We start from the raw sequence: 70,760 nt of genomic DNA, 5'->3' as shown, positions 1-70,760 counted from the left end.
CATGTGTCAGATGATCTGGATGTTTGGTTTTCAAAAATGAACATCTGAATCACAGAGCAATATTTTCACTTTTCAGCTATATTTTTGCATTTTAATGGAAACCACTGGTAAGCAAAACCAGGTGTAAAGGATTTACATTAGAAATGGATAGGATCACCCAATAGCACCTCTGGTCAGCTTTCCTGCCTAGATAGCAAGTAAGTCATTTTTTTTCTTTTTTAAGTGAGACGAGGGAAGGTAGTAAGACCGACTCCTGCATGCTCCCTGACCTGGATCCACCTGGCAACTCCTGTCTGAGGCGGGGCTGATGCTGGGACCAACCAAGGTATCCTCATCACCCATGCTTGAACCAATCAAACCAATAGAGCCATTGGCTGTGAGAGGGGAAGAGAGACAAAAAAAGGGGGAAAGGGAGGGGGGAAGAGAGAGAGAAGGGGGACAGGGAGGAGAAGAGAAGCAGATGGTCACTTCTCATGTGTGCCCTGACTAGGGATCAAACCCAGGACATCCACATGCCAGGCCAATTCTCTATCCACTGAGCCAACCAGACAGGGCCATTTTTTCAAACAAACAACTGAATATCTGCCATGGGCAGGACGTGATGCTGTAGGGTCATAATTATGACTTTATGCATAAATTTTACTTCATAGACTTGACAGTCTTTGTCTTTTAGGAGCACACAGTTTAGTAATTATAAGGTGAATAGTTGTCCTCTTTCAGGGAGAACAGTCCTTTTGTGAGTTTCATCCTCCCTTGAAAAGTGTCCTCCTACATGTCCTCCTTTTTGATAATGGAACACTAATCTGTAAATATTCCTATTCGATTGATGCAGAGTCAATCCATTGCGTGTGATGAGACGTATTTGTATCTAAATGAGGACTTTTTCTTACAATTATATATTATTAAAAATTAATAGGCATGTAAGCATAATTACAATATAAAATATTACAAATGTTTTTATTATGCATTTATCATATTATAGTGTATTATTATTGCAATGAATAAAATGTTTCTTTGATTTACAATATTGTTTTCTTCAATTTATTTTTGTCCTCCTTTTCATTGTAAAAAAGTTGGTCACCTTAGTAACTAGCAAGAGTTGACATGTTAGAGATTGGTAAGGTGTTAGGGGAGGTATGGAAAAGGGTGTTTCCTGACCTTTATTTAGTATATAATTCAACACACATTCATAGTAGGGACCAGCCATGGTCACTACTCTTGTGGAGCTTAGAGTTTAATAAGAAAGACATTAATGTATGAACACACAGATAAATATACAATTATAAATTCAGGTAATGTGATAAAAAAAAAGTACTGTGCTACAGAGAGAGTCACTGAGGTGATGTAATTTACTTTGGGGGGTCAGGAAAGAATTGTCTTAGGATGTGACATTTAAAATGGGACCTGGAGGGTGAATGGGCATGAGTGTGAATATGTTTGGGGGATGGGAGGAGGAAAGGGGACAAAATCCTCTTATAGGATGTGGCACTAGAGTCAGATGTTAGAAGTCAACCTGGTGTGGTAGGAAAGGTCTATTTAGCAACGCCCTTGGTGTTGCCAGATCTGTCTCTTGCTTCAACAGTGTTTGGACGAAGCAGACCCAGGGCGCCCCTTCTTCCAGCCTGCGGCCACTCTCCAACCTCTTTTCCAGTCACCAGCTTCGGAAACACCTCAGCCATCCTCAGCCTCTGAGACAACCCAACACTGTTTTTCTCACCTTAACTCCTCATTGCCAAACAACCATGAACTCCTAGATTCGTCCGAATTATTCCCCCGCAGTGGGAGCTGCCGTGAACCGCCCGGTCACCCGCACCCACCTCACTGGGGCTCTGTGTCCGCCCGGAGGATGTGGCCCTGGAGGGCGCCGGCCACTTCTTCCCGCCTCGCTGAGGGGAAGCCCGAGGACACTGGCGTCTCTTAGAGACGCAGCCCCAGCGCGGTGGCCACCTTCCTCCCAGGTGGTGCTGAGGCCTTCCCAAGATGAGCGGGGTAAACTCAGGACGCCGTGGAAGCCGCCAGGGCCGTGGAGAAGAACCTGAACCGGGTCCCTGGCGACCTGCAGGGTCTCGGCTTTGACTTTTCTGGAGAACCACCTCCTGGGGGAGCAGTGGCGCCGGGACCGCCTGACCGACCTCCGAAGGCTGGCGGCCCCAGGCTGGGCGGGGCCCGTGGCTCTTCGGAAGCCTCAAGCACTAGGAGCCTTTGGAGCCCAGAGGCCTTTGAGGGGCCCCCTGCACCCCCTGGTGTCGGGCTTTTGCCTGAGGCTCTCCCTGAAACCATTAGGCATTGTTTTAACCACCCTGGAGCCCTCTCCCATGCATTGGACCAAATAGAAAAAAAAATAAAGCTTTTTTCAGTAGAAAGAAAGAAGGAAAAAAAGAGAGAAAGAGAAAGAAAGAAAGGAAAGAAAGAAAGAAAGAAAGAAAGAAAGAAAGAAAGAAAGAAAGAAAGAAAGAAAGAAAGCCTGACCAGGCGGTGGCACAGTGGATGGAGCGCTGGACTGGGATGCAGAGGACCCAGGTTCGAGACTCCGAGGTCTCCAGCTTGAGCGCAGGCTCATCTGGTTTGAGCAAAGCTCACTAGCTTGGACCCAAGGTCGCTGGCTCAAGCAAGGGGTTACTCAGTCTGCTGTAGCCCCAAGGTCAGGGCACATATGAGAAGGCAATCAATGAACAACTAAGGTGTCGCAACGAAAAACTAATGATTGATGCTTCTCATCTCTCTCCCTTCCTGTCTGTCTGTCCCTATCTATCCCTCTCTCTGACTCTGTCTCTGTAAAAAAAAAAAAAAGAAAAAAAAGAAAAAAAAAAAAGAAAGAAAGAAAGGAAAGAAAGAAAAAAGGAAGAAAGAAAGAGAGAGAGAGAAGAAGGGAGGAAGGAGACGGACAACCTCTATTTATGTACAAAGAAGATTATAAGGAATACAGGTGCCCCTTAAACAACATGGGTTTGAACTGTGTGGGGTCCACTTATATGTGGACTTTTTCAATAAATACTATAAATGTATTTTTCTTATGATTTTCTTAATTACATTTCCTTTTTTCCAGCTTATCAATATCAAAATGCTAACAGGATATTATCTCTGGGTAATGGGGTTATGTATACTTTTAATTTTCTTGTTTCTTCTTTTCTTTACTGTATTTTTGCTACACTTGTTATGCAATAAAAAAAAACATTACCTTACAAAGTCATCATAAAAGGAGAGGGGGAAAATAGGTATTTTCAAACAGGCCATGATGAGGTCGAGGTGGGGTGTGTGTATGGTCTGAAATATTTAACCCTTTGAGTAGTGAGTTTTTTTCATGCTCTCTGACCCCCGCGAGTGAGTTTTTTTTTTTTTCCAAAAAATGAAATTAGTTCCAGTTACAGTTTTATTAACTTAAAATCATCTTTGTTTGATAACCAATTTATGGAAACAAGAAGAACACACATTTGCCTTTTTTAAATATTGCCTTACACATTTTTAAAATAAATCAGTCGTACTCTGGATGGTCGGGAGGCATGAAGACATACATAAACGTTCGTACTATTCAAAGGGTTAAAAAACTGCTAGGTGTGAACAGCTTCTTACAACTGCTACATGGCAGAGGGGCTGGGTGAGAGGTGAGACAGGAAAGTGGGCAAGAGACCAGGCCGGGAGGGACCTTGTGTCAGGAAGGGTTCCAAGTCCATCCTGCAGTCAGTGGGGATAGGGTGATCAGATCTGTTTTTAGAGACGCCTCTTTGGTGACAGTGGGTCTGTGTGGGGACAGCAGCCACGTTGGCGGGGCAGGGAAATGTATGTTTGTTTGTTTTTAAATCAGCACATTCAGTGGAGTTCAGTTTATTCTCTGCTGTTCTCCAGGGCTTGTGGCCAAATTTGGCAATTCTTGTCTGGATAGACCAACGCAGCTGAGTTGACTTAACTCAAGTATTAGCTTCAAGTGACTAATTTGACCAGTCTAATGTTAAATAACTGGATGGGTAAAACCCTTCATATTTCAGGGAGCCATAGACACAATCTCCCTTTGTCATGATCTTCTCTGTGGGGTCCTGTGTGTATCCTGAGGGGATGAGACCGCCTGCCCTTTTTCTACCTTAGTGAGAGATTAGAATGAGGGAACATCTATACAATGATTGACTGACTGTCTCAGACATAAGGAAGCATCACTGAAATATAAACTATCATTATTATTTGCTCTGATACTGACCTTTTGTGCAAGTTTTAATTTTATCTATTCATTTTGACCACAGTTGAGGTCTCCATGACTACAATAGAAGAACAGAAGGGAAAAAAAATGCTTCTGGGTTGGAACATCCTAAATGGTTTTGTTTATTGTAAAATGTGGATATTTTGAAGGATGTTCACATTTTAAAAAGGTGTAAATGCTGTTCGTATGGTGTTCCAAGCCAGGGACATTTTTATGTTCTAGATGTGGGTGATATATGAACACATTCAGCTACAACTTGATAAACATTTACTAGGGCAGAGGCTGGGCTCTTTGTACCTGGAGTAACAAGGTCAAGTGTGACCATGGATTGACATTCAAATAGTTGAGTTTACAATCTGAACTCCTGAGTAAAACCTTCAGGAAGAGCTGTCACATTTTTACAGGTCCTTCATGGGTCTGTGTCTAGCCTACCCAGCACAGTTAGGTCATAATGATAATCAGCACCTTTTTCTAAGAGGCGATGAGTGTGTTTGAGGCTTTGCAGTTGGATTTGAGTTCCAACTCTGCCAATTGCTATCTGTATGACCTTGGACGAGTCCGTTAAACCCCCCGACTTAGATTTTCTCATCTGTTAAACGGGAGTAGCTAAGCTTACCCAGCAGGCTTGTTGTAGAGGAATAAATAAAATAACATTCATAAAGTGCCTGGTATTTAATAAGCTCTTCAATTTAATTGTTACCCTTACTGGTTCATGATATGTACTCTTCAACTGCAGAGAGCTACACGTGCAGCTACACGCAGAATTTTGATTTTTAAACATCACACAAATGGCAGTGGAAAGCAAAAGAGGAAATGAGGATTGACACTAAAGGAAGGTCAAGTTGGGTTTTCCTGGCACTCAAGGCGCCGAGTTCCTGGGCTCTGGGCAGTGTCTGGAGGTTCTAGAATTTAGCCAACATCCGAGGCCAGCATAGTCCTGGGTGTCAGTGCAGATGATCGGCAGACAGGTTAGGCCGCCTAACCTGGTGCTGCCAGGTTGTGGGCACGTCACTTAGCGGGACGGACTCATAGCTCAAGGTGGGGCCAATGCTGGCTGACCCCTGTCCACAGAGTAGCCGTCTTTGTCACCGGTGTATGTGCCCAGCCACTTCTCAGTCCTCCTTTCCTCCCCCGTGGGTCTTGTCCTAGTCAGGTGTTCTGCTTCCAGTCAGGTACCCAGACCGTGTTCTATTTTGGTTCTCAGCCGAAGGAGAGCAAACCTCTGTAAAGGTCAAGTGTTTGCGAACAGGGTGTACCGAAAGGACATTTTAATGGCAGAACTAATAGGCAGCAGGCTGATGTTTGGAGTCAGGGGTCTCTTTGGCATTTGTGATTGAAATATATCATGATGCAGTGGCCACACTTTCTGCTCAGAAAGCCAATCTTTGCCAGAAATACTGTTTTCAACTCTTACCTGGAGGGGCGAATAATCAGGGGAGTGTCTTAGTACAAAGGTATACTGGCGCCTCCCCTGTGCACCTCCAGCTTGATGCATTTGAGGCTGACAGTGACTTTATTTGCAGAACAAAGTGCTTGCGTGATGCACTTCTGGTGCCTCCTACACCTGCTCAATGTGAAGGATGTCTTTGCACTTCCTACATTAGGACCCACACCTGTGGCTGCCTTAAAGATGCCTTTGGTTTCCTGATGCCTGCTGTTCTGCATGGCCATGAGCCACTGGGACAGGCCCCGAGGGTTGGCTACTAAGTCATCTGGAAACATGGAAAATGCTACCACGCCAGGTTTCTCTTCAGATCCTTTGTTGATTTCTACAACAGTGTGGAAATAATATTATTATTACTTCATTTTGGGGATCACTGTTCTGGTTCTCAGGAGGCTCTATGTTAAGCGCTTTTCCTAAGACGTTGAACACCAGTTGTTTTGCTTGTCCTACTTTTTCTTCATCTCCAAGGAAAGGCATCTTTATTTTCCTTTGGGAACCCACCCATCCCCTGGTGCATGTAACCTTTGGGGACCTGTTTTATTGTCTCCTCTTCACCCCACTGGTGAGGAAGGGATTCCCTCCATAGGGTTATAGAGATTCCCTCCATAGGTTTATGGACACATGACACCTGACATATACTCATAGGTTAGGGGAGGAGGAACCACACGCCACACAGGACCACACAGGATTGTGTTCAGTAATAAAATGAACAAGCAGAGACCATGGGAGGCAGACTTTGTAATGTCAGGAGGGTGGGGTGCTTCTTGGCCCCCTAGTGAGGTTCTGATTAGATTGTTTAGATAATTCTAAGAGCTGATGGGAACTAAAACCAACTATTCAGGGGTAAGCAGGAATCACAGTTGGTCTGTTTGATGAGGAGAGTCATTGGCCAGGGGGCTTTTGTACTGGAGCAGAGAGGGAGGGGAATCTGTGGTTAGGCAGCTGGAGGCGCCCTCCACCACTTTCCCCAGATGTCAAGTCACACCTGATATTGGATCTTAATTTTAAGACTGATACCATGCCCGTAAATCAGAATTCTGTGTACTCCACTGGTAAGGACAGGCGTGTGACCTACGCTGGACTAATCGGGCTCTCTCTCTTGGAAATGTGAAACTTGAGTGAAACAAGATGGGAGAAACAAATGAAATCGATTAATGCCGACAGGACTACCCTAAAGAAACTGTTCACATCTGTATTCTCCAAACCTGGTGTTTTCCCCTAGATCCTGCCTTTCCTGGACCTGAGTGTCCAGTATTATTTTGTCTCGAGCCTGGGAGCTTTCTCATTGGTTAAGTAGCCCAGAGTTGAATTCTGCTTCTTGAAACCAAGAATTGTCGGTGTTTCACATTCATGTGACCCAATGACCCTAAGGTATAGGTGGTATTTATTATTTCTATTTTAAAGATGAGGAAATTGAGGCAAAGAGAGGTTAAATGTTGCCTGAGTTCACAAAGCAAGCAAGAGGCAGTGGTGAGATTTGAAAAAGTAAGAATTAACTTGACAATAGTTTGCAACCAGGTATCTTCTTCTTAAAGACCTGGAATAAATAGCTTGTCAGAACTTTAAATCCCAGCTAGACAGGGGAGTGCTTAGGAGATAGTGTTACCCAGCGGCAGTATTCCTGGTACCTTCCTGGTCTGTGCTCATACAGACCCTATGGGGCCACCCAGGGACTAAAACTAAAATTATCCTGCCCTTATTTCTACTGCTCCCCAAGGACTAAGGAAACTCAGTTCTTGGGTTCTAAAGATGACTAGGTGTGAACTTCCACATTGGTGTGGAGACCATGACTAGAGAGACAAAGGTCATTGTCTTCTATTGGCTCTGATGAATTTGAGCACAAGCGGGAATGGGGTGTGTGTGTGTGTATGTGTGTGTGTGTGTGCACGCGCACTCCACATATCTGATTCTTGAGTCTCCCCCCCCCATAAGCACTTCTGCCTGGCCTTTGGGGGGCCAAGAGAGGGAGGGCTGAGGAGAGTGAATGTGGTGAAAGCGGACATGATGACACCCTTGGTTTAAGGAAGAATAAGACCTGTGAAATTGGGACAGTAAGAGAAAGGTGGACAATGTCCTGGAAAGGATAAAAAAACAACAACCCTGCACATACATAGAAGTACATCTGCAGAAGTAGGAGGAAAATCAGGAAAAGGAAGAGTTAGGAAAACCTGCGAAAGACAGGAAGGGGAAAAGGTGTGTGGAAAGTGAGATAGGTCACTTTGGTTGGGTCACTCTTTCTAGATCAAAGATGGCAGCATTCTGCACAGGCAACCCACCCCCCTCAACCCCCCACCCCCGGCCTTTTGCCTGCCCAGGGCTGCTGTGCGTCAGTGAGCAGATGCTGGGAGTAGCAGTGTCTCCTTGGATGTTCGAGGTCACCACCTCAGGCCTGTGGTCAGATAGAAAGTGGTTTCTGGCTGACACACAGCTCTGGAGCATGGAGTAGCCCTGAGCCCTGTTCCCCCCTGAGGCCCAGACTCCCACCCCAGACTTTGCAGGGGGTGGTGCTTCGCCGGGGTGAAGGGCGTTGGTGCAGAAAGACACAGTTGGTCTCTGTCTGGAGCCAGCCTGGTGGCTGGAGTGATGGAGTCGTGCTAAGACACGCAAAGCTAAAATTATCCTGCCCTTATTTCTACAGCTGAAAGACACATGCTGGGGAAAGTCATGGGTATTGTGCTGTCAGGCCACTGATGACATCAAACTTCTCGTCTGAGACATTATTTCATCTCAGGGCTGGGGAGCCCAGTCACGCCTCCATAGAGAAGGTTGCTTCTCAGCGCAGCGCTGACAGCAGCTGTGAGCCAGGTCGGTCTCTCCTTCATGCATCCCTTTGAAGGACCCCATAGGGCTCAGGCCAGGGTCTCCTTGCCACTACAGCCTGGGAAGTAGAATGGGCAGAAATTCTTTTGTCAGGTCCCATTGTTCAGGATGGGGCTGGAGTAGAAGATGCAGAGGCAAGCAGACCGTTTGTGGCTGGTACTTCACCAGCTGGCTCTTCTGCCCGAGGGTCGCTACTGCTTACCCAATTGGTTAAGAGTTTGGAGTCAGACTGCCCTGACCGAATTCAGGCTGCATTACTTACAAGCTTTGTGTCCTACGATTAACCTCTAATCCTTAGTTTTGTCATCAGGCAGTGATAAATTCACCTCATCGGTTGTTGGGATGGTCAAAGACTTAGCACCATATTGGTATATAGAAAGTATTTAATGCATTTATTGATAATGATGATGACCAGATAGTTGTCTTAGGTGCTTCTGCTCTTGGACTTTTCCTGGCCATGGCATGGAGGTCATCTGGTCCCAGGTGAGGGGGGTCATCAGGGTGATTCTTCTGGTGGGACAGGGGTAGAGAGGGGAGGGCAGGAAAAGGGGGAAGGATGGCTTGACCAGTATTGAAATCAAATGCTTGATGCTTCTGGGCACACCCTATTCAGCTTCAGACTTGGATTTAGACCTTAAAGTTCAAAGCCAAGCTCAAATGGCCAGTGTTCTTAGAAAGCTGGCCCAAACCACAGTTGATTCAGTGTTCTCAGTGGGCAGGAGGCCATGGACAAGCTCTGAGCAAAGTAAACAAGGTTGCTTTGCCTCTTCAGCCTCCTTCCTCGAGACCCTTTTATTTGTATTTTTTAAATTTTTTAATTTTAATTTTTTACAGAAAGAGAGTCAGAGAGAGAAAGGGATAGACAGGGACAGACAGACAAGAATGGAGAGAGATGAGAAACATCAATTATCAGCTTTTCGTTGCGAGACCTTAGTTGTTCATTGATTTCTTTCTCACATGTGCCCTGACCGTGGGCCTTCAGCAGACTGAGTGACCCCTTGCTCGAGCCAGTGACCTAGGGTCCAAGCTGGTGAGCTTTTGCTCAAACCAGATGAGCCTGCGCCCAAGCTGGTGACCTTGGGGTCTCAAACCTGGGTCCTCCGCATCCCAGTCCGATGCTCTATCCACTGTGCCACCACCTGGTCAGGTCCTCGAGGCCCTTTTAAAATAGTCATATATATTGGCCCTGGCCGGTTGGCTCAGCGGTAGAGTGTCGGCCTGGCGTGCGGGGGACCCGGGTTCGATTCCCGGCCAGGGCACACAGGAGAAGCGCCCATTTGCTTCTCCACCCCCACCCCCTCCTTCCTCTCTGTCTCTCTCTTCCCCTCCCGCAGCCAAGGCTCCATTGGAGCAAAGATGGCCCAGGCGCTAGGGATGGCTCCTTGGTCTCTGCCCCAGGCGCTAGAGTGGCTCTGGTCGCGGCAGAGCTCCGCCCCTGGTGGGCGTGCTGGGTGGATCCTGGTTGGGCGCATGCGGGAGTCTGTCTGTCTCTCCCCGTTTCCAGCTTCAGAAAAATACAAAAAAATAAAATAAAATAAAATAGTCATATACTCCAAGGCCTGTGGGGTCTTTACAGTCTTTTCCTGGTCACATCAATACCTGCTTTTAGAAAAGGATCTGATATAAATTCACACAGCGGTTGAAAGTGTTAGCTCTTCATGGAATTTGGTTTTTGATATAAAATTATATACTCCCACATTGATTTTAAGGGTGCAGAAGGTATTTTGGGGGCATCTGGTCTGTCTACTAAGGTGGATAATTCTCTTTTCTGTCACTTAGCTCTAGCAGGTGGCATGATTAGCACCAGTTAAACAGGGGGGCCAAATGATCGTCCTGATTTCCAAGATGTATTTCTGAAATGCTTCTCAGAGGTATTGGGGCACTAAATCTCATTTCCTCTCTCTGACTTTCTCCTGAAACACTTCAGTTATAGAGGAAGCTATTAAAGTAGGTGGCTGCTTTTCCCCTGCTGAGTCAGGGGCCAAGAGGCATTTTGGGGAACAAGAAACCCACAGCAAGAATTGGAAGGGTCTGACAACTCCCCTTCACACATCTTTGTTTTAAAAAGAACTTTTCTCTACGTATCCCTTGTCTTTTTATTTATGTTGTTATTGGCTCCTATGTGATGCAGGTTTATTCTTACCTTAGCATTGATTCAGTGAGTCTCGTGGATCATTTTCCAGGCTTTCTGCTTCATTTTCACCCATATCTATGCTTTTGTTCTGGATAGAATAGTTTTTTTCTTTGGTTGTTTGTTTGTTTGTTTTTAAACTGTGACACAGAGTAAGAGTATACATAAGGTATGTGCCATTTTTTTTTTTTTTTCCTGAAGCTGGAAACGGGGAGAGACAGTCAGATAGACTCCCGCATGCGCCCGACCGGGATCCACCCGGCACGCCCACCAGGGGCGACGCTCTGCCCACCAGGGGGCGATGCTCTGCCCCTCCGGGGCGTCGCTCTGCCGCGACCAGAGCCACTCTAGCGCCTGGGGCAGAGGCCAAGGAGCCATCCCCAGCGTCCGGGCCATCTTTGCTCCAATGGAGCCTTGGCTGTGGGAGGGGAAGAGAGAGACAGAGAGGAAGGAGGGGTGGGGGTGGAGAAGCAAATGGGCGCTTCTCCTGTGTGCCCTGGCCGGGAATCGAACCCGGATCCCCCACACACCAGGCCGACGCTCTACCGCTGAGCCAACCGGCCAGGGCCAGGTATGTGCCATTTTATATAACAATACCCTTACTATGTGTAAAAAATATTGTTTGACCCCTGAAGCTGAGTTCATTGATTTCCTAGGTCCCTTGCAGTTAGGAGGCCAGGACTCATGTTTGCACCTGGCTTGCACATGCACAAACAAGTATGTGAGCTGTGGGTGCCTCTGATGATGGTGCTGATAATGACCTTGTTGGCCCTTAGTAAGTCTGGCGGGAGGTGCCTTTTGGGGACTCTTCACTCATTTCTAGCATGAGGCCACCCTATCTCCCAGCAATATCCCAAGGATGTCTTGCATTTGAGGTGGTCTTCCAGCAGTTATGCAGTGAGGCTAGACCTGGGAGCCACACCCAGCAAGCGACACATACATAATTCACATCATCTGTTCTTCTCGTCGTAGTGGAAATGGCAGAAAGAGAGAGAGAGTGGATGGGAACCAGATTTTTTTTTTTTAAATTTTTATTTATTTATTCATTTTTAGAGAGGAGAGAGAGACAGAGAGAGAGAAGGGGGGAGGGGCTGGAAGCATCAACTCCCATATGTGCCTTGACCAGGCAAGCCCAGGGTTTTGAACCGGTGACCTCAGCATTTCCAGGTCAACGCTTTATCCACTGCACCACCACAGGTCAGGCGATGGGAACCAGTTTTTGTGGGAGAATCTGGCCGAAGGGCTAGTTTCACAGAGCAACCCTTTTGTCCCACTTTGCATATGGGTCCAAGAGGTGGGAGGACGTTGTGAGCATGAAAGAGACCCCTCGTCTCTTGCCCTGTTTCCCCAAGTTGGCACCTGTTTATTCTATGCATGAGTGGATTGGGGAAGGCTCCTGCCCTTTGTGGGGCAGTGGAGCCCAGGCATGGGAAGATATTCCAAAAAGAAGGCTGTGACGAGGCTTGTCTGGAAATAATTTGAGGACAGTGAGGCATGCAGTGTGCACTTCCTCAGTGATTAAGTCATCAGCAGATTCAGACATGCAGTCTCAAGAGGAAACCTCTCCGATCCATTCTCCTGAACACTTGTGCACGCTGGGAGGTTATCCTTCTGCTGCTTTAGACAAGGTGAGAATCTTGTGGGTTTTTTGTTTGTTTTTTTGTATTTTTCTGAAGGTGGAAACGGGGAGAGACAGTCAGACAGACTCCTGCATGCACCCGGCCGGGATGCACCCAGCACGCCCACCAGGGGCGATGCTCTGCCCACTAGGGGCGATGCTCTGCCCCTCCGGGGCATTGCTCTGCCGTGACCAGGGCCACTCCAGCGCCTGGGGCAGAGGCCAAGGAGCCATCCCCAGCGCCCGGGCCATCTTTGCTCCAATGGAGCCTTGGCTGCAGGAGGGGAAGAGAGAGACAGAGAGGAAGGAGGGGGTGGGGGTGGAGAAGCAAATGGGTGCTTCTCCTTTGTGCCCTGGCCGGGAATCGAACCTGGGTCCCCCGCACGCCAGGCCGACGCTCTACCGCTGAGCCAACCGGCCAGGGCCGAGAATCTTGTGTTTTATGCGAACAGAGAAACATAGAAAATTGTATATGGTTACTGGAGGAACCATCAGTTATCTGAGTCCTATTAGATCAAAAGACACCTGAGCCCTATGGATAGTTGAGTTAAAAAACAATGCCATTTAGGCTCTCATTAAAAGCTATGGCGAGCCCTGGCCAGATATCTCGGTTGATTAGAGCATCATCTTGAAGCATAGAGGTTGCCAGTTTGAGCCTTGGTCAGAGCACATACAGGAACAGCTCAATGTTCTCTTTCTCTCTTTCTTCCTTCCTTTCTTGCTAAAATCAATTTTAAAAAAAGCTATGGCGAAATCTCAGTTGTGTAAAGGTGAAGCCTTTACCTATTCTTTCTAAGAAGTTGGCAAACTTCTCTAGGGCAGAGATGATACCCGAGTCCTACTTTCTGTTTCCGGCCATACCAAGTGCCATGCTTTACCATTGTCAGCTGTTCAATACATATTTGTTGAATGAACAGTTTAACTCTCACAAATTATCCCACACCAGCTTCTTTCAACACTCAGCCCATTCCGTGTGCCTGCCTCTCCCTTACTTCCCAGGGACCGGCTGCTGAGAAACTGCAAACAAAACATAATTAAGAAGACACAGCTACTTTGAAAAAAATGTCCACATATAAACAGATGTAGGCCAAAGGCAAATTTAACTGATTTTTTAGAATCACCTATGGTTATTACTCATGGCCTTGTGCTGGCCCACTTTTTAAAGATAATCAGGTTATAGTTGATATTGGTTCGCTATTTCCACTTTATTTTTTTAATTGAAAAAATTTTTTCCATTACAGTTTACATTCAGTATTATTTTGTATTAGTTTCAGGCATATAGCATAATGGTCAGACAATCATGCACTTTACAAAGTGTTTCCCCCATATTCCAGTGCTCTCTTTACACCATGGAGAGTTCCTATGCCCATGACTGGTTTGTGTACCAACCTGTACTTTTCAATCCCTTCACCTTTTTCACCCAGTGCACCTTCCAACCCCACCTTAGAATGGCAGGAAAAGGAGGGAGGAGGTGGTGAGCACAAATTAGGAGAAATAAGGTTATAAAAGCCTGGGAGTTGTGATGAGCCACAGAACAAAACACAAAAAGCGAAGGTGATCGTATTTTTCTCAGCTGAAGTCTATGCAACTTTACCTTGAGGTCATCCCTTCCCAAGCGCTAAACGCTGTTTTGCTCTCTCAGTCAGGACTGGGGGCGGGTGTGAGTGGCCAGTAGGGGTAGGGCCTGTGAGACCTGCAGTTAGTTATTCATCCTCTCCTCTGGCAGCTTTCCCTGCCCCCTGGGAACAGGTTTGATTTACATACAGCCTTTCCACCTCCTAAAAGAGCTTCTCTCACAAATGTAGGTAGTATCGGCGAGTGCCCCTCCTCCTTCAGGGGGCAGGGGCAGAGGACTGGTAGAGGTTGGAGCTTGGAGGGTAAGGAATCTTTGCAAAATGTAGGTCAGGGCTCTCACTTGTTGTATCCTCAGCTGCGACCATTTGGAACCCCTCTATCTTGGCTAGTATTGCAGAATGCTCAGCACATAGAAGGTACTTGAAATGAGTGGATCAATGGCGAGTGTGTGAGTGAACTTGCTGTAAAGAAAGTGCTCCTGCCTTGTGTCCTTTGTTTACACATTCCAATGGTCACTGCAGTCCCCGTTAGAGGAAGTGACTTACTGCCCGCATGCTTGCAGTGAGTTGACTGTGATCTAAGTATGTTAGGTGGGCACCTATTTGGTGTAAATCAAGGGACAAAAGTTTTTATCCCTCTCAAAATATTGGGCCATTTCCCAGTGACCCATGCCTTTGACTTGGGCTGAAATTCCCATCATTATTGTCATTTAAGGCTTAGATAACGCAGTCAAAGAATTGGATTTCTTTAGGAAGTCCCAGGTAATGTAAATATTTTACTTAAGATTGGAACTTGACCCCTCTCCCAGGTTAGCTGTTTGACCCCTTTGCTGAACCCTTATATGAAATATAAGACAAGTGCTTTTGAAAGCAGAGAATCCAGAGACGATGAAGGAAAGATCTGAGGACAGATGACAGCTCAGGGATTTCGGCTCAAAGGTTCACTGGACCGTGAGAGGAAACTGCTTCTGTCCATTTAGATAGAGTGCTCTGCTTCCCAATTTCATCTTAGGCTTTGCCCCATCCCCAGACGGAAGTCAAGATCCTCTGTAAATAGCACTCAGTTTTCCAGGCTGCTGGATATGACAGACACATCATAAGGTCAACCCTCTGACCTTTGCCCCTCCCAGGAGCAGCAGCTCTCTCTGATGCCAGGGCTGCAGGAACCTCCTTTCTAGTACACTGTGCAGGGCAAAGAGTTGCATTTGTCCCAAAGGAAGATTGGACATGAATATGGCCCAAGAGGAGTGATAACTCTGGTCTTTCTTGTCCTCTGAGTCTGACATCTTGCTGCCAGATGAAATTTCCTAAAACGCTGCTGTTACAATGTCACAGTTCTGGCCAAAGCATCCAGTGGTTGTCTATTGTTCATGGACAGAAACTCCCGCTGTTCCTCTCTGTGCCGCTAATGTTACTTGCCTCATTTGGGACAGAGGGGAAAAAGAGGCCCAAGTGTCACGTTGGACATGTTCAACAGGTTTGTGAGAAAACATGACAAACGCATTGGGTAAACATATATTGCTCACAGAAATTAGGGGATATTATATTGCTTCATATTCATTTTGAAATATCCCCTAATTTTTGTTAGCAGTATGTATGAAACTTATTATAATAATTCACACTATATATAATTTATTTAATAAAATTGAGAAGCTTGAAAATAATGTTGGGAAAGCCTGCATATGGATCTCAGGTCTGTCGTGTTACTCGCAATAAATTCTTAACTAGTTTACTTTTCATCTGGTGTCTCGGTTTCTTCAAATGTACTCACCCCAACTGGATGGTTGCAGTGATCACATTAGATGATTGCAAAATAGTTCTTTTAAATAGTACGCTTGAAATTCAAAGCACTTTCAGATACAGAAATTGCATTAGTTAACAAAAAATTTGAGATTGCATTAATTTTTAAGCAAAGTGCTATTTCAGTATTTTTTGGTACTTAATAAAATGAGAAATCTAATTAAAAGTTGTCAGTCTTCTTGAGATGCCTATGACTTTCAGCAGCTCTGGAAATTAGACGCCGGTGGGAGACCCTCCCAGAATCTTCTGCAGGCCTCGCCAGCCCAAGGGGCACCTGGGGTATCTCCTAGACCAGTGGTCGGCAAACCGCGGCTCGCGAGCCACAGGCGCTACCTTGATAAGGAATGTACCTACCTATATAGTTTAAGTTTAAAAACTTTGGCTCTCAAAAGAAATTTCAATCATACTGTTGATATTTGGCTCTGTTGACTAATGAATTTGCCGACCACTGTCCTAGACAATTACAGCGGACTGGCATTTCTTGTCTCTTGAAAGCGAAGCCCGAAAGAGTGTTGCTCTAGTTACGTTTTAGGGGAGGGATTCTAAGGGGTCAGAGATTGGTGCACTCATTAAAATCCACGACGACTGAGTAACCCAATCGCTTGTAGCATGTGTGTGGGGGGTGATATTTGAAAGGTACATGGTCACACTTGCTTTCTTCCATTTTCCAGAGCAAATGACTTCAGCTGCTGCCCGGAAACAGCCAGGTCATCAAAGCCTTTGAGAGTAGCTTTGAAAATGTGTCAGCCAATCCCTGGGTAGAACCAGCCTAACAGCTGAGGGGTTGCCCCCTCCCCCCCTCTGAAGCAGAGAATTGGGAAGCAGCAGATGAGGCCTTTCTCCCCTTGTCTGGCTCTGAGGGCACATTGCTATTCACTCAGGACTCAGAAGCTGAGACCTAAGACGTAGGTATACCCTCCCTGTGATTTTGCCCTTGACCCAAAGCCCCAGGAGTAGTCTCATAAGCCCCACTGCCGACCCCTCTGTGGTGTGTGAGGGGCCAGAGTTTATCCAGGGCAGGCAGGCAGCCTGTAAGGGGTCGCTCCGCTGTTCAATCCGCCTCTGAGACTGCTCCTGTGTCATTATCAAGCCGCTGAACCGAGACGACACTGCCCGAGCACGTTCATTACAGTCCCCAGGGGCCCCTTCCTGTAGATCCCAGACCTTTTGGCTCCTGGAATAGAGACATCCGTCCTGCCAGGAAGGCCCCACGGCTGCACACACTGCAGGCCACTCAGGGGCTTTCCCCGATCCCCACGGCAGTCCCCAGTGTCCTGTGAGTCCCCTCGGGTTCCTATGGTGCCTGCAGCTGCAAATCGACTTTGAGGAGCCACCACACAGGGAGAAGGGTCCCCAACAGGGGTTTGTGTGGGAGTTTCCGGTGACACAGTCATATGGCACGTGTCTTGCCTGTTTTGTAAAATATTTTCCACGTTCCCTGTGGCATGTGCTTGTCCCCAGAGGCTGAGAGTTGGGAAGATTCTCAGGCCAGCTTTTCCTGTCCCCCCTTGCCCTTGAGACCTAGGTCTCCGAGATAGTCTTGGTTCCCTGGGTGATGAGAGGAGTTGTGTGTGATCTGCAGAAGTTGACCTCCTCCCTCCACTACATCCCCTGCCCATGCACTGTGTAATCTCCTTTGAGTTCTACGGAGCCTTGCCCTGCCCAGAAACACCCATCACTTTGCATCCTTTTCTGTATCTTTAATAGAATAGGTAAAGGGAAGGAGGGTCTGTCTCTATCAGGATGTGAAAGCCCTCTGGCTGGCAATGGAGGAGCTCAGGGTGACGAAAGAACAGCAGCAGGAGAGGCTGCTTTTAATGTGAAAACGTGAATCTAAATGTGCAAATTATAACTTCCTCTCTGCAATAACCTGTCTTCTGCCTTGACCTTTCAGGATCATAAAAAAAACAAACCGGTCTACTCATTGAAGTAAATATTTGCGTGTCTCTGGGCTCTCTTTTTCTTTACAGACATATAGGAAGTCTCTGAGCACTTAGACACTCTGGATATATGAAAGTCCATGTTCATTAGAGATGTGTGCACACCCGCTGCTCTAATTCCTCTTGTTCTCATTTCTGCAGTAAGTTCTGTGCTTCTGAAGTAAGGATTATTTCGGGGTTAAACAAAATAATGATCAGCATCTCACACCAGCTGGGATGACTCTGCCTTTTTCTTGTTCAGGACTGGTGAAAATTTAAACACTGAAAAAGGAGTTTGCTCAGTAGCAAATTCACCCCCACCTAAATAATGAGGCTGAATTTTTTTTTTCACCCACAGAAAGTGGAAAGTCTTGGGGAAAGGTATATGTGGCTTTGATTTTATGGGGGGAAATACTTTATGCATCAGGGAGAAACGTAGGGATCATCTTTTGTGGTCTACCCTCTCTGGGTATCAGAATTTTGATTACAGTTATCAGCTGGAGTTTTCAGCCTAGTTCGGGTATCTATTTTTAACAATAGCTGAAGGGTTGCTTTTTTTTTTTTTTCAAGACAAGAGGATTACTTAAGAATGAATAATGGAACTGACTCATGGAAGGGGCTGAGCTTTTCTTGTTTGGAAGGGGCTGGCTTCAGGTGTTGCCCCCTAATGAGCTGAAAATGGAGATTCTTACCTAAGGCAGAAGGGTTGGAAAAGTCAGACAGCTGAGCCAGGTTGGAGACCACCAGGGCAAGTCTAGAGATGCCAACTCTAGAAATAAATCTAGACCTAAGGGTTTAGAATAAAACAGACTAGATTTGGAATAACAGCAGCTGAAAAAATAAGAGGGTTTTAGAGGGTCGTTGTGAGAAAGGCTTTTGGATGTCTCTGAGTTACCTTCATAAACAGCTGATGGATTCTTAAATTGGCTGAGTTTTGGCAGTTGGACAGAGGCAGAGCAGAGAGAATGAAAACTGAGGAAATCCAAATTGTTTTGTTTATGGAAGTAGCTCTAGCAATGGTATACTTAGCACAGTGCCTGGTCCGTAGGAGGCGCTAAACAAATATTGTATAAAATTGATTACATTCATAAATTGCCTCCTGTACCTTTTCAACGAATTTTACATTGAGCGCTTTGCATGCGTGCAGATAGATGCTCTTACGTGGCTAGATGTGGGGGCACAATTCTGTGGAATGCCACACCTGCCAGGCACAGCACATATATAAACCATCTACTGCCTGGCCTGTGGTGGCGCAGTGGATAAAGCGTCGACCTGGAAATGCTGAGGTCGCCGGTTCGAAACCCTGGGCTTGCCTGGTCAAGGCACATATGGGAGTTGATGCTTCCAGCTCCTCCCCCCTTCTCTCTCTCTGTCTCTCTCTCCCTCTCTGTCTCTCTCTCCTCTCTAAAAATGAATAAATAAAGTAAAAAAAAAAAAAAAATTAAAAAAAAAAAGAATCAGATATTTAAAAAAAAAACAAAAAAAAAACAAAAACAAACAAACAAAAAAAAACCACCTACTGAACATTTATCTTAAGCACGTGCATATGTACACCGAACTGTGGTATGTACTGCCAACTACCTCCAAGCTCTCGTATCTAAGTGCTGGGTGTGGACTAGCTAATGTGTCTTCTGTTCAGGCAGGCACTCTCTCATTCTTCCATCTGCTTCTGCATTTATTGTCTATTGACCACTTCAGACTGAAGTTCAAAGTCATTACCCACAGTGACTTCTCCGAGATACTTAACTGTTCCTTCTCAGAAACTTGTCTTTCCTGGCTCCTGGGGCGTCTCACTCCTTTGGTGTTCCTACTATCTCACTCTGATCCTCTTTCTCATTAATTGTGGTTGCTGCTCAAGGTCCTGCCCTCAGCCCCTCCCTCCTTGCTACCCTTGAGTATTTCATCACCTCCTATTATCTCTTATTTAAGTAGAGAGCTTCCTCCAGCTTGCCACCTCTTTGCTAAGATCTAATGCTATATTTCCATCTTCTCTTCATCTTTTCCCTGGATTATCAACAGAGTTCAGCCCATCACAAGCCAAACACACTACAGTCTTTTCTTTTATAATATAAGCCCACACTGCTCTACCTCCCGGGGCTCCTAGTTTTAAAGCCAGTTTTCAAAGGTGAGATTGTAGAATCATTCTCAACATCTTCCCATCCTTCCCCATTCCGAATTCCACCCTGTCCCTCACATCAGATCAAGTCTTGCTGACTTGGCCTTCTCAAATCTCTGTACTTTGTTCTTTCTTCTCCAGTTTGTTGCCTTATTTTGACTCCCATCCTCTCTCACCTAGGGTCTTAACAATAACGTTGATTGAATTCACTTTTCTCCAATACCTCTCCATTCAGTATCTTCTCAAAGTGCAGATCTGGTAATAGAAATGATTTGACCAACACTATTTAAAGTCTTCCACCATTTGGTTGTAATGTACCCCTTAAATGATCTCCACCCTGCCCTCCTATGACACCTGCCTTTCTGCTCTAGTCTCCCTAGAAAGAGCACTCACTGGTCCCCAAGTGTGCCAGGCACCTCCAGACTCCATGCCTTTGCTGGGGCTGTTTCTCAGCCTTGAATTCTCCTTTCCTCTAAACTCGACTTGTCAAAATCTGCAGGGAACCATCAACATGCAGGTCAGATGAGGCCACCTGTGGAAGGACGTCTCTGATTTCTTAGGTGGATCAACTCTCTGCTCTCCCCTGCAGTTCTAGGGCATTCTCTGAGTCCTCAGCTCACTTACCCATGTGTCCGAGTCACTTGTCTCTGTTCTGGATCACCTGAGACACGACAAAGATGTCTTAGTCATCTCTGCATCCCCACAGCACACAGCAGGCTCTGATGGTTGTTTGCTGAATTGACCTGATTCTGTTGAATCGGTGCAGCTTTACGCAGCAGTGACATGGTGATTGGAAGTAGACAGAGGCAGTGTCGTAAGCGAAGCAGACATTCCTCAAGGGGTCATCTGAGTCAGCACTTGTCAAGACCTCAGGAGACAGGCCCGACGGAAGAGAACCAGCTTGTCGCAGGGAAGGGCGATTCCCTAGAAATCTGTCGCAGTCTGGTTCTTCATCCCTCCACATCCTGTCTCCTCCCTCCCGAGAAGGCTCTTATTTGAGATTTCTTTTCCTTTCATTAACTGCGCTTGTTGAATGTTCCCCAGCTGTGGCTGCCTTTGGTCTTTTCCAACTTCCACTGTTTATTTATTTCTCTGTCTGCCTCTTTCCCTGGCTGAGGTTGCAAACAGAGCCAATGACTGTCAGCTCTGGGACCAGTGCGGTGAATCCATCAAATATGGATGACAGGTCATGGAGACTCTAGACTCCCGCTCAAAGGGTTACCCCTCAGGCTCAGAAGCTGCCCCAGGCCAGGGCCGAGGTCCTGACCATCTGAATGGAACTTCACAGACATAAGCATCACATGACACACTCTCTCGGTCCCTCCTGGGCCCCCCCTCTTCCTCCCACAACCCCCCTGACCCCAGGCTGGGCAAAGGGAGGAGGGGACACTCAGGCTGGCTTGCAGCATAGATTGACAAACAACACTAAACATTTTGTGCCTTATACTCTTTTGTGCCTATTTTTTTTTCTTCTGCTTCATAAAGTTGGAGCTGTGTTTGATCTAGATTCCCTATCCATTGCAAATTCCTCAGCCAGAGGGGCCTTGCTTGTTGATTATGGAAGGGGAGAGACAGCCTTGAAGGCAGGCCAGGAGGATGTGGCTTTGTCCCTGACCTACACCATGTCATAGAGCAGGTGCTTCTGGCCACGGCTGTTTTGGAGCCAAAGCAGGTCACCCTCTCTCCCCAGTGCCAATGCTGATGCCAGTTACCTGCTTCACCGCCTTCCCCACTGTGCAACCCGGGGGATATGCTTCCTCCCCCTCCTCCACCCTCTGCCACCCTTCTGCACTCCGCCTGTCCCTGAATCCCTGAATTCTCCAGAGTGCCTGTCCCCTCGCCCCTGTCCCCTCGGAGGCAGCTGCCAGTGAGGGGGCTGTCAGCAGGAAAGCCTCACGCAGGGCAGTGCCATCCTGCTGGAGTACCCCCCCCCCCGCCTGGCAGTGCGCATCATCTGTCCTGGTGCCCCCTCCCCTCCCTCTGCCTCCCCACCCCCTCTCCTGCCGTTCTCTCTTTCTCTGTTCATGAGATGCACAGCCGGAGAGGAGCTAGTGGAGCCGTGGGCTGCAGCCGCTCTGCCAGGGGTGCCAGCTGAGGGGGCCTCTCCCTGCCAGGGGGTGGCTGACTGTCACTCAGGGCTTCACTGAGCCATGCCCAGCTGGGGCCTGCACCAGCCACACCTTCCCAGCTGCACTGCCCACCGCCAGACAGGTAAGAGAGAGCAGCTCCCTCCCGCAGGGCCCGAGGGTTCTGAATTGGTGGCCATGCCGAACCACATGTGAGCCTTTCTGGGAGGCACAGGACACCTTGGGGCCAAAGGGGCACTGTTCTTCTGTCATGACCCTCATTTATTCTCTAACAGAAGTCCTCAGAGCAGGAAAGCCTGTCATCCTTACCAGGAGCGGGGATGAGGGGTGCAGGAATACATCCATTCTTCCCTATGAGTGAGGATTGACTGCCAGTGTCCATTTTTATCCTCCCTCCTCTGCGATCCCTACTCCCCAGCTCCCCTGAACCCCACTTTCTGGTCTAAAGCGATGCTGTTTCTTCCCTCTGTGCCTTCAGGGCTCTGAAAATATCAGTGGTTGATATCTAGACTACTTAGGACACTGTGTCTTTTAGTTTCATTCATTTCTTTTCTGTGCTTTTTTTTTTTTCCTTCTTTTAAGCGGGTCACCTGCACAGCAGTCTGACTGCACATCTGTTTGGTTTCCAGTCAGCGTGCAGGTCTCCTGAATCGCTTGTGTCTAACACTGGTGACACATTCCGAAGCAGGGGGACTCACTGCCACAATGAGCTGGAGGGAGATTAAAATACATTGGGGAGTTCACCCATTTCTCTTTTTTTTTTCAGCTTATTGAGGTATAATTGACAAATAAAATTATAATATGTTTAAAGTGTGCAACCTGATTAAATATATGTATGCGTTGTGAAGGGTCTCCCACCATCAAAGTAATTAACACAACCGTTGGGGGGTCACCAATTCTTTAAAAAAACATTTTTCCGAATTTTTGTTATCACATCCAAAGCTATATAACATCACGATTAAAGTTGTGCTTATATTCTGAATTGTTATCTTAGGCATATTTTTAGAACTAGACTTGCTGGGACCAGGTTTTTTTACATTGAGATAACTGATGTAACAGTACATTGATATCACTGATATCATATATTGGTTTCAGGTAACATAATGATGTAATGCATGTGTATTTGGCAAAATGATCACCACCATAAGTCTAGTGAGCATCTATTACCAAACATAGCTACAAATTCTGAGGGGGTGGAGGGAGGTCACCAATTTCTAAACAGTGAGTTGAGGGCACAATTGCTGCCTACAGGAGGTAATGAGTCCCCAGGCATCAGCGACAAAGGCTCTTCCCAGAGCGGTCTAAGTGGGGACTTCCGCGGGGGTGTGGGGGAGAAAAGCAGCTTTTCTGTTTCTGTGTTCGAGCCACTTAGCATCAGTCCATTGTTTCACAACATGCTGAACATCTGGCTTTCAGATCCTTGTAGGGCCTGATCTTGGGGTGCCTTTGACCCAATGAAATGAGAAAGAAAGCCTACCTTCTTCTGCAACTTGGGTTCTTCTTTTGTGTGTGTGTGTGGGGGTGGATTATTTGTTTCTACAGATCTGGAAAACTTCAGGGTTTTCTTGGAAGACGAAGGAGGTGCTGGAAAGAGGGAGAGTGAGGTACCCGTCACCATGAGATCAGATTCCTGCTGGGGAAAAGTTCAGAGCTTTGAACATGCCATGTGGTATTGGGCTGACGGTGGCTGCTATGATTATTTTGGGAATGATAGCTCCATGAACACTCAATCTGGTGAACTAGTTTTTATGAACCATTTGCTGTCTGCTCCGTCCTTAGAGCAGGTTTTCTGGAAGAAGGTCAGTGGGTGGGGGAAGTGGGGGTTAGAGTGTGTAGTGTGGTCTGGAGCCCACCATGGTCAGGCAAGCATAAACTGTTAATGAGGCCCCGGATCCTTTTGGCATTAAAAAAAAAAAAAATCAACACAGTGTCTAACACATAAAGGAATCTGGAAACTTCCTCATTGTCTTGTCCAGTTGAGTTAAACCTACAAATGAAGCCAAGGTCTTTCTCCCATAGGTCACTGTACTCTGACCTGAAGAATAGGGTTCTTTTGTCATGATATCATTTCATAAATGCCAGCTGCGCCCAGGGGACTGGTGAAAGTGTGGGTGGAAGGAAGACTAAGCAAAACCCATCATATTTCCATTAGTAAATCCTCCAAACTTGGGACTCAGTAATGAGTTAGCAGCAGCAGCCAAATTTGTTGAGATGTTGTATAGCACAGAGAAAGCCCTGGTGGCCCTGGGTTCTGTCTTCTAGGACCATCAATTGAATAATCCTGGGCCCTTCCCTCGTGGTTTTGTAATCTGTAAAATGGGCACAATACAAATGGCCAGCTTGCCTTTAAAGGTTTCTGTGAGGATCAATGAAAAGGAATAATGGTAGCTAGGTACTTTTCCTGCATTATGCTGTTTAATCCTCCCAGCTTCTCAGAATAAAGTGGCCCGAAGAGGTTAGGAAACCTGATCATGTTCTCATGTTCAGCTAAAGAATTGTGAAAACATTTTGTAGGTTGTGCCTGTTCTCTACAAATGTCAGTTTTGTTGTGCGTAATGACTTCACAGCTTAGACTTTTTGTTCTGTCCTATCACAGACTCTCTTTTGAGCTTTCTTGCGTCCTCTTTGTCCAGACACCTACATCTCCAAAGATAGCAGAAATGCTTCTTGCTGCTCCCTCTTTGCTTTGAGGTTTAGGATATTTTTCACTGCGTAAGAAGCATCTGCATTCTCATCAGGACTTTCTAAGAGTGTGCTCTGTGTGGAATCTCCCAACAGCTTTTGAGTTTGTCAATAAGAGGTTCTAGAAAGAAGAGGGTCTCAGAAAAGCTGAATGGCTTAAGGCAGATCCCTACCAGGGCTTTGTCTCCCAAGGAAAAGTGTCAGAATCCGCTGAACATCTTTGTGCACCCAGAGTGCCCCCACACAACCCCGTCCCTCCTCCCACGCCCACTGCAGGCAGCAGGCATTAGTGCGCACCCAGCATAGCCAAGGCAAGGTATCTCACTTCCCAGAGGGCTGAGTGTTGGGAGGAGCAGATCCCAGTGGGAGAGCTGTCCCCTGGAGGCCCAGTCTTCACTCCAATTTCCTGCTGCTATTGTTACAGTTGGGCCCATCCCTGGGTCTGATGGCTGTAGAGTGAGTTTCCTTTTTGCATGAATCTGGGTGGCTGGCTAGAATGGAGCAGGAGGGGAGGACATAAAAGCCATAGGCTGAAGTCATTAAAAACGGAGGATTAGAAAGAGCTTATTTTATATTCAGAGGAAGGGGAGAGTGCCGAGGCCGCTCTCTGCCCACAGCTGTAGACCCTGATGACACGTGGTAAAGCTTTTGTTGCTGCCTATAAAGGGGAAGACATTGGTAATGGTGCCCTGGCACTGTGAATGGGGGGGGGGGGCAGGGCCCTACTTGACTGTGCAGTGACTTGCCCTTCCAGCTCAGCCCCAGGACTTTGGAAACTAGGTCCCACTGCTTCTCTGCCTCTGAGCCTGCTGCCCCTTCCTCGTCTGCCTCTCCCCGCAGCCCCCATTTGGTGTCGGGCAGCCGCCTTCTCTGACTCTCATACTATCGGTGTGACTTCATGTTTTTAGAAGACTGAATAATTTACAATCCATGTTAGAGTCTATATCTCAATGAATTCTTACAATAGTACAAGAGATTGGCATCATCTTTAGTACTTCTGATTTCAGAGATAAGAAAGCAAGGCCTTAAGCCAAGATGACCCAGCCATGAAGGGACAGAGTTAGACCTTGGACCGTTGTCCCCTGACCATGGAATCTGTGTTATTTCTATGGCTCCAACCTGCCTCGTCTGGCCAGCATTCTGCTCCAAACACGATCTCGCTTACCTACCTGCTGACTGGTTCAGTTACGTTCAACAAGAATTTATTGAGCATTTTCTTGGTGATAGGTACTGTGCTAAATGTTGGAGAGGGGGAGATGAAAAATACGTCTTTTGCTCATGTAATGTATGCAGGTAATGCAATGTACCTATGCCTGGTACATTGTTTGGCACATAAGAGATACTTAAATGTTAGCTGAATGAATGAATGAATGAATGAATGAATGAATGTATACACTTTCCTACCCTTGATGAACATAGATTCTGGTTAGGAGGAAAAAGTTGCAGGCTCCTAATCATACCAGATACAGAAGTAGAGAAGTATCCTGGGAGCACTGGGCACTTACAGAGGCTGGGTATGCAGGGGGGCTGCTTGCAGGAAGTGGTGCTGAATGCAGTTTGAAGGATGAGTGGGCATAAGGAACGGGAGAAACGAGGCCCAGACACACGGAGCCTATGATATATGCTCAAGATTGTGGGCAATGTAGTGTTGTTGGAGCATGAAGCACAAAGCAGGGGGGTGGTCGGTAGTTCTCAAGGTAGGCAAGACCCAGATGTTAGGGAATTTATGTCTCAGGATTTTTAGTAAGGCTTGAACTTTATCCTTAGGCTAAGGGGGCTGATAGCTTGTGAGAGAAGGGAATATAGGCACATTTGTGATTTAAATAGGTGATTATTGCTACAGAATAGAGTTGAATTTAAAGAGATAGATCACATTGACTAAAGACCACAGGGAGATGAGCCAGGGACAATGAGCCACGACATGAATCAAAGCATTGCTAGTGAGAATGGAGCAGAGAAGACAGATGTGAAAACTATGAAGGACACTTAATCAATAGGGTTTGGTAATTGGTTGACTATGGGAGACGAGAGAAAAGGAGTCACTCTAATTACTTCCCTACTTCTCTGGCTTGAGTTACTCAGTGAATGGTGGTGTCAGAAGCTGAGACCAGGTATTCTAGAGGAAGCCAAGATTTGTGTGTCTGTGGGGAGGGGCAAGGGGAATAAAATGGGTCAGGAGAAGAGGGGATATGATGTGGCCAATTTTTAGATAGATTACATTTGCTGCCCCTGTGGGATACCTGAGGCATATCTTCAGCCACCCATGGGCTATTAGAGTCTATCTGATTGGGAGAAGAGCCTGAATTAGAGGAAAATATTTAGAAATGGTCATTATAATCAGTGTAGTTAGGACTGTGGGCAAGGATGAGATCTCCCAAGGAGCATTTAAGGAGAGAAGAGCAGGAAACCAAGGGTAGAAGCAGGAGAATGCCAGTATTTATGGGGTGGGCAGCGGAGGAGGCTTTTTTTTTTTTTTTTTCCAGTGAAGGAAAGTGAGGGGAAGGGGCAGTTAGGACCAGGTAAGGCCAAGGAGGTCAAGGGAGAAGAGATGCCAGAAGTGAGTGGTCACCATGGCAAATGGTGACAAGGACTATTGGGCCACTGGACCTCACAATGTGGAGGTCACTGGTTCAGGGATGTGGGGGGATGGAAGCCACATTGTGAAAGATTGAGGAGGGCATAGGAGGTGAGGAAACGGAGATCCTTCCTGGTACCTTTGCTGACAAAGGGAGGATGCCCAAGAGAAATATTTTTTTAATGAAAGTTATTTTTATTTGTAACCATCAAATAACATGGGAAAAGAGAATAAAGAGAGGAAAGAGTTGATAAAGCTGAGTGAGTGGGAAAGAATGGGTTCAAGGCCACAGGAGGAAGAATTCACCTCGAGAAGACACATCTGAGACATACGTAAGGATGGGGGACATGTGGATGGGTTTGTAGGGGAGCGGACGGGGAAGCAGAGTGAGGCATTTCACACCTGAAGCCTCGATGACCTGGATGAGCCAGGAGGTCAGGCTGTGGGTGTGTGAAGGATTGTGTGTGCAGCACGAGCCCTGTCTTTTCCTACACTCTGGTTTCCTGCCCATCAGCTGCCTTCACAGAAGCCAGCTGGCCATGGGGGAGCCAGTCTGTACAAACTGAGCTCACTGTTTGAGGCTGAGGTTACAGTTGGAATGGAGAGGGTTGCGTAGGTAAGTGAGCAGGTCATCATTTGTCTCCTCGCCCAAGGTTGACGTATTGCCCTGGATTCTGGGTGCGTAGATGGGCAGCTCATCTGTGGGAAGACGGGATGTCACTGTATTTCGCTCCAGGAGCTCTAGGCTGGAGTCCTGGCTGTGCCTTTACAAAATGTGACCTTGGGCAAGGTCTTTAAAGTTTAGTTTCTGCAGCGGATAGCTAAGAGTCATGCTACTATAAACCTCTATGAATTTTAGTACCTGCTCAAATAATAGGTCATTCATGAGGAAAACAACTTACAATGGAAAATCCACAGGAAATCAATTCCCATTCCAGTTGCCCTGTTCTTCTGCATCTCAGTCTCCTTGCATGACTAGTTTACACTTTTTATGCTCATTTTACTGAAGCACATATTGTTATTGGCTACACTATTTAAAAATTTTCTTATGCACAGTTTTAAATATACACAAGTCAAGTGACTAGAACAGTGAGCCCCTATGTCCTACTGTCAGCTTCAACACCCCACACTCCCCCCCAGATGGTTCGGAAGCAAGTCCCAAATAGCATATCCTTTCAACTCTGAATGTTTCAGAGTGTATCTCTAAATAATAAGGTTGCTTAAGAAAAAAAAGTAACCTCAATATCAAGATCACACTAATATTGATGTCTAATCAGTGCTGGAATTTTTCTAATTGTCCCATGATATTTTTATGATTTTAAATTAGAATCAGAATTCAAAATAAATTCCATGAACTACATCTGGTTGATGTATTTGATGTGTTTCTTAAGATATGCATATATTTAGACACTGATGACCACTGTCTAAGAGACAGTCTTGCTGTCCGACAAAATCTCTGATTTTATGTCTTCTCCAGGGTTGCTATGCATGTCATTTTAGGAGACCCGAGGAACTAATTGCAGATTAGACACCAAAGCCCCCTAAATTTAATTTTAAAAATCCTTCTAGTCCCTGGCCAGTTGGCTCAGTGGTAGAGCGTCGGCCTGGCGTGTGGGGGACCCAGGTTCAATTCCCGGCCAGGGCACATAGGAGAAGCACCCATTTGCTTCTCCACCCCCCCCCCCCCTCCTTCCTCTCTGTCTCTCTCTTCCCCTCCAGCAGCCAAGGCTCCATTGGAGCAAAGATGGCCCAGGCACTGGGGATGGCTCCTTGGCCTCTGCCCCAGGCGCTAGAGTGGCTCTGGTCTCAGCAGAGCGACACCCCGGAGGGGCAGAGCATCGCCCCCTGGTGGGCAGAGCGTTGCCCCTGGTGGGCGTGCCGGGTGGATCCCGGTCGGGCGCATGTGGGAGTCTGTCTGACTGTCTCTCCCCGTTTCCAGCTTCAGAAAAAAAAAAAAATCCTTCTAACCACACTTAGAAAAAGTATGAAGATAGTGAATAAAGAAAAGAAGACAGAATAGGGAAAAGGTTGCATCAGATGGTAAAGAGACAAAGGAAGGCGCAAGAGGAACAGGAAGAAATGGAAAAGGTAACAGAGGCGATGAAGCCTCCTCCTCCATCAAGAAGTTTGAACATCCTTGCAAATGTGCCCCAGCCAGCTTTGTGTCACCTCAGTGAGCAGGAGGGAAAGCTGACTCTTTCAGCAATAACATTCTATTTATTTAGCACATTTTCCCGAAGAGTTTCTCGAATCGCTGGGCAGACATCCTCCAGGTAATCCTAGGTGAAGTGGGAATGTAGTAGGAATTCTGAGTCCTAGTTTACAGGAGATAAAAGAGGCGATAAGGCTAATAATAGTGGCTGTCACTACACAGTCATTTGCCATTCGTCAAGCACTGTGCTAAGACTCAATTATGTACATGATCTCATTTAATCCTTGTAACAAGCCAAAGACATTGGCACTGTGATATTTATTGTGCTCATGATGAAAATGACACTCTGAGAGGGAGAGAAGAGCATGCCCACATTTACAGCTCTGTGAACTCGGGGCTGTCAAACCCTCTGTTCTTTATTTTTTTCCAGATTAATCGTCTTCTCTTCACTAACTCAACCATATTTTTGCCATTTTTATTTTTATTTTCTTTTTTTGCTTACTGGCAAAACTCCATTTAAAGGGAAGCTCAGAGCATCACTAAATATAATCATAGTGTACAGTGTACTAAAAGTGTTTTTCTTCCCACAGCCTTTCTCCTTTCTTTCTGAGAGCCACCTTGAAAGATAGGGCAGGGGTGTGAAGGTATGTTTTACAAAGGAGGAAATTGAAATTCAAAGCTCCTGGTTGTGTTAGTTAGTGATCACATAGCTGGTGAGAGCAGTCAAGGTTATGAAGCTAGTAGATGGCAGTTAGACTCAGAAGCCCTCTCTTCTGAGTCCAGATCCTGTGCTACTTGGGTTCTCTTTGCAAGCCTCATGGACCCCACCTTTAGCGGCTGACTTCTTTCTGTGTCCCCTCTGACGTTCCTGAGGAGTCGAGCTGGCTCATTACAAATTAAATATCCGGATGCTTGAACTGATGAGCAGGAAATGAGGCTGGTAATGTTCAGAGGAATGAAATTGAGATGCCTTTTTTTTTTTTTAAAGTAGAATTTTGGGCCAAGTGGCCGCTCTCTGTCCTTCTCTTCCCTGTGTCCTTCCAGTCTCCATGGAAACCCCAAATCAATGTGGCATATGTTGATTCATGTTTCTGCTGTTACTAGGAAGCTACAAAGTGGAAATTGCTTTTAAAAGATCTGCGGAGAGCTTTAGCATGCTGACCAGAATTCAAGTCTCATATCCGAATGACTGATTTATTAAAAGCTTTTAATGTGGTACTATCCTAGGTGGTGTCTTCATTAAATAAATACACGGGCATTGAGCAATAAATCTCTTTCTCCACTAGCATGGCTTTCAAAAATATTATATTGCAGACGTTAATTCCCTTTATCTTCAATTTAATGACGTTTTTGTGGAACGTGTAATGATGCCAGGTGCTCCTTTTGCTCTTGGTTAATTCTACCCTGCCCTGACTCTTGTAAGGAACAAGAGTTTGCAAACACCCTTAGGTACCTGAGCTGCTGTCCCTGAGTGTCATTAGCACTAGGATGACTTCAGTCTTGACCTGGAGACTGTGGAAGTCTAGTATGTTTCTGCTATAAGAAACACTCGGTAATTTTTCAGATTTTTTTTCTTTATGAATGCAAAACCAAATTCAGCCGACTGTTATGAAATGGCTGCTCTGCATGAAGCAGTGGGGACCGACCGCAAGGGGAGTAGTCCCAGAATCTGTCCTTGTGGAGCACGTCGTTCTGTGGGAGGGTCAGGAAACATAGGCCACAAGGAGGAACTTGAGACTGTGATGCGGGCTGTCAGAGAATCACACGGCAGTGTGGCCGCGTCGGGATGGAGAGGCTCCTGCCAATGGAGGAAGTTCTGAAACAGCTTTGGAAAGGAGAATTTTTTAGCTTAGAGGTGTTGGGTTTCGAGGAGGAGTTGGGACTTACAAGGCAAACCCAGGGTGGGAACAGTCTGGGCAGGAATCAGGCCTGTGAGAGTGTGCGGGCATGTGTGAGTATGTGTGTTTGTGTGTGTGTATGTGCACATGCACACACAATGGAATAGAAGATTGGATAGGTGAATGGGACCAAATGATTGACGGGTACACGCTACGTGCTCATTAAACATTAGCTATATGCATGGAATCCAGGGATGGGTCCACTTGATGCTATAAACTCATCTTGGGCCTGACCTGTGGTGGCGCAGTGGATAAAGCGTCGACCTGGAAATGCTGAGGTCGCCGGTTCAAAACCCTGGGCTTGCCTGGTCAAGGCACATATGGGAGTTGATGCTTCCAGCTCCTCCCCCCGTCTCTCTCTCCTCTCTGTCTCTCTCTTTCCCTCTCTCTCTCCTCTCTAAAATGAATAAATAAATAAATAAAAATTAAACTCATCTTGGACCAGGAAAGTGCTGATCAGTGGGCTTTTATTCACCAGCTTATCCATGTACCCATTTCTCCCAGTACAGTGTACCAGGAACATGTCCAGAAGGGAAGAATTCTTTTTATACTTGAATTCTAAACCCCAGCTAGAAGCAGGGTTCAAAGCAGGGCTTTTGGGGGATGGAAAACGCTCCTTTTGCATCTCACTTTATAACACTAAGTTCCCTTTATCTAACAGAGGGATACTGTGGACATTTTCAGAGAGAGACAATGAGTCACTGCGGAGGCAGCATCAGAATTCTGATTTCACCCAATCGTTTCACTGAGAGAAGACAGGTTATTCGCCAGGAAGTCTGCCAGGAAAGATTGGGTCCCAGTATGACGTGGTAGAAAGGGCTCTGCAGTAAGAGTCACAGAAAACAAGTTCTTGGTCCTTGAGCTCTTCTTAGGTGTTGTGTCACTTTGGAAAAGGCATGTCATCTGCCTTGCCTCAGTTTCCCCATCTGCTACACTGGGGCAATCACACTCTCTCTGAGTGTGGCGTGGGGTCGCTGATACATGAAAATGTTTTCTACATCGAAACAATTAAACAAATGGAATCTAATCTTTATGAAAAAACCATCGCTCTTCATAGAGACTTCCGCTGCCCCTCACAAATGCTGCCTTCTGGGTTTCAGAAACGATGTGCAGCAAAGGCTGGGTGCGTTTGGAGCTAGTTCCTGAGTGGGAGCGGGGGAAATTCAGCTCTAGAGACCTAGAGTGGAATGGGGAGAAACTAAGCTTTATCCCAAGGCAGTGGTTTGCAAACTTCCTTTCGCATGCATCGGAACCACCTGGAAGGCTGAAACCCCCAGAGTTTCTGAGTCTGGAGGCATGGGGGCGGGGCCTGAGTGTTAGCGTTTCTAACACAGACCCAGGTGACGCTGACACTGCTGGTCCAGGGACCACACTCAGAGAACTGCTGCCCTGGGGCAGGCAGAAAGAGGGAGTCCTCCTTCTGAACTGAACATGTGAGTAAGGCGGATTGGAAGACAAAAACATAGAAGACAGAAAATTGGAATAATGTGCAGATTGGGCAGAACAAAGGGGAAAGTCTCGCTCCATAACAAATGCAAGTAGGGGGGAGTTGCTAGGTGATGGATGAGGGAGAGGTGAATTTCCACTGAAGGAAAAGCCAGGTGAGAGGCAGGAGCACAGAGTTGGAAATATACATGTTCGGGGGAGGTGGAAATTTCTCATTAAGGAGGGAGGAGTGTTGTGGTGGGTGCCGGAGGGGGGTGGGTGGGAGCGACCACATGCCTCTGTAGAGTAAGGGGACAGCTGAGACTTGGCGAAGGGGGTAATTAATTTCAGGGCTGGGTGGTTTGGCTCGGTACTGCAGCACAATAGAAATTGGGAGAAAGGGGGTGGAATTTAGATGTGTGACCTGCCCCATAGCTTTCTTGCTCTCTGCATTTATCACATCACATCACACCCAGCAAGACAGCCCCCTCCTCCTGGCTCATTAGGAGATTTGATTCGGCGTGGCTCCTGCTGTCAGCAGCTGTCTGGGGCAAGATATTTCTGCTCCCTGCTCCCTGAGCAGCGACCAGCCTTTGGCCAGCAGCAGACCTCATTAGACACTTGCTTTCATTGGTGATGGGAAAGAGTTAATACCTACGGCTTTGCTGCCCCATGCACGGCCTCTGGGTGCAGAGGGAGGCAGCTCTGGGCTGTGGGGACTTCTCCCTGCACTTCAGCCAAAGGAGCCGGCAAGCAGCTTAGTGAAGCCGAGGAGGAAGGTGCGGGAGGAGTGCCAGGCAAGCTCTGCTCAGGGGCACCTCCAGCATCCTGCCAATGAGGATGGGCGTGCAGACTGTGCCCCGGAGCTGAGCCGCCGCCCGCTGGGTGTGGGCTGCTTCAGCATTTACTGGATGTGACAAACAGGGAGAAGAGATTTCAGCGGGGCTGCCTGCTGCCCAGCTCAAGTGGTGGGAGGTGTACTGTACATGCATGCGTGTGTAGATGTGTGTGCGTGCCCGCATGTGCCTGCGTGTGCATGCACACATGTCCTTCACCCGCCAAGGATTTGACTGCTAAAAGAAAGATCTGCTCTTTCCCCAGAGCTCCTTAACCTGCAGCCTCTCTGACCATCCTGTTGGCAAAGACCTGCGGGCCATGAGGACTGGTCAAAGACGGTGAGTATCGCTCTTGCTTTTCCTTTTTCCTCTCCAGGTGCCAGGGTGGGCTGATTGCATTATCCATTTTTAATTAACCTGCTTCTCCATATTGATTGCTTTCTCTCCACTGAGGCTCTTAGTCTCTCTTCCCCTCTTTATAAATCTCTGCTCTCTGCTTTTAGCCTCTTTTTATTTTTCATTTTATATCCTCTGTTTCCATTTTGACCCATCCTGTAGAGTCACCTGTAACTAATATCCACCTAGGAGGGCACATGCACTGTGGGTATAATCACACCCTTGGCCCTCTTGGGCTCTGGGTAACCCCAAACTTTGCCCCCCAAAAGTCAAGGGCCAAATGGGATCAGAGCCCTGAGGTGCTGGGGTGCACGAGGAAGCTGGGATCAGAGAACGCTGCAGATCCGTATTCATGGGCTCCTAGTGAAGGCGGTGGAGGGTCTGAGGGGCACTGGTGGGCAGTGCTGGATTTGGGAGAGAGGGAGGCAGGCATCTGAGCAGCTCCAGTGTGGGCTAGCAGAGGGAATGGGAAAAGTGACAAGGCAGTGGCAGGAGGCCTGGTGACCTTGCCTGCTATGTTTGTGGGTGGGAGTTCTTGGTTTTGCTCAGCTCTGGGGTCATGAAGGCCCCTGGCATGGGCTTCCCTCTCCTCTGGGCCTATATCCCACAGACCGGAGAAATAAGTCTTAGATGCCCAAAATAATAATTTCCAGAGGTCCTGACAGCTACGAAAAGCTTCAATCTCCTGACTTGTGAGCGAGCAGGTGCACACACGGTTAGAACCAAGATTAAGGGAAATGTCCCTGCTGTCAGGGAACTCAACCCACGGCAGCATCCTGGGGATGAGCCTTATGCAAAGTCTAACTGATTTTTGTTTGTTTGTTTGTTTGTTTGTTTTAACAAAGCAGTCATGTTATTTTATTAATTGTGGTATTATTAGAAAAGGTATTTTAAGAACCTTTATGATATGTTCCAGGTAGTATCAAAAGAATTTAAATATAAGGGGCTATATCTACCTAAATTAGGTTTCTTTAAAATGGATTCTATGTTTGGTGTCAGGGTTCCCCTGGGGATCCCTTTATGGTTGGGCTGCTTTCTTCACATGTTTCTTCTTGTCAGTTCTCTTCTATGGGAACAAAGGGTGGGAAGCCCTGAGAATGGAACCTTCAGGAGAGTGAGATTATCAGTCAGTCAGCCCTAACCTCTCTGTCTCCTTTCCTGATGTCCCGATGTCCTCTTGCTTCAAGGACCGGGTGGGCGGGCCAGGCCCGGGCTGATGATGGTCAGGCAGCTTCCCTGTGGGCAAGAAGAGTGACTTGCATATTCAATTTTTCAGGCTGTGCCTGTGATCCCTACGTAAGTGACGGTGCCTGGTGGGCCTTTCCTGGTGTTACCCAACCTTCCTCCCTCTCACGTCCTCCCAGGGCTCCCGGGACAGGTTCTAACCCATCAGCCAATCAGATGTTTCTGGAGCAAGTGCTGTGCCCTCCCTGTCCCCACCCCTGGCCGCTGGTCACTTGGGCCCCTCTCAAGTAAGACAAAAAGAAAAGTAATTTTTGGCTTGCCAGACCCATGCCTTCCTCCCCTGGGGCACGTGTCCCACTTTACTGCTGATGGCCAGTAGTTGGAGAAATAGAAACTCCTGACCAACAGGCAGCGATACGTCTCCACTGAACAATTTGTTCTCGTCCATCCTTGGTTGGTCGCCCTGGCTCAGGACAAGTGGACGTTTGTGGGGGAACGGGGTGTGTGTGGGGAGGTGTCAGTTGGCAGACAGCCATCAGAGAGGACTTGTGGCACAGTCAGACCAGAGAGGGTGGCCCCCTCTTACAGCAGATTCTTTGATTTTAGGTGAGAGGACGTGAAGGGTAAACCCCTGTGCCCCGCAGTCTTACCTCCCGCCCTGACGTCCCTGCGCTCCGGCCAGAGGGTTAACTGTAAGCGGGTGCCTGCATGGCCGCCTTACTGATGCCACGCAGGTAACTGATGTCAACCTGTCCCTTTGCCCCTGCCCCTCTGCTCTTTCTCCACCTTTCCACCTGCTCAGCGTTTGAGACTCCCATGAGTGGGCCTCTTGCCTCTGTCTCCCAGGCCTGCCTAGACCGCGCTGTCCTTTCCTGGGTGCTTCTTGCAAAGTTGTGGCCTTGCAAGCAGGACCTGCCTTAGCTTCGAGCCCTCCTATTGAGCAGCGGGACACAATGTGCATGAGCTTGTATTGAACCATTGAAAGATCTCTACGAGTTCCTGGGACAGGGAAGAAAGCGGAGGGCTAGCCTAGATTTTTTTTTTTTAAGTAAGCTTAACCTTTAACTCTTGCTTCTGCTCCCATTATTTCAGACCTAATGCAAAGGTTAGAACTGAGGTCTCCGCTCGACAAGATAAAAAATCAAAACCATTTTGTTTCAAAGAATAATTTGCTGGAGATTTTTTTGCAAGCTATTTGGGAGAATTGTTGTTGTCTTGGTAACAAGACCCTGGCCCCTGCTCAACCTGTTAGATGGCTTGCATGGATCTGCCATTTGTTTTGTTTGGGGTTTTTGTGTTTGTTTGTTTTTTTAAATCCTCTTAATTGCTTTTTGTGGCCACTGACCTAACTATGTATGATTGATAGTCTGCAGCACCAAGGTATGAACCGACTCACTAAAAATTGGGTTTTGGCCTGTGGTGCACCCTGAGCAAGATTTTTGCTTGAATTCACAGAATATGATGACTCAAGGGCCCTTGAGCAGTTACTCGCATGGCCTGGTGTTACAGCCCCCTGTGACTTGGAAGAGTGAGTGGACATGAGACACTACAGCAGATGTTTTGAAATGCCACCAACTCTGTGGCTTCATGGTATACCTGACTGAGATGAAAAATGGAAGCACAGGACGTGCAGGCTCAATTTTTTGCAGGATGGGGATGTTTCAGGGAACTTGGATGTTCCCTGAAAAGGTTCCTTTCTCGGAGATGACCTGTGGAATACAGACATTGTACCTTCTTGCCAAATGGGACATTATCCCAGTAGATGTTAGCTTTCTGTGGACATTTACCCCAAGGATAAACAGCCATTTAAAGTCAAAGGAAGAGATAGAAGCTCGTTTAAAGTAAAAGGAAGAGACATTACATGATGGCCTAGGATTTGTGAAAGAGAGAAGGACAGCCAGGCAGGAAGGACTTCCTTTCAACATGGAAAATAACCAGAATCTCCTAGGACCATTTCCTGGGCAAATTGTTACAATCTGTGCCTGGCAGTCTTCTTTTATAAGGCATCCTTAATTCTTAATCTGATTATACCAAATCTCTCCTACTTACCTTTGTCCTCCATGTGAAGAATCACCAGGTTAAAGGTCAGACATCAGTAAATGTATTTTGTCAAGGGCCAGACAGTAAATATTTTCAGCTTTCTGGGCCACATAGTCTATTGTAATCATCCAACTCTGCTCTTGTGTTAGAAAAAGCAGCTTCTGACAATATGTAAACAGATGGGATGGTTGTGTTCTGATAAAATTTTATTTACACAAACAGGCATTTTTCCAGGGCTGTAGTTTGCTGATCTCTGACTAAAGTTAAAACAGGTACTAATGTGGGGGATCAGAAAGAGACATTGGCATAATTTCTCATTGGGTCCTTTGCAATAGGTAACTGTTTAAGTGTCTGGACCTTAGGAAAATAAAATATATGAGCATTATAAACATGTACATTAAAATTTTAAGCATGCTGATTGAAGTAAGCCAAAATATAAAGAGGACTAGGAGAGCTTAGTTAAGTAGATATAAGAATTGTGACCGGTTCCTCATGGCCTAGTGTTCCAGTCTCCCTGCCTCTCATCAGCAGATAAGGTCCTTGCTGGTCTATAGCTATTTGTGCATGTCGCCAGGTTTGTGGGAGGACTGGTGAGAACCTGAGTCATGACTGACCTGCCTGAAGCCCCAGGCTTTGCGTTCTGAGACTCAGTGATACGTATCCCTGTATCACGTGAGTGAGCAGCCCTCTACTCTCAGTGTGGGTTCTGCTAGGGGTCTTTGCCATCAGGAGCTGCGACTGTTGCTACCTCCCCCTCCTAATGCGAGAGTGACATGTGGATTGTTATTTTGTCATCGCTGTATTTCCTTTCCCTACAGAGAATCCTAATTTAGAAATCCTTCCAAGCTAACGACCTTCGTTGACTTACCATTAACTTGCACGTCAGCTTTAAAAAGCATCAGGGCTCTAGAGGCAGGGTACCTATTACTATTCTTGTAGTCAAGCTAGGGAGAGAGTATATCCCTTTTTCTCCTAGGTGTTTCTCCACCTGATTGTGAAATCTTCTGGGGACACCTGGGGCAGGATGGTGTGTCGGGGAGGTAGTGCTGGCTCCTGGCAGCAACAGCTGCAGGGACCCCTGATGGAGCTGACAGCTCTTGTCATGACAGTCCCCGTCCTTCTGCCCCTGTGCTTGTTGCAGGAACAAAGGGATGAGGACTCGACTGGGATGCCTGTCCCACAAGTCAGACTCGTGTAGCGATTTCACTGCGATTCTTCCCGACAAGCCCAACCGTGCTCTGAAGTGAGTAGTATGGTCACCCGGTGTTCCCCGGGTGCCCAGCGTGGGGCTCCCACAACAGGACCACAGAACCTGGTCTTCTCTAGCGAGTAGTTGACCAGATAAGCCAAGGGACAATAAATTCCTGCCTCTTGGAATCTCCTTTTATATACCTGAACCGACGTGATGGAGAGAATGGTTATTTTCCTTTTCAAATGTATGACTTAACGCGGTATACTTTTTCACTCCTTTGACTTTTAAGAAAATCTTATCTACCAGTTTTCCAAATCTGCAGTGAAGGGGATTTCTTGGTCCTACTTAGCTATCAATCTGAGCTCTGAATTTGGAAACGAAAACTCCCATCTACTCTAAAAATATTCTTAGGTTGAGATCATCTGCATTCGGGGCCTCTACTGTGCAGGCCCTGGGTTAAATGATGTCACCTCACTTAACCCTCACAGGGGTCCCTGATGGCCATCACTGTCCCCATTACAGAAGTGAGGGAATTAAGGTGACAGCAATGGAACGAGGAGGTCAGCCTAACTTTCCTGACTCCAAGACCAGTTTCTTTCCTTTGTCATCTTGACGTCTTTAAATCATGCACTTGCTTAGCTTTGTTTTTTAGATTGAAAGGCAATAGATTAAATGGGCTGAATTCCAATCCTGAGATTATTTTCCCATCAGTTGCTTAAGAATGTCACACATTACAGTGACAGGATTTCGGGAACCCAGGTGTGGTCTTCATTTGCCCTGCGTTGTTCAGATCTGTTCTCCTGGCTAACAAAGAGGAGTTCACTTCAGAAATAGTCAAGAGCGACGTTTCTCTCTCCTTTTCCAGGAGACTTTCCACGGAAGAAGCTACCAGGTGGGCTGATTCCTTTGATGTGCTTCTCTCCCATAAGTGTGAGTAGAATTCGGGTTTCGTCCTGTCGCAGCCTGTCATTCATTTATTAAAAGATGCGCAAATACGTAGCATGACCCAGCAGGTGCCGTGTTAGCTCCTGACAGCTCCGGTCCCTGCCCTCAGAGCCTCCTGCCTGGAGAGGTAGGAGGTAACAAAGTAGGTAACAAAATATAATTTACATGCAGTGAAAAGAGGGACTTTTTTTTCTGTTTTCTGGGTCAAAAGTATATGGTCCTAGGAAGCCTTTATGTTCTCAGCAGTTTTAGCAAGACAAAACTGAGCTTAGGGAGTTGCAGTGGTGGGTTCAGTGGGAAGAAGACAGTCTAGGTTTCACCCCAAATCTTATTTATATGGTGAAATGACCTCCCCTTAGGTCACTGGGGTGCCCTGTGTCACTCTCAGTCAAGTGAATATTCTGTGTATTTTGTTGCTTACTTGAGTTGGCAGAGTTTCCTCTTGCTGTTTTTTATTTGGGAGGTTTACTATCTCCGCGGCTACCGTACTACTCAGTTTCCAACAGGGTGCAAGTCTTACTAGAACACACTTCTCTTCCATTTTACGTCTCCTTCTCCACTTTGTCCCTTCCTCGCCTTTTATGCCTTGTGTGTCGCACAGAGGCAGAAACAGCTGTGGGATGGGACCCTGGACTGCAGCCACACTTTTCAGCCCTCTTTTCTCATTGTAGACAAGTCCAGGTTCACTAGGCTTTTAAATCTCGGTGGCATTAAATCCCGTATTTCCCCATGTATAAGATGCCCCTCCTTATTTTGGGAATAATTTGGGATTTAAAAACTGGATGTGTCTTCTACAGTGGTTGTAGATTTTTCACTTGCATTTTCCACTTTTTTTTGGACAGTGATGAGGAGTTGTATGAATTTTATGATGAATAAAACTTGAGTTCAATAACTTTATGTAATACATTTTTCTTTTTCAAATTCGGGCCCCCCAAATTAAGGTGAGTCTTATACATGGGAGCGTCTTATACATGGAGAAATACGGTACATAGGAGTGGAAGAGTCATCTGAAGAGAAAAGGTTTCCCACGGACATTTGGGGCTCCTCTTAAATTCGTCTTGTCAGCATTAGAATTCCTGATTGATCTGGGAGCAGAGGGCTGCTTTCAGAGAACTGTTTCCAGGGAAATGGGGGTCACAGCGTTATACAGTGAAGTGAAGGGCGTTGGTTGGTCATCAGACCTGTGTCCTCGATTTTGACCCAGCTCAGCTACTGGATAGCTGAGTGGCCCTGACAGAGTCCTCCACCCCCACCCCGTCTTCAGAAGGTGTCTTTAGAAGTGATTTTGCTTTTTTTTTTTTTTTTTTCCTGAAGCTGGAAACGGGGAGAGACAGTCAGACTCCCGCATGCGCCCGACTGGGATCCACCCAGCACGCCCACCAGGGGTGATGCTCTGCCCCTCCGGGGCGTCGCTCTGCCGCGACCAGAGCCACTCTAGTGCCTGGGGCAGAGGCCAAGGAGCCATCCCCAGCGCCCGGGCCATCTTTGCTCCAATGGAGCCTTGGCTGCTGGAGGGGAAGAGAGAGACAGAGAGGAAGGAGGGGGGGGGCGTGGAGAAGCAAATGGGTGCTTCTCCTATGTGCCCTGGCCGGGAATCGAACCCGGGTCCCCCGCACACCAGGCCAACGCTCTACCGCTGAGCCAACCGGCCAGGGCCGTGATTTTGCTTTTAACTGACTCTGTCCCTGATCCTAATGCTAATTAACAAAGGGTTTTGAGTAAAATTTAAAATGAAATGCAAAACAAAATCTGAGGAGAAGCACATATTGTAGCAAGTAGTTTTGTGAGATCGTCATTTTAGTGTTCTATGGATTACAGTTAGGAAGGAAAACAAAGCAGCATACTACAGCATACTTAACATATGGCTGTCCCCCTCCAAACAGAAGCTTATGTGATGAATTTGCCAAGGTAACGGCATATGTATGATAATACTTAAGATTCGACAGTAACACTTTTAAAAAAAAAATTTTTTTTCTTTTTATGAGGCTATTCAGATTTACTCTCTGGAGTCACGTCAGGTTAAATTAGTGTCACTAATAATTTACACATTTTCTGGCTGGATTTGATTCAAGGTCATCTTGAAGTCTTGTTTCTATTTCAGATGCGTGACTGACTCACTTAGTTCAAGTCCCTAAGGCTGTTTCCTCATTCTAAAATGGGGCTAGAAATACCTGTATACGACCTGTCACCTAGATATAAGAATCTTCATAGGAGGACACCTTTGGGTAATTTTGGGTTCTCTACTCGAATGTGTTTTGTAAGAACATGGTGGCGTGTTTTTTTTAAATGATGCTCTTAATTATCAAGTGCCAAGTAAATGTGACTTAAGAATAAGGTTGCAAATGTGTTGCCAATTGTTGTTAGGTTATTGTAGACAGAATATTGGTGGTAAAATGGGTGGATGGAAGCTTCTGGCACATTTAGTTGAGGCAGTGGCAAGACCTGGAGATGTAAGAGGTTTGATTTTGTTTGATTCAATACCTTTTAGATCTGAAGACACTGGTTCTGCTTTTGTCAGGGATGCTTTTGGTTTCCAGGAATTCAATAACATTCTTTTGAGATAGGGGCTTCAGTAAGGGGCTAGAGTCGAGGCTGCCACCAGGGTGCTTCTTTGGAAAACTCCTACAGAAATAGGCTTTCTGGATGGACTTTGAAGTTCCATGACCCTTCTTGGAGTCTGATGTTCTATTTTTATTTCTGTTTAGTACGGAAATAAAAAGCCAACGGAGTGGGTGTCTTTGAGAAGAAAGGGGTCTTTATGCAGGGGTCACTGGCAGAATTTCAAGGTGTTCGAACTTGAATTCTTACAGCCTGTGCAGGCTGTGGAGGACTGGGAGCCCAGGTTACCTTGAAGTTGAAGCTGACAACTTCGTCAAAGTCTGATTAATTTGGGTTAGTATTGTGACTCAATTGGGATTGATTAAGCTTCTCCGAAGGGATTGTATGTGCGCTGGTCCCTTAGGAGGGACAGAGGTTGATCAGAGGTGTATAGGGTTTTCAATTAAGACAACAAAACCTTCTAAAAAAATAAAGAAAGGAGAATGGCTGAGTGAAAAACGTGCATTAATCTAGAACTTACTCCCTGGAAATTCTTCAAACCCAGGCAGCCGTCCTCCCTAAGTCTTCTATTTCAGAAATATTCAAACAAGTATTTCTAATTCCCATTCTCGATCCACAGAGCACCTCTGCCATCCCTGCTTTGCTGGCTATTTTGGGCACTCATTCGTTTTACAAAAGGTGTATCTGAGTGTTCATTGTGTACAAAATTGATGCCAAACAGCTTTTTGGTGCCTGACCAGGTGGTGGCGCAGTGGATAGAGCGTCAGACTGGGATGCAGAGGACCCAGGTTCGAGACCCCGAGGTCGCCAGCTCGATCGAGCGCGGGCTCATCTGGTTTGAGAAAAGTTCACCAGCTTGGACCCAAGGTCGCTGGCTTGAGCAAAGGGTTTCTCAGTCTGCTGTAGTCCCACGGTCAAGGCACATATGAGAAAGTAATCAATGAACAACTAAGGTACTACAACAAAGAATTGATGCTTCTCATCTCTCTTTGTTCCTGTCTGTCTGTCCCTATCTATCCCTTTCTCTTACTCTCTCTGTCTCTGTAAAAAAAAGAAGACTGATGTTCACAAACAGCTTGTTGGCTGATGAATGAGAACAGTCCCTTCCTGGTGGAGAATGCAACTTTCTGAGAAAACAGACATGCATGCATGCAATTAACAGGAGAAATAATGTAGTGTGCTGACTACAGATGAGGGGGCCTCAAGACTGCAGGTAGAACCCTGACATTCAGTGCCCCTCTTAAATTCCACCTTGTTGCTATTAGAAGTCTTCACTTCTGGGAGCAGGAGGGCTGCTTTTCACTGAGGGCATTGTTTCCATTTAATTGGGGAACACAGTTCTCTGCAATTAAGAAGTACCTTGGCTGATGAGACCCAGCTCTGCTACTCAACAGCTGGGCAGCCTTGATGGGAATCCCTGTCTCTCAGAAAATCTGTTTCCTCATCTCTTACATGGAGTAGGAGGTCTCAGAGGCCGGATCCAGTTCCGTCCCTCGTTCTAGGATGCTGCCTGCAGTAACCACTGAGGCTTAGCAATAACTAGGCACCTACGGCAGGTGGTTTGAGTCAGCGCTGCTTGCAGGATTACATAAAACTGCTTCAGAACTAAAATGGCTCGTGCAACCAGAGGAGGGGCGAAGGCACCTGTGTATGGAGCCTTCTATCCTGGGCAGGGTCCCGCTATTCAAATCACGGATTCAAATCAAAGGGGGGGGGGGAATCAAAGCAACTTTGCTGATTTTTAAACCTGAGAATAAAAAAAATATATGTGGAAGGCAAATGTTTGGAGCAGTTTTCCTCTCAATCACAAACCATACTTGCTGACAAATCCAAAGAAGCATCCATGGAGGTCTAGGAGATAATCACTTTCTAAGTGTTCTCTCTCTCTCTCTCTTAACTAACAAGTGAAAAATGAAATTAAAATTGCTTGCTGATGGCTTCATTAGATAGGAAAGGATTTCTAATGTATGTTAATTTGGCAACATTTTCCTGTTTATCCAGTGATGATTCGACTGGGTGTCCGAGTGGTGTGTGTAGTTTGCCCCCTGCAGTGTGTGTGTGTGTGTGTGTGTGTGTGTGTGTGTGAGAGAGAGAGAGAGAGAGCAGGTGCGTGCGCATACCCATGGCACCCAGAAGCCTTTCTGCCTCTACAGCTCCTAACCAGGAGAGTGAAGGCTCCATCTTGTGGGAGACAGGCTGCTGGAGAACAGGCCCCCAGTTGGTGTCTTCTGCTTCCATTCTTCACGGGTTCAGACATATGCTTGTTACCTGTGCGGCCTTCAGTGGGACATTCAATCCTTAACTCTTCTTTCCTTCTTTCCTTCCTTCCTTCCTTCTTTCCTTCTTCTCTCTTCCTCCCTCCCTTGCTCCCTCCTTCCTTTGTTTTTTGCACACAAAGGTTGGATTCATTCCACTTTTAAGGTGAAAATGTAGACAGGGCCCCTTCCCCTTTCCTCTCGCCTCTTTCAGCCTGACCCACACCTGGATGGCAGCCCCTCACTCTGGGCATCTGTTTGGTCCTTGGCTTTGTTTTACTGTCCGTGTGGAGCAGGGAGGGTCTGTGTGGACCTGTCCCCCCAGGCCCAGGGAAGGCGTGCCTAGTAGAATGGTACAATTGAAAGCTCTCTCACATTTGCAGAGTTCCCATCTCTGAGAAAAGGAGGCCAATAAAAAAGCATGTAGTTTTTAAAAATTAGCCTCCTTTGGGATAACGGTTGAGATATAGAAAAATTTAATGACTTGACCTGGTCACACAGCAATTAAACAGGAAACCCACAACAAGCAAGCCAATGTTAATCTCACCAGCTCGTGAAATTCCTGAATTATTCATCCAAAAGGTCTTTAGCTCTAGAATATATAGCTGAACAATCAGCTCTCCATTGCCTGCCTGGCCCTCCCCACACCCTTCTTCAAGTCAAAGGTCCTAGAACAAACAGTGTAACTCAGAGTGCGATCCGAAGATGGCAGCACCAGCAGCACCGGCAGCAGGGTTCTATGTCAGACCCACTGGGCCAGAATCTCTGGCGGGGGGCCCAGCAGTCTGCTCTGTGCCCATGAAAGCTTGAGAAGCACTGCTCTCAAGTACTTACACAAGTAAGTACAACCCCGAACCTGGCATGTCCTGGTGGGGGCAAGTGGTCTATGCTTCCCAAGAAACACGCTGAAAACAATATCACAGCTTTCCCAAGTTCTCAGGCGGCACGCCCCTCCGATGGTATATCTGTGTATTGCAGACTCCACATATGTAGCAGGTATGGTGCAGGCTGTTCACAGTCACTAAACAAATATGGCAGCTGTGCTTTCTGGGTACATTGAAGATAAGGGTGAGAGAGATATAAAGCAGAGACAGGTGGAAAAGAGATCCTTTTCTCCTTGCCATCCTCTCTCTATGTTGATGTAATGTCTGCTTGCGCCCAGGTCGGTGGCTACAGTCAGCTTTTATGAGAGCACCTGGGTTATACAAGGCCACTGTTAAAAGCTTGTAGGACAGGTTTGAAAACAATTGGACCAGCCTCCAACAACCTTCAGTCATTGACCAACCATGTGACCTTTGGCAAATTATGTCACCTCTGCCAACTTCACTTTCCTCATCTATAAAAAGGGAATCATAAGACTTAGCTCGTAGATTTGTGGTGAGAATTAAATGTGGCGATGGTCGTGAAATGCTAAGCAGGATGGCTTTTCCACAGAAGGGCTGCCTAAGGGGAAACTATTTTTATTACTTTAGTTCTAGCACATTAAGTTCAGAGAAAACATGCATGTCGTGCCTCCTATGTGCTGGAGATGGCGTCAGCTCCTTGTTCCCACAGTCAGCTTGAGACTGAGCAGTGCAGGTGGGGTGGGGGGGGTATTAGAATCACAGGTGGGCTCATTCAGATTCCATAGTACCGCACCCTCTGTGCCTCATGAAGTTTTAGCATCCCTTTCTCATTCCTCCCCAATTTCCCCACAATGCATGTAAGAGAATCCCTCTGGAGATGTAGTTTTTAAAATCCCAGGAGGTGAATCTGACATATTCCCTCTCTGAGAGTCCTTGTCATCTTTCTGGATCAAGCCAACGAAGCAAATGTTCCCGGACACGTAATTTTTAAAATCTTTCAGGCCGTGGACTGGTATACCTGGAGTTTAAACTGTTTTTTTTTTTTTTTTTCTTTTTTTTAATTTTTATTTTATTTATTCATTTTAGAGAGGAGAGAGAGAGAGAGAGAGAAGAGAGAGACAGGGGGGAGGAGCTGGAAGCATCAACTCCCATATGTGCCTTGACCAGGCAAGCCCAGGGTTTCGAACCGGTGACCTCAGCATTTCCAGGTCGACGCTTTATCCACTGCACCACCATAGGTCAGGCTATACCTGGAGTTTAAAAAAAAACTTTTCTTGTATGAAAACAGTCATTTGTGAATGCTAACCTTTGGGGCATTTGTCTCCCCTCTAATAGAAAACTCCTGCTTTGTTTCTTATGCTAGTTGGAGAGATAGGTTTTAGAGTTTTTGTTGTTGTTCCTTGATTCAGCTTCTGGTTGATTAATAAGGAAAGAATTTTGGATTAGGAGTTGTAAGACCCAGGCAGTTCTTACTCTCCTGCTCCTTTGTCCTAGGAATAAGAAGCCGTGTGACCTCACTCAGAGCTTCACCCTTACCTGTGTCCAATATAAGGCTGGGTCATAGAACCGCTCCTGTCCTTTCTGGTTCAAAGTCTCGAACAACTGTCATGTCCTATTACTATTATAATATGTCTTGCTATATGTACACTAACAAAGTAAAGATCATCGAAGAAAACTGTTACTCACAAGACTGAAATATAATCAGCATACCAATCGCTTGTTAATAAATGCCAGTAACTGAAAATAGTTTGTCCTCGAAATAATGTCCCTACTTGAAACTTACTTAGCCCTAGTTATTTATTTTAAAACGAGCATTTACTTATTTTATGGATAACACAAAGGGCTTTGTGCCTGATGCTATTCACATCACAAATTTCAAATTATTATATGAACATGGTTCTGAATGAAAAGTGGTTTTGACTTCACCATTAGTACATGTATCCTGGATTTTATAAATAAATGTATTTTCCTCTCCTATTCTCTGACCTTAGAACCCATTCACTGGTTTATTTTTTCCAATTGATCAGGGATGCGAGAGGACTCTGGTCTTTGGGACTGCACTTTGGTAAACAGAGAGCTCAAAAAAAAAAATTGTTCCTGTGATCTTGTAATTTTCCAAGCCTGGGATCGGAGCTCGGCTCAAGCCCACCCCCGATGCCAGCTCAACCAGGGCTCCTGGACCTTGAACCGTTACCCAAGCCACCCTCCCTGCTGCACCAGCTGCACTGCTCATTCATAGTGACCCAGTTTTTCTTCTTATGTAAGCACCCTGCATCAAAGAACCGGAGAGAGCACGCCGGCGGCAGGCAGCGTGTGCGGCCACGGGATGTGTTCTTGGAGATCCTGTGCACACTCAGGAGGACGCCGGCATTCTGCTCGGTGTTCCAGGAATTCTGGACACAAGCCTTTCCCCTTCTGTGACTAGGTAGACATCAATCTCAAAACACGTGTGATGTTCTTAGAGCCTGGACTTCTGAGAAGGTGCTACAAAGAAAACCAGAGGGAAATGAAGAAGTGGAATGTGAAAAGGGCAGGTCCTCCTGCTTCTCTCTCAGTTCCGTGAACTGTTTACCACCTAGCCCTTTAAGGGACCAGGACTGTTTTTTGGTGTTAGACATGTTACGTTCTGGGTGATGACTCCTTAAACCACCGAAGTGCAGGCACAGTGGTCACAACCACGGAGGGCATGGAGGGAATACTCGTGACCTGAGAGCCAGCTCTGTGTGCTCCGCCCACCCCCACGATCATCCCCATGGCCCCCTGAGGCAGTGCTGTTAGGGTCTGCGTCTCACTGACAAGAGAACAAGAGAACAGAGGCGCAGAGGGGCTTGCATCTTGCCCAGGGCCACACTAGCTAGTGTGTGTCAGGACACAATCCCAGGCAGAATAGCTTCAGGGATCAGAGAGAGGTCACTCCCTCCAGTGGCCTGGAATCATGGGGGTCGTAGAGGGGGGGGACTCTGGTTTCCTGGGTAAAAGGAGGGAGCAACATCTGGCGTGCACAGAGCGGGGTGCATGGGGTCCTTGCAAGAGGAGCACAGGGAACACAATTCAGGTCACACTGTGAGGTGCAAGTAGATGTCCATGAGCCTTTCAGACATAAACCAGCTTCCTGCATTTCGAGCCAACTGCATTTGATGGGCAAGCAGAAGGGGAGGGTCCTGGTGGAGAGAAAGGGAAAGATGGGGAAAAGGTGAAAGGGACAGGAGACAGAAGAAAAGGGAATTGGATCAGGAAAGATGCTGGGTGGTAGACAGAGGACCAGATGAAACGTTGCTGAGAAGGGACGGGAGGTGATGGAAGGGGAAGAAAGGACACAGATGGGAAGAAGGAACCCTGCTGACTTTGGTCCCATACAGTTCCTCTGCTAGGTGACAGAAGCAGGAAAAGTAGGCGCGGTGGGGGACAGGTGGTCTGGGCACTGAAGCCCTCTGAGGCCATCTGCTCTGGGAAGGGGGCGGGGCTCCTGCAGCCCCAGGGGGCTTTCCACCCCTTCTCACTTCCACTGTGTGGGTGAGGTTTCTCTTTGCACAGTGACCCTTCGACCCTGCTTGGTCAGCCTGGTCCTGGGGACCTGAAGGGAGGAGTGGGTTAGGGCCGAGGGGGTGGGTGAGCAGAGGAGAGGGCTTGGGGCTCTGGGAGCTTTCAGGGGCTCTGCCGCAATCTGCTCGGTAGGTGCTGCTGCTTTTCAGGTGCAGCCCTTCCGAGGCCCATCTCCCCTCCATCCTCTCTCTCTTTAGACTCTTCCCTTGACATCACTGGCAAATTCCTAGTGTCCTATTTGCTGCGGTTCCCTCCCACCTCCTCCAAAGTCTGCCCTGGAAATGCGGGCACACTTTGGGGGGCGGCTGCCCAGGAGCGCAGACACTTTGAGAAGGTCATTCCGCCATGCTTGTTACAGTGTCTCCAGGCCACAGCTGGGGCAATGAGTCTGTCCGCTCCGGGACGCGAGACAGCTTCCCAAGGAGGGATGTGTAGAGTGGTTCTCAGTGCTCTGGGAAAGAGGAGACTTCAGGTAGAGTCCAGGTTATCTGTGGTACCCAGTGGCCTCAGAGAAAAAGTGGCGGCAGGTGTCCTCCTGTGGGAGAGACCCCAGCTCTATGAGCCAAGTGGCACATTTGCCCTGTGGTGGCATACTTTCAGAGTGACTGAACGATTTGGGGTCATTGCCTATCCCTCCGCTGGAGAAGTGACAACGTGGGGTTTGCCGTGACCTCCAGAGGAGAAGCAGGCAGAGTGGGCTCTGAAGTCACGCCGGTGTGTGTGTGTAAATCCACTTCCCACCTCTTACTGGCCATGTGGCCAAAGACATTCAATGTTAACTCCAAGATGAGAAGATTTTGACTTTGGGAACTTAAGGCACCTGCCCCAGGTCATATACAGAACTCAGAGCGGGGCTGTCTCACTCCAGAACCCCTGCCTTGATAGCAGGGTTGGTGTAAGGATTAAATGACCTGCTATATAAAGATTGGATGGCATAGAACTTGGCCTGGGGCAAGTCCTCGATGTATGACGGTGATGGTGTTGATGAGGAGGAGGGTAGAAAACAGTCAGCTGAGAGCTCTGTCTGCTGCAGGTGTATGTAAGCTATGGTGGGGACAGGACAGAGTGCTAACTCCACCTGGGAGCATTCATCAGACCCAACCCTCTCAATGAATGTGCTGTCCAAGGTCATCGAGCCAATCGTGGGGCTGCCTCTAATCATAATGGAGAGTGTAGTGCTCCCTCCCGCCCCAGGTGGGCCAGGCAGGGTTCATCAGCTGCCTCAGTGAAGCTGCCAGACAGGTGCGAGCCAGGGATGAGTTCATCACACATTCGACTCCAATTCTTCAGCCCTGCTGTGTTGGTCTCAGTTGCTTTCGACGTAATTCAGCTGAATGCTGCTGCATGTGCCCATCCTTACCTCTCTGTTTTCCTTCTACTCATATAACCCCCCCCAACCTTTCTCATTGACTTTTGACTTTCTTCCCACCCCATTTGTTGCCATCATACCTGGAAACATCACCACCTGTGGTGTCACTCATGGCCTCTTTGTCTTGTGCTGCAGTGACGTGCCTGCCCATCCACTCCAGCGTCATGGGGGCAGGCATCCTGTGGGCCCCATCACCCTGCGGAGACTGGACCACCGACCCACATAAGATGCTGGCTTTGTATTCGGGTGTCCTTGCCACTTACTAACTGTGTGACCTCGGGCAACTTATTTAACTTCTCTAAGTTTGGTTTCTTTTTTCCCCCTCCTACAAAATGGCAAAGGTATTAATACCTATGCTATCGATGGACTATAACAGGGGTAGGGAACCTATGGCTCATGAGCCAGATGTGGCTCTTTTGATGGCTGCATCTGGCTCGCAGACAAATCTTTAATTAAAAAAATAATGTTAAAAATATAAAACATTCTCATGTATTACAAGCCATTTCCTATGGCTCATGTTCATGATTGTGGGTGGCTGGAGCCAATCACAGCTGTCCTCTGGGACAACACCAAATTTTTATTGGATAATGCATAATGTACACGGGTCGTTGTATGACTCTCACAGAATTACATTTTAAAATATGTGGCGTTCATGGCTCTCTCAGCCAAAAAGTTTCCCGACCCTTAGACTATAAGGAACAAAAGCCATAAGGTCCATAAATCATTTGGTGTAGTGCCTGGCCCAAAGCAAATGCCCCATAAATGCCTGCAGGGCTTATTTAAAAAATTTCTCACTTCAACTTTTTTCTTTTTAACGTCCTTCCTGTTTATCCTTTCCCCCTCCTCCTATGTTCCAACTGCTGGGTCCTAAATCCTTGCTGTTGTCTAGGCTCAGGGCTCATTAGACAGCTTGGGCCTGATGGTCCCCTCCCCTCTCTCTGAATAATGAGCTCATGCCCAAACTGAAAGCTCTTGCTTCCTTTCATCTCTCCAGGTCTGTGTCTTCACAGCTGTTTGCCCGTAACTTATCATCTTCCTATTAATTATCCCCGAGCTCCAAACCCTTTTCACTTAGGTGTCTCCACGACGGTTCCTATTGCACATGTAATTATTCAATTAATTATTATAGATCAGTTTGTGAGTTCTGTAAGGGGGCATCTTCCTCTGACTTACTCAGATTGTATCTCCAAAACTGTGCCTGTGGAGGCAGACCACTTACACCTCAAATTGAAAAGGCGACCAAGCCTGACCAGGTGGTGGCGCAGTGGATAGAGTGTCAGACTGGGATGCAGAGGACCCAGGTTCGAGACTCTGAGGTTGCCAGCTTGAGCACGGGCTCATCTGCTTTGAGCAAAAGCTCACCAGCTTGGACCCAAGGTCACTGGCTCCAGCAAGGGGTTGCTCGGTCTGCTGAAGGCCCACGGTCATGGCACATGTGAGAGAGCAATCGATGAACAACTAAGGTGTCGCAACGAAAAACTAATGATTGATGTTTCTCATCTCTCTCCATTCCTGTCTGTCTGTCCTCTGTCCCTGTCTATCCCTCTCTCTGACTCTGTCTCTGGGGAAAAAAAAAAAGGCGACCAAAGCTGTTCAACTCACATCTCTGAGCGTCCCTTCCCTGACCATTTCTCTCTGTCTTCATCCACTCCTGTCTCTTCTTCTCTCTTCCTGAATTTAAGGAAGACAAGTTCTTTCATTTTGTAATTCCTCTCCTCATTCAGAATTTGCCTTTCCCGGATACAATTCTTTTGCCTCTTTGATCTCTCTTCCTTGGCTCTCTCCCTTCTGCCTGCAAGCACACCTGGAAAGATCCTGCTTAGGAGTCACGGGGACCTGGTAGGGAAACTTGGCTCTTCATGGCAGTTGGGTAACTGGGAACTTTGACCTTTGTAAGCTTGTGTTTCTTTCTATGGAAAATGCAGGTGATACTCTCTACGAATCAGCATTGTGACAATAAGTCAAGCTGGTGTCTGTAAAATCCCCACCAAAAGGTATGGCGTCTAGTAAATAAATAAAACTCCCTGCCCCGAATCCTAAACAAACAAACAAATAAATAAAAGAAAACCCTGCCATCCATAGTTCCGACCACCTTCTCCAACTAAAATCAGAGAGTAACTCCAAACCGGAAACTTCCCTGCCTCCACTGCTGCCTTCTCTCTCTCTCCATCATGAGTCCATTCTTCCAACTTCCCAGGGGCAACATTTAATCAATTGAACTCTTTGCTTTCATTTCAACTCCACCTGCTCAACAAGACTTTTCTGATTAGATCAACATTTAAACATATTCAAGACTACCTTACAAACAAACAAAACAAAAACCCCTCAAAGAACAACCCCCCCAAGCCCCTCTTTCCTGACCTATTTCCTTCCAGCTATGCTGTCTGATCTTTCTCTTCCCTTCCTGCAGGAGACATCTGCATTAACTGCTTCTACTTCCCTCATTCACTTTTGCACTCAGCACAATGTGTCTAGGGACCCTGTCACCTATTAAAACTGTTCCTGCCAGTGGTTGCCGAATCTTGTCACTGAATCTAATGACCACGCTCAGCCTGTGTCCAGCTTGACCTCTGGGTAGCACTGGGCAGGCGCAGTGGCCACTTCCTCCACTGAAATATTCGCTCCCCGGGCCTTTTGTCCTGCTGTGTCATTCTTCATCTCCCTGGTTCCTGCACAGGCCTCTTGGTGTATGTCTATCCTGTTAATAGGCTCAACAATTTTTAGTATTATCATTATTATTGTTAAGCACTAGCCTTACTAAACTATTTCTGGTACTTTAACAAACTTTCATAATTCTAGGCCTTCGCACATGCAGTTTCCCCCCTACAATTCTCTCCTCCATCTGCCCCTTCCTTCTTTCACTGAACTTAGAAGCTTCTTCCTCTTGGAAGTCTTCCCTTCCGTCCTCAGGTCTAGCTCTGGAGCTCCTCCTGGGTACTTCCACAGCAGCATCCTACACTCTCTCTATCATATCACTTATCATATTTACCATGGTTACCATAATTATGTTTTATTGTCTCAGGTTGCCCCTTCACTGTAAATTTTGGGAGTGCTTTATTATGCCTGTTTTTAGCATCTTGTAGAATGCTTGGGTCACGTAATGAGTGAATGAATGGAGATGGCATTATTACTGTGTTAGATTGGGAGTTAGTATACCATATATATATATATATATATATATATATATATATATATTTTTTTTTTTTCTTTTCATTTTTCCAAAGCTGGAAACGGGGAGGCAGTCAGACAGACTCCCGCATGTGCCCAACCGGGATCCACCCGGCATGCCCACCAGGGGGCGATGTTCTGCCCCTCTGGGGTGTCGCTCTGTTGCATCCAGAGCCATTCTAGCGCCTGAGGCAGAGGCCACAGAGCCATCCTCAGCGCCCGGGCCATCTTTGCTCCAATGGAGCCTCCACTGCGAGAGGGTAAGAGAGAGACAGAGAGGAGAGGGGGAGGGGTGGAGAAGCAGATGGGCGCTTCTCCTGTGTGCCCTGGCCGGGAATCGAACCTGGGACTCCTGCACGCCAGGCCGACGCTCTACCACTGAGCCAACCGGCCAGGGCCCCTTATATATTTTTAATGCTACCTGTTATTACCTGTGTAAGTTCAGTCAAGCCAATTCTCTAAGCATCAGTTTCCTCATCTATAAAATGGGAAGAAGTCAAGCAACATTCCTAAGAGCGCTTTGCAGGTGTTATCTCTTTAATGCACACAAAGACCCAACAAAGCTAAAGATGTAGACGAGTAAAAAGATAACATCTGTACCTTGTGTAGTGTAAGGCTGGTTTCCTTAGCTGGGTTACCTTCACCAATACCGTTGAAGGAGGCAGAAAGGTCATTTTCTTTCTTTATTTGTAACTAGATTTGGCTTGCTCACAAGGACCTTGTTTTTGCTTGATGAAAAGCAAAGCAAAATCTAACAAACAATGAACTTGAGCTTTTCCATTCATTCAAGGAATTTAGTCTCTACTGTTTTAAAAACAAGTCCCGCCTGACCAGGTGGTGGCGCAGTGGATAGAGCGTCGGACTGGGATGTGAAGGACCCAGGTTCGAGACCCTGAGGTCGTCAGCTTGAGTGCAGGCTCATCTGGTTTGAGCAAAAGCTCACTAGCTTGGACCCAAGGTCGCTGGCTGAAGCAAGGAGTTACTCGGTCTGCTGAAGGCCCGCGGTCAAGGCACATATGAGAAAGCAATCAATGAGCAACTAAGGTGTCGCAACAAAAAAACTGATGATTGATGCTTCTCATCTCTCTCCATTCCTGTCTGTCTGTCCCTATCTATCCCTCTCTCTGTCTTGTAAAAAAAATCCAAAACAACAACAACAAAAAAATAAGTCCCTTCCAAGTCACTCTTCTAAGTCCCGTTGCATTTTGCTCTTTTAGATAAATGCGTAGTGTTTTAGGGTCCTCCCCAAACCTTTCCTTCCCATTCCCAGACTGCATTGGAAAGGCAGCAGGGGAGGGCCCCCGGCCTGTGGTGCTCAGGTCCTCTCTGAGAGTGTGCGTGGCTGTTGTCACATGCGGACTGGTCACTGCTCAGAGGTGCCTTGACTCCCATGGGCACTGTGTCCTTGGATGCTCCAGGAGGTCCTGCATCCAGAACCTGGCAGACCTCTGCCCTCATGGTGACCTCCTGGCAGGCAGGCTAGCTCTCAAATCCGAGTTCTTTGGAGCTCACGGAAACTTCTGGACCTCCTCTATGGGAGCCATGGAGGAGACAGGGGTGACAAAAAGAGAATATTTAGAGAGATCTTTAAATTTGTTTTCTGTCGCCCTGGCTGGTTGGCTCAGTGGTAGAGAGTCGGCCTGGCGTGCAGGAGTCCCAGGTTCGATTCCCGGCCAGGGCACACAGGAGAAGCGCCCATCTGCTTCTCCACCCCTCCCCCTCTCCTTCCTCTCTATCTCTCTCTTTCCCTCCCGCAGCCAAGGCTCCATTGGAGCAAAGATGGCTCGGGCGCTGAGGATAGCTCTGTGGCCTCTGCCTCAGGCGCTAGAATGGCTCTGGTTGCAACAGAGCAACACCCCAGAAGGGCAGAGCATCACCCCCTGGTGGACATGCCGGGTGGATCCTGGTCGGGCGCATGTGGGAGTCTATCTGATTGCCTCCCCATTTCCAACTTCAGAAAAATACAAAAAAAAAAAAATAATAAATTTGTTTTCTGACATATCTTAAGATTTTAAACATATGTTATAATTAGTAGTTTTTCTCTTTTTAATTGTTGACTTGAATGAATTATTCTCAGGCCATCTCTCTGCCTAACCATGACTGTGCTGTGGTCTCACGCTTACTTTGATTTTCACTTTATCTGGGTTTTCGCTCCCTCCTCTTGGGGTATCGAACCTGATGTGGGAGTGAGGGTGGGTGGGACCCTGAGACAGAGGGCAGAGCTCTCATTTGAGTCTAGACCGTGTGACTCTGCTCCTCCTTCCCTGACCCAGGAACCAGTTTATTTCCATCCTGCCTAGCAGGAAGCAAGCTCTCATTGTTTTCTGCTTTCTCCATTTCCCTCGTCTTAGAGATAAGGTGACCACGTGTCCTGGTTTTTGCCTGTGGTGGTCATGGCTTTTGCCTACTGTCCCCAGGTGATTATTAGAAGTACCCACCTTCACTCTCAAAAATGCACTGGTTTGGACGATGAATTCATGGCCACCCCTACTTTCGTTGACACTTTCAGCTCCTACTTCCAAAATTTAGATTTCTTTGTGATTTGACATTTAGCTTTGGGAGTCCCAACCAAAACCCTTTTCTCTGTCAAGTTCAGGGCTCCTGCAGTGAAAAGTCTTGGCTTTTATGGCTATTGTTCTAGAGATGGCATTAAAATGTCTATATTGAAAGACAAAGCTGAACAATGACTTTTTAATTAGGAGAAATAAAAATGTTTTAGGAAAGTAAAAACAAACATTTAAAGACATCAACAGCATGGCACTTCCGTTCCGCCAGACAATCCTGGGCAGTGCACTGTCCTGGCACACGTTGGGGACCTCAGAGGCTCGCCCAGGCCCTCTCATCGTGCAGGCCTGCTGATGAATTTTAAAAGAAAGAAAGTAAACCGTTATAGCCAGAGTTATTTTTAGGCAATGCAGTGACTTGATTTGATGTGGCCTTTGCCCTTCTCCTGAGGGGAGGTCTGTGGGCTGGGGGTGGCCAGGATGCTGGAGGACAGCCTGTAGAAAGCTCTCACTGTTATTCATTTCGAGGAGAGTGAGGTAAGGGTTCAAATAAAGCATAAAAAGTAGTTTAAAATAAAAATATGAACTCAACGCATAGGCTCGCAATGAATGCTAGTTTCCTTCTCTACACCTGTGGGTTAACCCTGCTCCTCTTATCTCGATTGGAGGCTCTGTTTGAATAAAAGCAAAAGGGTGTGTTCATCGTTAAGTTAATTTAGAACAAAAAAACCCCCCTATAATTAATCTTAATTAAAACATGTAATTTGATAGGTAAGATTTTTAAAATAAATAATTGATGTTAGGAACCATTAAAATAACAGGGCCTCAAAGTTTATTGGTCTCTGGTTTTTTTTTTTTTTTTAGAGAGGTTAGGAATCTGTCCATGTATTAAAATGGCATCACCGGCTGAATTTCAGTAGGTGTTGACTTTCAGAAATGATTCTGGTAGTAGCGAAGGTTTCGCCCTGAGAAATTCAGTCTGCCTAGTCAGTTTCACAGGAGACTGTTTTCTCTGGGCGGTTGACTTGGATTAGGGTAAGGAATGGATTCCATGCATTACTTTGGCCTAACTAGAAACACGGGCACCCCAGTAGACCCAGGGGGCAGCCAGCTCTGCATTAGGGGACAGGCAGTGACCACCGAGGGCTGATTAGAAGTGACCAGGCCTTCCCATAGTCATTATTACTGTGGTTTCCGAAACATTTCTCCTTCGTATCACTACGATCCTTGACTAAGAAGCAGGGCTCGTCACCGAGACTACCTGCATGTCTAAGAGAATTAAGTCTTTAAGAGGATATGGAGGAGCGGTGAGGGGTTAGACAGTCAGGGCCACTCTGACAGTATTACCAGCTTTCTGTCTTTCTTCTCCATTTCTTAAGCTTAAGCTGCTTCCTGTCTCTCTTCCCTTCTGCCTCCCTCCACGTCCACAGATGGGGTGGCCGCGTTCCGCGCCTTCCTGAAGACGGAGTTCAGCGAGGAGAACCTGGAGTTCTGGCTGGCCTGTGAGGAGTTCAAGAAGACTAGGTCAACTGCAAAACTGGTTTCCAAGGCCCATAGGATCTTTGAGGAGTTTGTGGATGTGCAGGCTCCGAGGGAGGTGTGTTGGTGGTGGCAAGCGCGCTGTCAGAACTCTATCCACAGCTCCTGGCTCACACCTCCCTCCTCGTGGGGGTTTGAGCCAGGCATGCCGGGAACTTTCTTTTGAACTGAGCCTCGCTGCTCTCATGGCTCTTGAGAGAAAAGGGGATCCTTTAAAGGGGCAGAGCTCAGGGCTTGTATACAGGAGCCCTGTTAGGAATGTCTTGGCTGCCAGTTAAACATTGCGCACGGGAACTGTTTCTATAGAGATTCTGCAAGGATAGAGACCACTGACTCCATGTGAGTTTTCCTTGTTGGAAGGCAGCATGGTTTGATGGAGTGAGCATCCATTTTGGAATCATGTTCCAATCTTAGCTCCACCACTCACTAGCTGTGTGATCTTGGTCAAGTTCCTTAGCCTCTCTGGATCACATTTTCCCCCATGTGAAATAATATAATATCAACTTCCTTTTGAGAAGACTCTAAGTATTAGGCAAAAAGCACCTATTAAATATTTGTCACTGCTTATTATTCAATAATCATAGCTATTTATATTGTTTTACGATAACTTATTATAATTTCTTATAAAAAGAAATGAATTCGGTGTGCTGCTGTTCTTCGATACAAAAGAGAAATTTACTTGGGAGGATTTTATGGAAGAAAAATATTTGTTGCCTATGAGTTTGGGTGCCTTGAGCATTCAGAACTCTTCAATTATGCTTTGACTTGAGCTGCAGGAGGTTTGGCTAGGATGTTGCAAGCTTCTTACAATGCTTTTTGGAACAGAGATGTGCATTCTAACCACTGTCTCTCTCCCCAGAGCATTTGTTTTCTAAGTAGTTAAGAAAGGAGAAGAGGGCAAGCTTACTTTAGGGAACCAGCACTAATACTTGTCTGTAGTCTAACTCTTTGCCTGACATTGTAAAGGTCTCTGGATTACGAGTTAAGCCCAAAGGGGTTTTGCCTTGGCTCTGTTACTAACTTTCCATATTACTTTAGACCAGCTTTTTAGTATCTCTTTTGTTTGGTGTCCTTACCTATAAATTGGGATGAGGAATGTCTGGTTTTCAGACTCACAGGATTCTTTCTGGAATCAAAAGGGGTGACCTCCATGAAACTCGTTTGAAAAGCACGACTAACCTTACATCTATAAGATGCTGCCATTGATGATTATGTAGCTAGGATCAGCAGCCAGGCGCCTTGGCGTATGAGAGCCCGTGACCCTGCTCTCTGTTTGTGTCTCCAGGTAAACATAGACTTCCAGACCCGAGAGGCCACGAGGAAGAACATACAAGAGCCATCCCTGACTTGCTTTGACCAAGCCCAGGGAAAAGTACACAGCCTCATGGAGAAAGACTCTTACCCCAGGTTCCTGAGGTCCAAAATGTACTTAGATTTGCTGTCCCAAAGCCAGAGGAGGCTCAGCTAGACCTCAGATGGGGACTCTTGAAGATCACCGGCTTTCCCTGCTCCTTGCTGCCAAGACCATATTCTAATGTGAAATGTCATAGGTGTTCAAAAGCAGTGGCGTTTAGGTTGAGAGGCTGGGGTGAGGAGGGGATGAAGGGCCATTCCAAATGGTGACTCTGTCACCAGAACTGGGACTCATTCACCCATGTTTGTGTTTTGGTGGTGGTAACACCTCGCTGCAGTCACCCTTCTCTGGGTCAGCGACTTGTCCTCTGTCATGCCCTGGGTCACCTCTGCTGAGAAGGCAGATTCGCTAGGCTAGGCTGATCTGTAAATAATATAAATGTAGGCTCCATCCTTTTCACACCCTCCTCAGTTAGGAGTCCTGACTCTCTAGCTTGTCCTGTGCCCTAGTGAGGAATAGTTAGAAGACTGGCTCAGGTGTGTGATTTGCTCTCACTGTGTAAAGGCTAGTTCCGGCTGTTGGGACCTCACAGTGCAGGAGAGAAGCCTCTGTGGAACCCCAGGTTTCTAGAACTATCATTGACAGGTGGCCTCTGGGAGAAGGGGCTGACTCCATGGAGTTGGCCATTTCTTCTGTTTCCATAGGACCAGAGTGAAATGCTGTGCTTGCTGACCATCTTAGTCTAGGAAATTTACAAGATTCCCCTACTGTTGTGAGACGCTTCCAGACTCTTCCAGAAAGGGTCTTGGGAGATGTCCTTCATAACTTCTGATGTGGAGCTGCTAATAAGAAAAGTGCAGCTTATAGATCTTTCTAAATTCTACCAAGAAGTTTCCCAGAAGGTGAACCACCAGGAAATGTAGCACCGGTAGACCTTTGTGCAACGGGGCACCATATAACCTACCTGCTGCTTAATGTACTCTCTGCCCTCGCCTCCTGTGACATCACACATCACCGATCTCTTAGAACGACAGACAGCTTGGCAAAGGGAGGTGAATTCCTAAAGCATGGACAGCTCTCACGGTGCCTAATCCTCTCCCTGTCTCCCTCTGTCCCCCCTTCCATGCAGGCCATGTAATTATGATGGGGGAGAATGGGAGCTTAGGCCACAGCTCTTTTTTCCAGCTTGCTTCCTGGGAGCATGCTTTCTTAGAAAGGTCCTTCTCACCAGGGCCACCTTGCCTATTCAGCTGCTTCCTTCTTGATCTCTGACCTTTCGGGATTGAACTTGAGGCTAAGAAGATCACTGTGAACAATTGGTAGTGAAGAACCTTCCTAAAAGGCTTTCATGGTACCCTGGGGCTGCTCTTGGAAATCTGTCTGGAAACTCTTTCCTGGAGGATGAGTAAGACACGTGGAACCTGCTCTAGCTGCCTGGAGACTTTGGCACAAGACTGCAGTGCCAAAGAGATGAATCCTCAGCAGAGAGACCGGAAAGTAGAAGAGGACCCTGGATGAGGCTGGTCTCTGGGTGAACTGAATCACGGAGGACATGGGGAAAGAGCTGGTGGGATCATTCCAAGACAGTGGATTTGGAGGTGCGGCTGATCTCCAAAACTTTCAGCTTGGCTAGATGGAACAGCATTTGATTAGGTGTGAGCTCTGGAGTGCAGGCGATTGGGAATGGGGCTGGAGTGATCTCCTGTGGGGCGATGGGCCTTCTCAGGCATGTGCGGCCCCAATGTTTGCGCTTCTGTCCAGAACTTCCCGAATCTCTTCTTGTCTTGGCTACAGCTAGACAAGGCCAGGAAGGCTCTCACGTCCTGCTGGTGTTGGGTCCACTGCGCTGCCATCCTGCTGTGGCCCCTTGTATCCATGAGTGAGGGCTTGGGTGTCCGTATGAACCACCAAGGACAAAGAGAACACATGCCTCCTAGCTCTCACTCTAACAGGACCTGTGAGATTTCATGTTCAAGAGCTCTAAAGCCTCAAATGGGTGTTCCTAGTTAGATCAGATAGTATTCCCCTGCCCCCACTGGTAAAAAACCATCCTTAGCTAAAGCTGCCAGAATTGAGGTAATGATCAAATTCTCGTACAGGGTATTTTACACATTGTTTACATGCGAAATGTGCATCTGCTACCAACTCCACTGTCGAATATGAGGTGCAGAGAAATCAGAACAGCACGGAGATATGGAAAACTGAAACATTCTAAGATGGGCCTTTTTACTGCTTCCATTATCCCAAGGAGAAAAGTCAGAACAAGAGTGTGGTGTGATGGCCTCATTTGGGCCCTAGACTTCTTGCCAACTGTTGGTGGAATGAAGGCTAAAGATGGTGGTGTCATAGCACCTGGTGACTTCCTCCCATGATGGGGAAGCAGCAAGGACCAAGCTGGGGGTATCCTGAATTTTGCCGATAAGCTAGAGTATGTGGGTGTGTGCAGAGGAACGTGATAGCTTTATTTATGGTACTCCCATGGAGTGTGTGCTTGTGTGTGTGTGTGTGTGTGTGTGTGTGTGTATGAGAGAGAGAGAGAGAGAGAGAGAGAGAGAGAGAGAGAGAGAGTTGTGAGCATTAGACTAGTAACCACAGAGACGATCTTCCCGTGGGGTGGAGCTGTCCTCACTCCTTTACGTCCCGTTTCCCATGAAAGGCACAGAGCCCTGAGCTCTCCTGCCTACCTTCAGGCACTTGGGTCATGCCAGCCCAGATTCTGGTCTGTGATGAAGCAAAGAGAAATGTTTACAACATCTAGAGCAATATCCAAGCATACCTCATCCCGAGCCTCCTGCCTCCCCCGTCCTGCTGCTCCCCACTTCCTCTTCCACAGCCCTCACATCGCCTCGTTAGGTGGGCACCCACGGGGCCCCTCCTTCCACTGAGCGTCTTCCCTTGCTCCTCAGGCCAGCTTGTGCTGTGGACTGCCTTCTGGGCTTGAGGTTTGCCCTGTGCCTGCGACCTTGGAAGGCCCAGGGCAAGCCAGGGCAGTGGGCCGGGCAAATCTATGACTTTGAGGACTGTTCTCCATCTTGAGTGGCCTTTCTGCCCTACATGAGAGTTAAACTGTTTAGGGGCTGGTTTGGCATTTCCTGTTGCCCTTGGCAAACCTAATAGAACTTGACCAGTGTTAGCCATTCACAGCCCCAGGCACCTCTGGGGTGTGGAAAGACCTTCTGAGCAGTATTTATTATTAAACTTGAGTATCAAGGAATCCCCCCACTCCACCCTGGAAATTCTGTTATAAGTGCTAATTCCCCAGTTCCACACCCAGAGATACCGATACAACAGACCTAGGGTGGGGCCCAGAAGTCTGCGTTTTTAATAAGCTCCGGGGTGCATAGACTATATTTTGAAAAAAGACGATCTAAGACAGTGGTCTAAAATGTTGGCTCTCACCCTTGGCTGCTCATTGCAATTACCTGGGGGAATGTAAAAAACCCAAATGTCCAGGTTCCACCCAGAACAGTTTGGCACTGGGACCCAAGGCATCAGCAGTTTTTAAAGTCTCACCGGTGATTCGAATGTACAGGTGAGGTTAGAAAGTGAGGAAGACACAAATGTGTTGGCCCAGAGGGCAAGAGTAAGCCCAGATGCAAATAAATGCACCGACTGGGAACCTGCTGGCCCTGAATTTGACTGTCGGTGGCCTCTGTGCCCTTTCAGTCTGACTTGCACCTTTGAGATGCAAATATCATGTTTTTGTCCCAGCTACATGCATTGTTGGGCAGCAGGTGTGCCAAAAATGGGGGCTGAGGGCTTGTTGGTTAAGGGAGGTTTTGCTAGGCCTCCCAGTCTTGTTCACAGCGCTTCCTCCAAGCTGGCTTCCTGGGCTGTTTCCCCCGTTTGTTTTCATGCATTCTCGTATTTGGCAATCTTTGTTAGACTGTGCCTCTGTCCCCGAGGCCATGCGACATAGTAGTTGGAACTCAGGTAGTGGGTGAAGGTGTGTGGTAGTGATAAAATAGCAGTAGCACAGTGACTTCCAGATTCCTCAAAGGAGGGTGTCACATCCTGGGAATACCAAGCGCTTTGAGGCTTTCTTTTCCAAGGCCAAGGTTGCGGTGGGGTTTCAGCCCCTGTCCTCAGCCCCCACCACTCGCATTTTGGTCTCAGGTCACATGGGCAGCTGGAAAGTTCTAGTTGGTTTACTCTCTGGTGCTCTCCCCAGGAATTGCTGCTCTGAATCCACGGAAGCTGTGAGGTGGTGTCCTGCCTGGCTGCAGGCCCAGGCTCTGGGTGCCGGCCCTGGCACCTGTCCTGGACAGGGCAGAGCAGGGCCAGGCAGCAGGGTATACAGGCCCTGGGCTGTGAGGGTAAGATGTGAACCCTGTGTGCCCAGGGCTGGGCAAGGGTGGGGCCGGGAAGACAACAGGAAGGGGGTCAGGGGACAAGCAGCGAATGTGAGGTCTGCTTCTCTGGGGCATGTTCAGAGACAGGATGGTCTCCTATCCGCAAGAGTGCCCAGAACCCTTTTGACCTGTCCGAGCCCATATCCAGGTGAGGCAAAGGAATTCTGATTTTCTATCTGAGGCTGCCCTTCAATCGGCCAGCGTCAGTTAGTCCTCTTTAAATCTGTGTCCCTCTGGGTTGGAAGCATGGGAGGTGGCAAAGTCAGCCCTGGCATCGAGAGCCTGCGCCACTTGGCATGAGACTGTGGAGGAAGAGCCCAAGAGCAGAGATGTCTTCCTGTCCTCATGGCCTCTCGGGACTCCAATTTGATGCTGTGGACCAAGTGGGAGACTGCAGGATGGGCCGCTGGCTTCCCCAGGCCTGGGGCCCGGGTCCTCTCTATGAACTGTCCCTACGAACTGTCCCCTTGGGGATGCTTCCTCCTTGTGCCCCTCCTGCTCCCTTTCGTGTGCCAGGTGCAGAAACAGTGGCTGATCTTGGTGTGCTCTCTGACCACGACCACGGTAGCATTAGCTGATCACGCAGTGCACACCACACATTTGTAGCAGCTCATCTGCCACCTAAACCGCTTGGCTGATGGAGTCCTCACTGAGTTGTTCCATTACTGTGCAGAGCAGAATGATGTCATTCACCTTGACTGTACACAAGGCTGTGAGACACAATAAACGGAACCTGAACACACTGCCCTTCGCTCTCTTCCCACATTTCTGGCCAGCTGTCTCTTTATGAAGAAACATTTCACGTAACACATGGACTCCCCGGTGGGTCGCATGGCCCGGCCAAGGCTGACACAGGGCCAGCCACCGGGAAAGCGGCGGTGGAGTGGGTGGAATGGGGTGGAGATGGTTTGGGATGAGTGTGGGGGTGGGGAGTGACTTCAGGTGATGAGAGTGGCTTTGAAACTGTAAAATGCCACACAAACAGGAGGTGGTGTTTGTGTTGATACCACCTACTGCTTGACAATGCAGGGAGAGGAAAGGCCGAGGGAAGGATTATGTATTTGTTCAGCTGGGGCGATCTGAAAGGGACTGGTTGATCTTGTTTATGACTGTACTCACTTTATACAATCCTCGTGTCCCCGAAAAGTGTGCATTCACCGTCGAATCTTTGCGTGTCTCCGGTGATCGGGTTCTGTGGAGGGACCAAAGGAAAATGAAGGGTAGAAAAGCTCAGTTTTTAGGTGTAGTGATATGCAAAATCTTAACAATCCAAATAATTAAAATGCACCGGAGAAAGTCTGTCTTTAAAGGAGAGATGACGGGTTTCCTCTAAGGTGAATGCTTTATATTTAATGAGAAAGACTTGTAATACAAATGACACCCCTAAGTTATAGTTTTGAGGACTGGGCCAGCGTGGGAGCAGCCTGGGACGCTGCAGACAGGAGGCCCGCCCACCGGGGAGGCCATGAGATCGGATCCTCTCTATCCAGCTTTCCTTTGCTCCTCCTCCTCACCCCAGCTGCTCCCTGAGGGTTTCTGACCCCTTCAGGACCAGGAAGAGCAGGGAAGGAGGAAAGGAGAGGGAGCAAGGGGGCATACCTGATGCATATGCCCTCTGGGCCTGGGAGGAGACCCTGTCTCATTGAAGACCCTGTCTCTGGGGGATTCCTTCTCCCTCCAGCTCTCTCAGTGAGGGCGAGAGCTTTTCTATGCTGGCTGGTGGTGTGCTCCTCGCTGGGCTATGCTCCTTGCCGGGCCCTGGTCCTCCCTGGGCCGTGGTCCTCCCTGGGCCATGCTCCTCCCTGGGCCGTGCTGCTTCCTGGGCCGTGCTCCTCGCTGGGCGGTGGTCCTCCCTGGGTCGTGCTCCTCCCTGGGCCGTGCTGCTCCCTGGGCCGTGCTGCTCCCTGGGCAGTGATCCTCCCTGGGCCGTGCTCCTCCCTGGGCCATGCTGCTCCCTGGGCTGTGGTCCTCGCTGGACCGTGCTCCTCCCTGGGCCGTGCTGTTCCCTGGGCCGTGCTCCTCGCTGGGCGGTGGTCCTCCCTGGGCCGTGCTCCTCCCTGGGCCATGCTGCTCCCTGGGCCATGATCCTCCCTGGGCCGTGGTCCTCGCTGGGCCGTGCTCCTCGCTGGCCCATGCTCCCCCTCTTCTCTGCAGCATCCTGTTCTCACATGGCAGGCTCTCCAGGGACCTCCCCCATCTGCTCTCCCTGGGAGGGAGGTGAGAAGCAGGTGCCCACCCCTTCCCTTCCGGTGGGCGGGACACCCACAAACAGCACACTGACAAGCCCTCACGCATCCTTCCCAGCCCGGGACCTTCGCGCCCTCTCACCGGCTCTCCTCTCCCTCCGGGCTGTGTCTGCTGCATCTAGAACCCCTTTGGTCTCTGACATCTACCTCCTTGGCCTTGACAGAGAAACCTCTTACCAACAGAAAACGACATTGCGCAGGCCATCTCAGTAACACAGTACATGTGGAAATAACCAAGTGAAATCCCTTCTGGTCCTACTGTGTCTATCAGCAAAGTCAAAGCTGTAGCCAGGGGGAGACAAAGGAGAGGTCATTGAAGTAACTCCCCTGGGTGGGCACAGTTCTCAGTTGGGGTCCGTCCTGGTTCCCTGTCCAGGAGGTGTGGGACAATGCCCTTCCGAAGGCTGGAGGGAGGTGTTGCCTTCCCGTCCATGCCTCATCCCACAGCACAGAGGGGAGTTTGAGCCCCCTACCCGCGTCCTGGGGGCTGCATGAGCAGCTGTGGAGATAGAAAGTCCCAAGCCTGACGAAACGGTACTGTCTTTGACCAGGGTTTCATCAGCATTCTTGTTCATAATTTGGGCGCTGGCGCTAGACTGAGTCTGAATCCCAGCTTTAAAGTTGTAAAATTCTAGGAAAGTTATCTTCCTGTGCCTCGGTTCTCTCATCTGTAAAACTTAAATAACAGTCCACTGCTTGGGGATGTTGTGAATATTAACACGGAAGATGCTTAGCACAACGCCCAGGACACGGTGGCCAACACCAACCATGTGTGCTAACTGGCATCCTGTCTCACACTGGGAGCAGCAGGACCCGAGCCAGCTCCTCCATGCACAGTCCCTGCCTGAAAGCAAATGATATGACAGGCCCCCCCTTCCCTGCCCGACCGTGAGCTCCCAGAGGGCTGAGGCTGTGTCTGCCTAGTTCCCTGCTCTAGTCCCTAACTATTTATTGGAAGAACATCTTGTCTACATGTTTTTTGAGCACCTCTTAGAGATAGATGGGCACTTGGGTTGAAGGGCGGTAGAGGCATGGCTGCAACAACTTGGGCCCTGGGAGAACTTCCTTACCTCTTACAGAAACTTGACCCTTCCCAAGGCCGGGGAGATAGAGCCCTGATCTCACCAAATGGGCGGTAAGGCGAGTAAGTGGCTGCACATCCGGAAGGAGCAACACTAAAAGAAAGCTCTTAGGAGCCAGGAACTGTGCAGGGACACTTAGGTGCTCCATCTAGTTGAATCCTGTAACAATTCTATGAGGGAGTGTATTGGTTTGCTAGGGCGCCCATAACAAAGTACTACAGACTGGGGGGCTGGAAGTCCAAGATCCAGGTAGAGGTAGGGTTAGTTTCTTTTGAGGCCTTGGCTGGTTGATGGCCACCTTCACTTTGCATCCTCACATGGTCCTTCTTCTGTGACCACACCCTTCCCGTCCCTTCTCTTTCTATGAGGACACCAGGCAGGCCGGATCAGGGCCCACCCTGACTGCCTCATTTCACTGTAATCACCTCTCTAAAGGCCAATCTCCAAATACAGTCACGTTCTGAGGTGTGAGGGGTTAGGACTTCCACATAGGAACTGCAACCCATTTCAGCAGGTAGATATTGTTATCTGTTATTATCCCCATTTACACATGAATAAATGGAAGCACAGAGAACTTAAGTAACACACCCTTTGTCGTATGGACTTGTAGATGGCAGGATCCTAAACCTAGAACCTAGAACCAGAACCAGAACTGGTGCCCTTAACCACAGAGACCCTGCGGACTAGAAGGGCAAGCAGGGGTGTGGTGAGGAAGCACCTGTGTGCAGGGAAAGGCAGGGAGTGCTAAAGCAGAATGGCTCTCAGGATGGGAAGGTTCCAGGATATGTATACCCACCAATGAAGGGGAGCTGGAGGTGAGGGCAGGGGTGGCCATGGGCGCCAATGCTCTGCCTTCTGCTCGCTCTGAAATCCGGGTCCCTGGAGAAGCTGGCAGCCGGGTGAAAAATGATCGTGGCTGAAGGCCACTGGAAATTGGATTAGCCAATTATCTGCCCGCTCTGTTCCCTGGCCGCACGTTCCGGCACCGTTCTGTGAGTTTGTTTTGTTTCAGCTCTGCCCAGCTTTGTACTCTCTCTGTTAGGACGATCAGTCCTGTGCCTTCGCTCGTAGCACAGCTCGGCCACCGGCCACCGGCCATCCTCCTCCCAGCCCATCATTTTATTCCAGGGAGGCCGAGTCACACCCCTATCCTCAAGGACAAGGATTACCTCAATCGCCTACCCCTTCCACTGGGCAGGCAAGTGCATCCATGCCATGCTGGCCCCAGGCAGCCCTCTGAGCTGCCTGGGAGAAATAGCCCCAACTCCCCAGGCAGTAAGACCAGCTTTGCCGGAACGGATAGGGACAGGGGGCTCTCCTCCCAGCCACACAATGGAAAAGAACGTGGGATTTGTACCCACCAGCCTGAGATTGAATCCTGACACTGTTGCTTACTCTGGGTGTGACCCTGGGAAGAAACTGAGTCTCTCCTAGCCTCAGTTTCCTTATTAGCAGATGGGGAGGGGGTAGTCAAACCTACATTTTCAGGCAGGGTGGCTGCCAGGTTTAAGAGATGGCATGTGCAAAGTGGCTGGGACAGGGGCTGGTATGTGCCAGTGCTCAAAAAAGTGTAAGTATTAGAGATGCAGGCCCTGGTTTGCAGACATCCCAGGGCTCCGCCTCTGAAACTTCCCTGGAGGTCCAATGAGTCACGGAGCTGTTGGCAGTGGAAAATCTATCAGGGTGGGTGCGTGTGAGCTGTGCTTGCAGAAAACCAGGACCTCTGTCAGCTGGAAACAACACAAGGCGTCTTTTATTCTGGAGGGTGCTCTGCCCTAGCCAGGGTGTTAGGACTAGTCCACGGTGCCCTCTGAGCTGAATCTAACAGGGATCACTCATTTGCCACACCGGCTTTTCCATGAGGCATTCAAAATGCAAACAAACTGACTGGATTTTGTTTTTTTTTTTTTTTAAATTTTATTTATTCATTTTTTTTTTTTTTTAGAGATGAGAGAGAGAGAGGGGAAGAGAGAGAGACAGAGACAGAGACAGAGAGAGAGAAGGGGTGAGGAGCTGGAAGCATCAACTCCCATATGTGCCTTGACCAGGCAAGCCCAGGGTTTCGAACCAGCGACCTCAGCATTTCCAGGTTGACGCTTTATCCACTGCGCCACCACAGGTCAGGCCTGACTGGATTTTGAATTGTCAATGTTTAAAAAATATCCCAGGCTCTTTTAAAAGAGTCTCCTCATCAGGCACCTTCAGCATGCCCTTTGGTAATTGATCCTGGGGTCAGAATTATACTTTTGACTTGCAGCCTTTGGAGAAACCCAGGAAATGGAACTGATGTGGACATTGTCATTCAAGGTCCACAGTATGTGAGTGGCTCTGGAATAGATTAAAATAGAGCCTCCCCCCCCCTTGCTGCAGAATAGCTGTGTGTAGGCTACTGGGATATTAAAGAAAAATATTTTAATCACATATTTTAAAATGCAATGATCAAGGTTTTCCAGTAACACTTTATCAGATCAATTGTAACCAATAAGCAAGTATGATTTCAGTCCCCAACTCTGCAGGGGCCTAGAATGATGGCAGCATATCCCAGGCAATGGCAAGAAAGGGGTGAGCTGGGGAGGAGGCTTCTAGGACCTTCTGTATCATTATCACATTCAAATCACTGAAGCCCTGGAGACGGTGGTAGCCTGCTGGGTCAGGGCAAAATTCCCTGCATCCCAGGGAGAAGGGGGTTGACTCCTGGGGAGAAGAGTATGGGTCAGTTAGGGCCAGAGGGCAAACAGGTTTCCTTTCCTGACTCCGGGTCAGGCAGTTAGTTGCTAAGACAAAGGGGCTGGCAGGAGAAGAAAGAGGATAGTTCTTGAAAACAGCTCGGGTATCTGTGGGACCCTCGCCTCTCCCACTGGCAAATGGCCCTTTGCTGGCAGCTCCCAGGGAGGACTCGTCTCAGCCAGGGGGGAACATTCTCATGCAGAAGAGCCGCATCTGGGCCGGCTCTGCCGCTGAGGAGACAATCTTGCCTGTTGAGGGAGCAGCTGTCGGCCACCTGCTCACCAGCCTGGGTTAAGCCCTCTTTTGAGCAGAAGCCTGGGGTGGGGGAGCCTGGCCTTTTTGAATAAAGGCCTTCATTGCTGCTATTAGTTTCTGGAAGTGAGCGGTCAATGGAATGGGGTGGCCCAGACGCCTGTCACGTTCCCAACCCCACCCCACCTAAAGTCCCCCGCACAGGGCCCCCCAGCAGCTGGCAGCTGGCCCGTCTTTTTGTCTCGGGAGCACCTGCCCCTGCTCCCACTTCCCTGTCCCAGAGGAAGTGCCTGTCTCAGAGCCAGACAGACTAGCAGCTGGCTGGGCAGAGGCCGGGCATGCCAAGCCGCAGTGCAGAGATGGGGGCTTCCGCCCCCGCGTTTGCCTTCCACTAGGATGGGAGCAGCCTGCTGGTTTGCTCATGTGTTGGGGGGGGTGTCAGTGTGAGTAGAGGAGCAAGGAGGTCCACCCTCTAAAGCCGGAGGAGCAAAACCCTGTGCACACATCCACACTACTCAGGAAAGAGACAAAAGAAACAGATGAGAGGCGAGGAAGGAAGGAACACACCCTGGGATCAGGGAGTTTGAGCAGAGCACTAATAGTGGCACTCAGTTCTTGCTGCGGGGACCGCTGCCATCCACGAAGCACTTACTGCAGGCCCGAGCATTATCAGCATTGCCTTGGTTCACCCCCCGCCCCCCGCCGCAGCCCCATAAAGCAGGCAGTAGCATCCCATTTAATAGAGAGGCTCTCAAGGGCTGTGAGCGTCTGCCCAGGTGAATGGCGGGATGGGACTGCGCCTCTAGCAACTTGCTCTTAGCCCTGGCCTCCTGCCTCCTGTGTCTGCCTTTTGCCTTCCTAAAGGAAAGGACTTCTCTTAGATCACCTTTTCTATATGAGAGAGCTAAGGTATTTATTTAACTTTCCATCTGTTGCTCATTTTGTCTCTTTTTGCCCAGAGTATATAAGCTCTCAAAGGCAAACATCAGGTCTGAGCCATCTTGGCAGCTTCTGCTGCCCTGTACCAACATGATAGACAGTGAACACCCAGTGCTCCCTGATGACCCAGGTGACACGGGGCTGCCCTTGCTGCATGAGATGACATCCCTGACCCTCCGTCTGCAGGGCTACAATATTAGTTTTTCCAGTTGGGGCCCATGCTCTTTCCCCCAATTTCCTTTCAAACCTTCAGCAAATTCCATTTAGAAGGAGAAGGCTTGGGGGAGGTTGGGAACCAAGTCTGAGCCCAGGGGCCCTCCAGGGAGGGGCTTTTTAGGCCTGCCATTTCTCAGATATACACAAATCTGTGTTTCCTGCTAGCCCAAGGCCAGTGAACAGCTGGTCTGCCCCGGGCATGTTTGTCTGGTAATTCTCATTTTTATTTGAACACCCATCTGCCTGTCACTAACATCACAGCGTGGCTGTACTGCTCGTTTTCCCTTCCTGGGGCCTGCACCTGTGGCAGGCCTTGCACTCAGGATGATTAAATGGCTCTGTGGGTGGCCTCACCCCGTGGTGTATGCCTGGGGTGGGGTGGGGGAGGTGAAATCAGGAGCTATAGGGGAGGCTCTGGCATGGTGTGGGTGGGGGGATGGGAGGGCCAGGCAGAGCAGAGTCTGGGAGCATCTCAGCTGGTAGGGGAGGGTTGCCCCAGGACAGGCTGCTCCAGAAGCCTAAGTTTGCCACTTTTGTGACAAAGAGTCACTCCTGGGAATTATAGGGCCAAGTGAACTCTGTATCCAGAACCAGGGCCTGAGTTTACCGCAACCTCTGGGGCTTCCCAGGTCCGGCACAGGCCAGAGCGCAGGAGAACAGGTTTAGAAAGTGCTCAGCCCAATCAGCAGATGGAAATTCTGGCCTCAAGATAAAACAGTAAAGCAAGGATCCCCAGATTACGGCCCGCAGGCCGCATGGGGCCTCCTGAGGCCATTTATCCGCCCC

The 70,760-nt window shown here is 47.9% G+C and overlaps 1 protein-coding gene across 8 annotated transcripts; it reads left to right on the top strand.

Moving 5' to 3' along the window:
- Positions 1 to 21,654: 21,654 nt before the first annotated feature.
- Positions 21,655 to 63,255, top strand: RGS8 (regulator of G protein signaling 8). 8 transcript variants are annotated; one of them, XM_066261295.1, is made up of 7 exons: positions 21,655 to 21,822; positions 33,532 to 33,605; positions 35,454 to 35,581; positions 38,029 to 38,130; positions 38,945 to 39,009; positions 56,698 to 56,864; positions 58,092 to 63,255. In XM_066261295.1, the coding sequence occupies exons 3-7, from the start codon at positions 35,556 to 35,558 to the stop codon at positions 58,272 to 58,274; spliced, it is 543 nt and encodes a 180-aa protein (XP_066117392.1). In that variant the 5' UTR covers positions 21,655 to 21,822; positions 33,532 to 33,605; positions 35,454 to 35,555; the 3' UTR covers positions 58,275 to 63,255. The 8 variants fall into 8 exon arrangements, with proteins under 8 accessions (XP_066117392.1, XP_066117399.1, XP_066117395.1 ...); XM_066261298.1 differs by lacking the exon at positions 21,655 to 21,822 and adding an exon at positions 32,391 to 32,438; XM_066261296.1 differs by lacking the exon at positions 21,655 to 21,822 and adding an exon at positions 33,017 to 33,209.
- Positions 63,256 to 70,760: the final 7,505 nt, after the last annotated feature.

This window comes from Saccopteryx bilineata, chromosome 2 (assembly GCF_036850765.1).
Source record: "Saccopteryx bilineata isolate mSacBil1 chromosome 2, mSacBil1_pri_phased_curated, whole genome shotgun sequence".
NCBI classification, from domain to species: domain Eukaryota; kingdom Metazoa; phylum Chordata; class Mammalia; order Chiroptera; family Emballonuridae; genus Saccopteryx; species Saccopteryx bilineata.
This window is presented reverse-complemented; position numbering and strand designations above follow the sequence as displayed.

Coding starts and splice junctions, on each gene's coding strand:
- RGS8 (XM_066261295.1), top strand. CDS start 35,556: ATGGCCGCCTTACTGATGCCACGCAG. Junction 38,131..38,944: donor AAGCCCAACCGTGCTCTGAA/GTGAGTAGTATG, acceptor CTCCTTTTCCAG/GAGACTTTCCACGGAAGAAG. Junction 56,865..58,091: donor ATGTGCAGGCTCCGAGGGAG/GTGTGTTGGTGG, acceptor TTGTGTCTCCAG/GTAAACATAGACTTCCAGAC.